Here is a 72,089-nt window from a genome sequence, read left to right as displayed (position 1 = left end):
TGGCCAAAGTAAAAACACAGAAAACAAGTTGTCTTTATTTTTAAGTTATCATGCCATGATTTTACCATTCCGGCCCGCCTGGGGGAAAATATTTTCCGAGCTATAATGAGTTTGACACCCCTGTATTAAATGTTTGAACATTCTGGTGTTATTTTGAGTGCAGTTTTCCTTTTAGGTGAAGATGCACATGCGGTCAAAATAAATCTGTGCATATACAGTTTATATAGAAAGATACTACAAACCCCGTTTCCATATGAGTTGGGAAATTGTGTTAGATGTAAATATAAACAGAATACAATGATTTGCAAATCATTTTCAACCCATATTCAGTTGAATATGCTACAAAGACAAGATATTTGATGTTCAAACTGATAAACTTTTTTTTTTTTTCTTCAAATAATTATTAACTTTGGAATTTGATGCCAGCGACACGTGACCAAGAAGTTGGGAAAGGTGGCAATAAATACTGATAAAGTTGAGAAATGCTCATCAAACACTTATTTGGAACATCCCACAGCTGTGCAGGCTAATTGGGAACAGGTGGGTGCCATGATTGGGTATAAAAACAGCTTCCCAAAAACTGCTCGGTCTTTCACGAGAAAGGATGGGGCGAGGTACACCCCTTTGTCCACAACTGCGTGAGCAAATAGTCAAACAGTTTAAGAACAACATTTCTCAAAGTGCAATTTCAAGAAATTTAGGGATTTCAACATCTACGGTCCATAATATCATCAAAAGGTTCAGAGAATCTGGAGAAATCACTCCACGTAAGCGGCATGAATTACCGTGACCTTCGATCCCTCAGATGGCACTGTATCAAAAACCGACATCAATCTCTAAAGGATATCACCACATGGGCTCAGGAACACTTCAGAAAACGACTGTCACTAAATACAGTTTGTCGCTACATCTGTAACTGCAAGTTAAAAGCTCTACTATGCAAAGCGAAAGCCATTTATCAACAACATCCAGAAACGCTGCCGGCTTCTCTGGGCCCGAGATCGTTTTAGATGGACTGATGCAAAGTGGAAAAGTGTTCTGTGGTCTTACGTGTTCACATTTTAAATTGTTTTTGGAAATATTTGAAATCGTGTCATCCGGACCAAAGGGGAAGCGAACCATCCAGACTGTTATCGACGCAAAGTTCAAAAGCCAGCATCTGTGATGGTATGGGGGTGGATTAATGCCCAAGGAAAGACTGAAGCTCTACATAAAATAACAATGGGAAATAATTCCACTCCCAAAGCTTCAACAATTAGTTTCCTCAGCTCCCAAACGTTTATTGAGTGTTGTTAAAAGAAAAGGTGATGTAACACAGTGGTGAACATGCCCTTTCCCAACTACTTTGGCACGTGTCGCAGCCATGAAATTCTAAGTTACTTATTATTTGCAAAAAAAAATCAAGTTTATGAGTTTGAACATCAAATATGTTGTCTTTGTAGTGCATTCAATTGATTATGGGTTGAAAAGGATTTGCAAATCATTGTATTCCGTTTATATTTACATCTAACACAAATTCCCAACTCATATGGAAAGTGGGTTTGTACTTTATATATGATTAATACAACATTTTTTGTCAATAATCACATGTTAAATTGTTAGTTTTGACAGCTCGTAATATGTTATATGTTTATGTTGAGATAGAATACCAGATGTATTAACAAACATGTTAAAACAATATGAGTTAAAATTCAAGATCCCTTATAAATTGTATAAAAATCAATTAGGCTCAAAAGTGTATATTGGAAATTGAACATTACTCACCTGATGAATTTGTCAAAAACAGCGGCGCTGTCCGGTGTCTCCCTCAGCACCACCGTGCCGTTAATGCGGTTGAGCAGCATCTCCTCGAACACGTCGCTCTGCATGGTGAGAACCAGGCTGTGGGCTTGGATCACCTTCACCTCGTCCGTGTTGATGGTGTGCACGCGCAGGGTGACGTCGCTGCCGTTGCCGGCGGCCAGCAGGCCTTCCATACGCTGCACCAAGCTCATGGAGTGGTTCAAAACAGTGGCGCCGACGTCCGCCGGAGCCTCCAGCTTCAGAGCAGCTTCAAGACAGGAAAGATAGACCCTCAGCAGGCATAAGACAATGATACGTTGATTATACATACAGTTTTGGTAGCCGTCTACAAGTTTCTGGTTGAATTTTTGACCACTCCTATTGACAAAATTGGGGCAGTTCAGCTAAACTCGTTGTTTTTCTGACATTGACTTGTTTATTCAGCATTGTCAATCAATCAATGTTTACTTATATAGCCCTAAATCACTAGTGTCTCAAAGGGCTGCACAAACCACTACGACATCCTCGGTAGGCCCACATAAGGGCAAGGAAAACTCACACCCAGTGGGACATCGGTGACAATAATGACCCAGTGGGACGTCGGTGACAATGATGACTATGAGAACCTTGGAGAGGAGGAAAGCAATGGATGTCGAGCGGGTCTAACATGATACTGTGAAAGTTCAATCCACAATGGATCCAACACAGTCGCGAGAGTCCAGTCCAAAGCGGATCCAACACAGCAGCGAGAGTCCCGTTCACAGCGGAGCCAGCAGGAAACCATCCCAAGCGGAGGCGGATCAGCAGCGCAGAGATGTCCCCAGCCGATACACAGGCAAGCAGTACATGGCCACCGGATCGGACCGGACCCCCTCCACAAGGGAGAGTGGGACATAGAAGAAAAAGAAAAGAAACGGCAGATCAACTGGCCTAAAAAGGGAGTCTATTTAAAGGCTAGAGTATACAAATGAGTTTTAAGGTGAGACTTAAATGCTTCTACTGTCCACACATTTAAGTCAGGATTTGTCATGAGGGCAGTTGCCCTGCTTTTTTTTCCTGCTCTTGTTAAAGTTAAAGGCCTACTGAAACCACTACTACCAACCACACAGTTTGATAGTTTATATATCAACAATGACATCTTAACATTGTAACTCATGCCAATACGGCCTGAAATTTTTAATTTCGCGCCGAAATATCCTGCTGAAACGTCTCGGTATGATGACGCATGCGCGTGACGTCACGGATTGTAGAGGACATTTGGTTCCAGCATCGTTTCCCAGCTATCAGCTCGTCTGTTTTCATAGCGAAATTCCACAGTATTCTGGACATCTTTGTTGCTGAATCTTTTGCAATTTGTTCAATGAACAATGGAGACATCAAAGAAGAAAGCTGTAGGTGGGAAGCGGTGTATTGCGGCCGGCTCTAGCAACACAAACACAGCCGGTGTTTCATTCTTTACATTCCCGAAAGATGACAGTCAAGCTTTACTATGGACCAGAGGTGTGTCAAGCGAACTTGGATTGGACCACACACACAAACTACAGTGTATTATGCAGCGATCATTTCGAAAGATCGTGTTTCGAAGATGGTCCCTTGCGAAGGGCAGAGATGGGGAACGCCACCACCTTGAGGTTGTACAGGTACGACCATATAATAAATGGGTTGTACTTGTATAGCGCTTTTCTACCTTCAAGGTACTCAAAGCGCTTTGACACTACTTCCACATTTACCCATTCACACACACATTCACACACTGATGGAGGGAGCTGCCATGCAAGGCGCCAACCAGCACCCATCAGGAGCAAGGGTGAAGTGTCTTGCTCAGGACACAACGGACGTGACGAGGTTGGTACTAGGTGGGAATTGAACCAGGGACGCTCGGGTTGCGCACGGCCACTCTCCCCCCTGCGCCACGCCGTCCCTGGTTCAATTCCCACCTAGTACCAACCTCGTCACGTCCGTTGTGTCCTGAGCAAGACACTTCACCCTTGCTCCTGATGGGTGCTGGTTGGCGCCTTGCATGGCAGCTCCCTCCATCAGTGTGTGAATGTGTGTGTGAATGGGTAAATGTGGAAGTAGTGTCAAAGCGCTTTGAGTACCTTGAAGGTAGAAAAGCGCTATACAAGTACAACCCATTTATTATATGGTCGTACCTGTACAACCTCAAGGTGGTGGCGTTGCCCATCTCTGCCCTTCGCAAGGGACCATCTTCGAAACACGATCTTTCGAATCTCACTAAAACACTAGTAACACAATAAGCATTTAAGGGATTTTCCAGCATTATCCTAGTAAATGTGTCTAATAACATCTGAATCGCTCCCGCTGCCCTCTAGTCTTTTTTTTTCTAGTCCTTCACTCTCACTTTCCTCATCCACGGATACATGGATGATACAGCAGAGGATTGGGAGAATGTCCTGTGGTCAGACAAAACCAAAATAGAACTTTTTGGTATAAACTCAACTTGTCGTGTTTGGAGGAAGAAGAATACTGAGTTGCATCCCAAGAACACCATACCTACTGTGAAGCATGGGGGTGGAAACATCATGCTTTGGGGCTGTTTTTCTGCTAAGGAGACAGGACGATTGAGCCGTGTTAAGGAAAGAATGAATGGGGCCATGTATCGTGAGATTTTGAGCCAAAACCTCCTTCCATCAGTGAGAGCTTTGAATGGTTGAACAAATACTTATTTTCCACCATAATCAACAAATAAATTCTCTAAAATTTCCTACAATGTGAATTCCTGGATTTTTTTTCACATTCTGTCACTCACAGTTGAAGTGTACCTATGATGAACATTACAGACCTCTGTCATCATTTTAAGTAGGAGAACTTGCACAATCGGTGGCTGACAAAATACTTTTTTGCCCCACTGTAGGATCTAGGAGGTGGATGAAAGAAGGAAGGATGTGGACTTATTTGGTTGGTGAAAAATCAATAAAAGTGGGATCTTCTTCAAGGGAAGCTTTTTCTTCCGACTCCTTAATGTATTGTTGGGTCGGCACAAAGCCAGCCAGCCAGCCGGCAAATGGCTGCACGCTGATGCGGGATGTGGGCATAGAATAGACAACATCCCATCATCCAGCCATGCGGTCTGCCCTGAGGGCTGGACATGAGCCACGGACAATACGAGGGGAAAGCTTCTCCGAAAAAAGCAGAATATTATTAAAAGTGATTTTGTTTTTAAGTTAAAGACCGAAAAAAAAAAAAAAAAAAGTGTCATCTTACCTCCTCCCACTGAGACAAAACTGCCCAAGAGGATCAAAGTGGTCAAACAGATCCCAAGAGGGAACTCCTGATCCTGGGGGTGCATCGTCATCATCATCTATTTTTTTTTTCAATCTTCTGGAAGTCTTCTCCGGAACCTTCCTTCCCGCAGCGGTGCTCGCCTGTGAGTGCCTCCGCGACTCCCCGTCCCGCACGCTTTATGTAGGACGCCGGCCTTTCCCCGCTTGCATCTTGCATCCCGGCCGACTCCATTGATTGGTGGAATCTGGCAGGGGCGTTGCCATAGCGACGGCTTTGATTTTGAAGTTCTGCCTTTTAGATTTCACATGGCATCGATCAGCGGGCTTTTTTTGTTTTAGCATCAAAGTGAGGCGCAGTCAACAATCGATATTTATCTCATAACGGCGCACGCAAACAAGGTGCATTTTCAAAAGGCCCCCGCGTGACATCCCAGCCGGCGCCGTGTCATTGGGGCTTTAATTACACTCAGACGAGCCGCCAAACACAATTAAGGTTTTCATTTGTGCAGCCGGCAGCAGTCAATCATCTTTCATAATCCATTTATAGAGCCTTTTTTTTTTTTTTTTTTAAAGCTGAGCCTAATTACTTTTCTCTGAGTATTGTTGACTGAACTAATGGAAGGATAATTTGATTTGTTGGAGGTCTGCTCATTTCAATGTACTCTGCTCATTGCCATCGCACACGTCAATCAAGATTGCTTCTCGTCACATGTTTGGTAATATTAAAAAAAAAAAAAAAAAAGGGCTGGTCATAATTTTACAATTAGACAGGGGTGGGCAATGTAGAGCAGGTGATGATTTGATCGGGCCTTCAAAGCAATTATATAAACAAATGGTAAGACTTTTAACTATTTAAAAACCTTTAAAGGGGAACTGCATTTTTTTGTGGGATTTGCCATTTGCATAAAATCGTTTTAGCTCTATTTATTCAATTTAAAAGCCTACTGAAACCCACTAGTACCGACCACGTCGTCTGACGGTTTATATATCAATGATGAAATATTAACATTGCAACACATGCCAATACGCCCGTCCAGAGGTGGGTAGTAACGCGCTACATTTACTCCGTTACATTTACTTGAGTAACTTTTGGGATAAATTGTACTTTTACGAGTAGTTTTTATGCAACATACTTTTACTTGAGTATATTTATAGAGAAGAAACGCTACTTTTACTCCGTTCCATTTATCTACAATCAGCTCGCTACTCGCTACTTTTTTTTATCGATCTATTAATGTTTGTTTTGGTTAATGACAGAGGTTCAAAGTAGAATCTACGCATGCCTGCGTTTCACCAATCACATGCAGTCACTGGTGACGTTGGACCAATCAAACAGAGCCAGGCGGTCACATGACCCGACTAAACAAGTTGAAAAACGTATTGGGGTGTTACCATTTAGTGGTCAATTGTACGGAATATGTACTGTACTGCGCAATCTAATAATAAAAGTTTCAATCAATCAATAAAAAGTGTAAAGGAAAAAAGGCACTTTTTATTTCAACCGTACTTCCCGTCAAAAGCCTAAAGACTGATCGCACAGTTCCTGTTTTCACAATAAAAGCGCCGCTCCATCGCGCCTGCGCTAACAAAATAAGAGTCTCCGAAAGCCAGAGCATACAAGCTAGATAACTACGGAGTTTGCCGCCAATGTATTTATTGTAAGGTGTATAAAAACGAATATGGAAGCTGGACAGATAAGATGCCAAAAACCAACGACTTTCATGTGGTATTAGACAGAAAAGAGGAACTTATTTCTCCTCCATTTGAAAACGTGGACATTTGAGTCCAATCAATGCAAGTCATCAGAATCAGGTAATACACCAATTTATATTCTTGTTTTCATGAAAGATAGGAATCTATAAGTTAAACATGGTTGTATATTCATTAAGCGAAAAAAAAGGTTTCCAAAAATATGCATTTTCTGCCATTTTTGGGTTTTGTGAGCACTCCTGACGAGGTTTTGAGACCTCTCCAACAACTATAGCACCAGTATTGTGCTGCTGAAGTGAGTCCGTTTTTTGGAATTTTTACGTAAGGCCCCCTCCTTAAGGCATTTTAGCAAATAAAAGTTTTCCAAAGATATGCATTTTCTGCCATTTTCGGGTTTTTTCGGCAATCCTGATGATATTTTGATACATTTCCTACAACTATAGCACCAATATTGTGTTCCTGAAGCAAGAACGTTTTTTGGAAATTTTGCGTAAGGCCCCCTTACGACATTTTAGCGAAAAAAAGATTTCCAAATATATGATTTTTCTGCCCATTTTGGGTTTTGTCGGAACTCCTGATGACGTTTTAAGACATATCCTGCTACTACAGCACCAGGACTGTGCTGCTGAAGCAAATCTGTTTTTTGGAATTTTTGCGTAAGGCACCCCCCCCCTTTAGACATTTTAGCGAAAAAAAGTTTTCCAAAAATATGCATTTTCTGCCATTTTCGGGTTTTGTCGGCACTCCTGATGAGGTTTTGAGACATCTCCAACAACTACAGCACCAGTATTGTGCTGCTGAAGCGAATCCGCTTTTTGGAATTTTTGCGTAAGGCCCCCCCCCTTAAGACATTTTAGCGAAAAAAAGTTTTCCAAAAATATGCATTTTCTGCCATTTTCGGGTTTTGTCGGCACTCCTGATGATATTTTGAGACATTTCCTACAACTATAGCACCAGTATTGTGCTGCTGAAGCGAGTCCGATTTTTGGAGTTTTTGCGTAAGGCCCCCCCCTTACGACATTTTAGTGAAAAAAAGTTTTCCAAAAACATGCATTTTCTGCCATTTTCAGGTTTTGTCAGCACTCCTGATAAGATTTTGAGACACTTCCTACAACTATAGCACCAGTAGATATATTTCCTAATGAGGTTTTGAGACATCAACAACTACAGCACCAGTATTGTGCTGCTGAAGCGAGTTCGTTTTTTGGAATTTTTGCGTAAGGCCCCCCTTAAGACATTTTAGCGAAAAAAGTTTTCCAAAAATATGCATTTTCTGCCATTTTCGGGTTTTGTGAGCACTCCTGATGAGGTTTTGAGACATCTCTAACAACTACAGCACCAGTATTGTGCTGATGAAGCGAGTCCGTTTTTTGGTATTTTTGCGTAAGGCCCCCCCTTACGACATTTTAGCGAAAAAAACGCTTTCCAAAAATACGCATTTTCTGCTATTTTGGGGTTTTGTGAGCACTCCTGATGAGTTTTTGAGACCTCTCCAACAACTATAGCACCAGTATTGTGCTGCTGAAGTGAGTCCGTTTTTTGGAATTTCTGCGTAAGGCTTATGACATTTTTGCAAATTTTTTTTCCCAAAGATATGCATTTTCTGCCATTTTCGGGTTTTGTCGGCAATCCTGATGATATTTTGATACATTTCCTACAACTATAGCACCAATATTGTGCTGCTGAAGCAAGGACGTTTTTTGGAAATTTTGCGTAAGGCCCCCCTTACGACATTTTAGCGAAAAAAAGATTTCCAAATATATGATTTTTCTGCCCATTTTGGGTTTTGTCGGGACTCCTGATGACGTTTTAAGACATCTCCTGCAACTACAGCACCAGGACTGTGCTGCTGAAGCAAATCTGTTTTTTTTAATTTTTTGAACTTGTTTAAGCGAAAAACAGTTTTTCTAAAAATATGCATTTTCTGCCATTTTCGTGTTTTGTCGGGACTCCTGGGGAAGTTTTGAGACATCTCCTGCAACTACAGCACCAGTATTTTGCTACTGAAGCAAATCTGTTTTTTTTTTATTTTTAAACTTTTTTTGTGCGAAAAAAACTTTAGCAAAAATCTGCATTTTCTGTCATTTTCGAGTTTTGTTGGGACTCCTGATGACATTTTGAGACATTTACTGCAACTAAAGCACCAGGACTGTGCTGCTTTAGCAAATCTGTTTTTTAAATTTTTTTAACTTTTTTTAGCAGAATTTCTTTTTTCTAAAAATATGCATTTTCTGTTATTTTCGGGTTTTGTCGCGAGTCCTGATGACGTTTTGAGACATTTACTGCAACTAAAGCACCAGAACTGTGCTGCTTTAGCAAATCTGTTTTTTAAATTTTTTTTAACTTTTTTTAGCAGAATTTCTTTTTTCTAAAAATATGCATTTTCTGTCATTTTCGGGTTTTGTCGCGAGTCCTGATGACGTTTTGAGACATCTCCTACAACTATAACACCAGTATCGTGCTGCTGAAGAAAATCTTTTTTTTTTTTTTTTTTTTTTTTTTTTTTTTTACATAAGGGTCCACCCTAACGACATTTAAGCGAAAAAAGTTTTCCCCCCCAAAAAAATTTATGCCATTTTCGGGTTTTCTTGGGACTCCTGATGACATTTTAAGGCATCTCCTACAACTATAGCACCAGTATTGTGCTGCTGAAGCAAATAATTTTTTTTTTTTTTTTTGAACTTTTTTTGGGAAAAAATGTTTTTCAAAAAATATGCATTTTCTGCCATTTTCGGGTTTTGGCAGGACTCCTGATGACGTTTTGAGACATCACCTGCAACCACAGCACCAGGACTGTGCTGCTGAAGCAAATATGTTTTTTTTTAATTATTGAACTTTTTTAGCGAAATTTTTTTTTTTTTTAAAAAAGCATTTTCTGCCATTTTCGGGTTTTGTCGGGACTCCTGATGACGTTTTGAGCAATCTCCTACAACTACACCAGGACTGTGCTGCTGAAGCAAATATGTTTTTTGGAATTTTTGAACTTTTTTTTTAGCAAAAACATGCATTTTCTGGCATTTTTGGGTTTTGGAAGGAGTTCTGATGACGTTTTGAGAAATCTCCTACAACTACAGCACCAGTATTGTGCTGCTGAAGCAAATACGTTTTTTGGAATTTTTGCATAAGGGTCCCCTTATGACATTTTATCGAAAAAAAGTTTTCCAAAAATATGATATTCCTGCCATTTTTGGGTTCTGTCGGGACTCCTGATGACGTTTTGGGACATATCCTGCAACCACAGCACCAGTTTTGTGCTGCTGAAGTAAATCTGTTTTTTTTTTATTTTTGCATAAGGGTGTTTGCTCCCTTATGACATTTTAGCAAAAAAAAGTTTTCCAAAAATATGATTTTTCTGATATTTTCGGGTTTTGTTGGGGCTCCTGGCGAGGTTTGAAGACATCTCCTAAAACAGCAGCACCAGAATTGTGCTGCTGAAGCAAGTCCTTTCTTTTGAATTTTTGTGTAACGGTCCCCCTTTAAGATATTTTAGCAAAAAAAAGATTTAAAAAAATAAGCATTTTCTGCTATTTTCAGGTTTTGTCAGGACTCCTAATGAGGTTTTGAGACATCTCCTACAACTACAGGACCAGTATTGTGCTGCTGAAGCAAATCCGTTTTGTTTAATTTTTGTGTAAGGGTACTTCCTTATGACATTTTAGCAAAATAAAGTTTTCCCCAAAAATGCATGTTCTGAAAATTTCGGGTTTTGTCGAGAGTTCTAAGGACGTTTCGAGACGTCTCCTACAATTACAGGACCAGTATTGTGCTGCTAAAGCAAGTCTGTTTTTTTAATTTGTTGTGTAAGGGTCCCCCCTTACGACATTTTGGCAAAAAAATGTTCCTAAAATATGCATTTTCTGACAATTTCGGGTTTTGTTGGGACTCCTGATGAGGTTTTGAGACATGTCCTTCAACTACAGGACCAATATTGTGATGCTGAAGCAAGTTCATCTTTAAAAAAATTTTTTTTAAGGGTCCCCCCTTACGACATTTTAGCGAAAAAAAGTTTTCCAAAAATATGCTTTTTCTGCCATTTTGGGGGATTTATCCGGACTCCTGATTAGGTTTCGAGACATCTTCTGCAACTAGTGGGCCAGTATATGGCTGCTAAAGCAAGTCTTTTATTTTTGTGTAAGGGTCCCCCCTTATGACATTTTAGTGAACATTTTTTCCCCAAAAATATGCATTTTCTGACATTTTCTGGTCTGGTTTTGTCGCGACTCCTGATGAGGTTTTGAGACATCTCCTTCAACTACAGAAACTGTGCTGTGCTGCTGAAGCAAGTCCGTTTTTTTGAAGATTTGTGTAAGGGTCCCCCCTTACGACATTTTAGCAAAAAAAAGTTTTCCAAAAATATGATTTTTCTGATATTTTCGGGTTTTGTTGGGACTCTTGACGAGGTTTGAAGACATCTCCTAAAACAGCAGCACCAGAATTGTGCTGCTGAAGCAAGTCCTTTCCTTTGAATTTTTGTGTAACGGTCCCCCTTTAAGACATTTTAGCAAAAAAAAGATTTATAAAAATAAGCATTTTCTGCTATTTTCAGGTTCTCCTAATGAGGTTTTGAGACATCTCCTACAACTACAGGACAAGTATTGTGCTACTGAAGCCAGTCAATTTTTTAAATTTTTGTGTAAAATGTCCCTTACGACATTTTAGCGAAAAATAGTTCTTAAAAAAGGATTATTTTTATGCCATTTTCGGATTTTGTTGGGACTCCTGATGACGTTTTGAGACATCTCCTACAACTACAACACCAGTATTGTGCTGCTGAAGCAAGTCCGTTTTTATTTTTTATTTTTGTACAAGGGCCTTGAGTCGTTAAGCAAAGCTGAAAATACCCTAAAATCAAACACCCTTGCATTTCTTTGTCTTCTTAGTTAGATTAGATCTGTTTACCACCCTGCCAGCATTGATTTGTCGGTTAGAGTGAGGTCAGTCAATATCAAGATGCCTGAAAAGACCTTCTCAAAAAGATTTGCTCAGTGCTCAAACACTGATAGAGTGGTAGTTCACAGACTGTAGACGGATGATAAAAACTGAAATCCTTTTTAAAGGTCTTCTGGTATGCAAAAAATGACTTCTTAATTACTGTCTCGCAGTGTTTGTCAACCACTGTGCGGCGGCACACTTGTGTGCCGTGAGATACAGTCTGGTGTTCCGTGGGAGATTATCTAACTTCATGTATTTGGGTTAAAAATATTTTTTGCAAACCAGTAATTATAGTCTGCAAATGATGTGTTCTTGTTAAGTGTCAGTGTTGTCTAGAGCTTGGCAGTGTAATACTCTTCAATATCAGTAGGTGGCAGCCGATAGCTAATTGCTTTGTAGATGTTGGAAACAGCGGGAGGCAGCGTGTAGGTAAAAAAAAGTGTCTAATGCTTAAACCAAAAATAAACAAAAGGTGAGTGCCCCTAAGAAAAGGCATTGAAGCTTAGGGAAGGCTGTGCAGAACGAAAATAAAACTGACCTGGCTACAAAATAAACAAGAACAGAATGCTGGACGACAGCAAAGACTTACTGTCGAGCAAAGACGGCGTCCACAAAGTACATCCGAACATGACATGACAATCAATAATGTCCCCACAAAGAAAAAGAAAAACCACCTAAATATTCTTGATTGCTAAAACAAGTATATCGCTCAAAGGTAGACATGAAACTCCTAGAGGAAAATACCAAAAAAAAAAGAGAAAAAGCCACCAAAATAGGAGTGTAAGACAAGAACTAAAATATTTCATACAGGAAAAGAGCAGAAAAGTCAAAATAAGTCCCGGCGTGATGTGACAGGTGGTGACAGTACACCAACTTTGAGACAAGAGCTATAGTGATGCATGCTTGGTTATGCTTTAAAGCAGGGGTCACCAACACGGTGCCCGCGGGCACCAGGTAGCCCGTAAGGACCATATGAGTCGCCCGCATGCCTGTTCTAAAAATAGCTCAAATAGCAGCACTTACCAGTGAGCTGCCTCTATTTTTTTATTTTCATTTATTTACTAGCAAGCTGGTCTCGCTTTGCTCGACATTTTTAATTCCAAGAGAGACAAAACTCAAAAAGAATTTGAAAATCCTAGAAAATATTTTAAAGACTTGGTCTTCACTTGTGTAAATAAATGCATTCATTTTTTTACTTTGCTTCTTATAACTTTCAGAAAGACAATTTTAGAGAAAAAATACAACCTTAAAAATGATTTTAGGATTTTTAAACACATATACTTTTTTACCTTTTAAACTCCTTTCTCTTCTTTCCTGACAATTTAAATCAATGTTAGCCGTATTTTTTTTTTTATTGTAAAGAATAATAAATACATTTAAATTTAATTCTTCATTTTAGCTTCTGTTTTTTCGACGAAGAATATTTGTGAAATATTTCTTCAAACTTATGATTAAAATTCCCAAAAAATATTCCGGCAAATCTAGAAAATCTGTAGAATCAAATTTAAATCTTATTTCAAAGTGGATTTTAACCTATTTAAAACATGTCATCAACATTCTAAAATAATCTTAATCAGGAGAAATCACTAATGATGTTCCATAAATTCTTTTTTTTTTTTTTTGTTTTTTTCAAAAAGATTCGAATTAGCTAGTTTTTCTCTTCATTTTTTTCGGTTGAATTTTGAATTTTAAAGAGTCGAAATTGAAGATAAACTATGTTTCAAAATTAAATTTTCATTTTTTTCGTGTTTTCTCCTCTTTTAAACCGTTCAATTAAGGGTTTTTTTCATCATTTATTCTCTACAAAAAAAACTTCCGTAAAAGGAAAAAAAATGTACGACGGAATGACAGACAGAAATACTCTTTTTTTTTTTATATATATATAGATTTATTTATTAAAGGTAAATTGAGCTAATTGGCTATTTCTGGCAATGTATTTAAGTGTGTATCAAACTGGTAGCCCTTTGCAATAATCAGTACCCAAGAAGTAGCTTTTGGTTTCAAAAAGGTTGGTGACCCCTGGTTTAAAGTCATATCCAACAATTGTGACAACAACTTTTTTTTTTTTTTTTTTATAAAAGGCTTCGCTAAATATCTTGAATGAAAGCATGGAGCTCTGCCAACTAGCCATCAGTCAGCAACATACAGTAGAAGCATTTAAGTCTCACCTTAAAACTCATTTGTATACTCTAGCCTTTAAATAGACTCCCTTTTTAGACCAGTTGATCTGCCGTTTCTTTTCTTTTTCTTCTATGTCCCACTCTCCCTTGTGGAGGGGGTCCGGTCCGATCCGGTGGCCATGTACTGCTCGCCTGTGTATCGGCTGGGGACATCTCTGCGCTGCTGATCCACCTCCGCTTGGGATGGTTTCCCGCTGGCTCCGCTGTGAACGGGACTCTCGCTGCTGTGTTGGATCCGCTTTGGACTGGACTCTCGCGACTGTGTTGGATCCATTATGGATTGAACTTTCACAGTATCATGTTAGACCCGCTCGACATCCATTGCTTTCCTCCTCTCCAAGGTTCTCATAGTCATTATTGTCACTGACGTCCCACTGGGTGTGAATTTTTTCTTGCCCTTATGTGGGCCTACCGAGGATGTCGTAGTGGTTTGTGCAGCCCTTTGAGACACTAGTGATTTAGGGCTATATAAGTAAACATTGATTGATTGATTGATATTTTTTTATTAATTTCATTTTTCTTCTTTGAATATGGCAGCTTAGCATGATGTTACTGTTAAATTGTGACCGTAACGCAATACACGTGCATCTATTACTAGCAGGTGCGTGCAGATATTTTGGGGGCCGGTAGCTCACGAAAGAAAAATAGACACTCTTCGCAAAATGGTTACATTAAATTATTTGTCATGATAAAAAGCAGGATGTTATCAACGTACATAGTAAATAAAACATACAAATTCAAAATGATCAAATAAAATGTATATTTATAAAAAACAAATGCGAACACAGTTTTTTTTTCTTTTTTCTGTGTTGAAACATAAGCGGCATCACTCTCGTTATCCTCCATGACAGTTTGGACTGAGGGTTAATATATGATTTTTGGTGGTATGTTCGTTTCCAGAGTTCTTATTTCTACAAACCCCAAAACCAGTGAAGTTGGGACATTGTTTAAATGGTAAATAAAAACAGAATACAATGATTTGCAAATCATTTTCAACCTATATTCAATTGAATAAACTGCAAAGACAAGATACTTAACGTCCGAACTGGAAAACGTTATTTTTTGCAAATATTAGCTCATTTGTCTGTCTATCTGTGTTGGCCCTGCGATGAGGTGGCGACTTGTCCAGGGTGTACCCTGCCTTCCGCCAGATTGTAGCTGAGATAGGCGCCAGCGCCCTCCGCGACCCCGAAAGGGAATAAGCGGTAGAAAATGGATGGATGGATGGAATGTGATGCCTGCAACATGTTTAAAAAAAGCGGGCACAAGTGGCAAAAAAGACTGAGAAAGTTGAGGAATGCTCATCAAACACTTATTTGGAACATCCCACAAGTGAACAGGCTCATTGGGATCAGGTGGGTGCCGTGATTGGGTATAAAAGCTGCTTCCATGAAATGCTTAGTCATTCACAAACAAATGCTTAGTCATTCACAAACAAGGATAGGGAGAGGTTTCACCACTTTGTGAACAAATGCGTGAGCAAATTGTCCAACAGTTTAAGAACAACATTTCTCAACGGACTATTGCAAGGAATTTTGGGATTTCACCATCCATGGTCTGTAATATCAAAAGGTTCAGAGAATCTGGCGAAATCCCTGCACGTAAGCAATGGTATTACAGACCTTCCGTTCCTCAGGCGGTACTGCATCAAAAAGCGACATCAGCGTGTAAAGGATATCACCACATGGGCTCAGGGACGCTTCAGAAAATCACTGTCAGTAACCACAGTTTGTCACTACATCTGTAGTGTGAAGTGAATTATATTTATATAGCGCTTTTCTCTAATGACTCAAAGCGCTTTACATAGTGACACCCAATATCTAAGTTACATTTAAACCAGTGTGGGTGGCACTTGGAGCACGTGGGTAAAGTGTCTTGCCCAAGGACACAACGGCAGTGACTAGGATGGCGGAAGCGGGAATTGAACCTGCAACCCTCAAATTGCTGGCACGGCCACTTTACCAACCGAGCTATACCGCCCTGTACTGTAAGTGCAAGTTAAAACTGTACCAAGCAAAGCAAAAGCCTTTTATCAACAACACCCAGAAACGCCGCCGGCTTCGCTGGGCCCGAGCTCATCTAAGATGGACTGATGCAAAGTGTAAAAGTGGTCTGACGAGTCCACATTTCAAATTGTTTTTGTAAACTGTGGACCTTGTGTCCTCAGGACGAAAGAGCAAAATGTACAAAGTTCAAAAGCCAGCATCTGTGATGGTATGGGGGTGTATTGGTACCCAAGGCATGGGTAACTTACACATGTGCGAAAGCACCATTAATGCTGAAAGGTACATACAGGTTTTGGAGCAACATATGTTGCCTTCCAGGCAACGTTATCATGGACGCCCCTGCTTATTTCAGCAAGACAATGACAAGCCGCGTGTTACAACAGCATGGCTTCATAGTAAAAGAGTGTGGGTACTAGACTGGCCTGCCCGTAGTCCAGACCTGTCTCCCATTGACAATGTGTGGCGCAATATGAAGCCTAAAATACCACAACGGAGACCCCGGACTGTAGAACAACTTAAGCTGTACATTAAGCAAGAATGGGAAATAATTCCACCTGAAAAGCTTCAAAAATTGGTCTCCTCAGTTCCCAAATGTTTACTGAGTGTTGTTCAAAAGAAAGGACATGTAACACAGTGGTAAAAATGCCCCTGTGCCAAATTTTTTTGCAATGTGTTACTGCCATTAAATTCTAAGTTAAAGATTGTTTTGCAAAAAAAACATTTCTACATTCAAACATTACATATCTTGTCTTTGCAGTCTATTCAATCAATCAATCAATCAATCAATCAATCAATCAATGTTTATTTATATAGCCCCAAATCACAAATGTCTCAAAGGACTGCACAAATCATTACGACTACAACATCCTCGGAAGAACCCACAAAAGGGCAAGGAAAACTCACACCCAGTGGGCAGGGATAATTCACATCCAGTGGAACGCCAGTGACAATGCTGACTATGAGAAACCTTGGAGAGGACCTCAGATGTGGGCAACCCCCCCCTCTAGGGGACCGAAAGCAATGGATGTCGAGCGGGTCTAACATGATACTGTGAAAGTTCAATCCATAGTGGCTCCAACACAGCCGCGAGAGTTCAGTTCAAGCGGATCCAAGACAGCAGCGAGAGTCCCGTCCACAGGAAACCATCTCAAGCGGAGGCGGATCAGCAGCGTAGAGATGTCCCCAACCGATACAGGCGAGCGGTCCATCCTGGGTCCCGACGAGCGGTCCATCCTGGGTCTCGACTCTGGACAGCCAGTACTTCATCCATGGTCATCGGACCGGACCCCCTCCACAAAGGAGGGGGGGGACATAGGAGAAAGAAAAGAAGCGGCAGATCAACTGGTCTAAAAAGGAGGTCTATTTAAAGGCTAGAGTATACAGATGAGTTTTAAGGTGAGACTTAAATGCTTCTATTCAATTGAATATAAGTTGAAAAGGATTTGCCAATCATTGTATTCTGTTTTTATTTACCAATTACACAACGGGCCAACTTCACTGCTTTTGGGTTTTGTACTTCCATTATGCTATTGTAAGACCTCGAGATAAAAAAGTATAACATGTGACCAGAAGGCAAAGAAATTGAATATCTGTCAGTGGCCAAGAAAAGATGTCTCTGCTTTTAACATGCAAAGTGTCAGGAGCAAGACCAACAAACAATCACGCGAAAGCATGGCAAAGAATTTCCAGAAAGGAAACTTAATTGCTTTTACTATGTAAAAGTAAAAGGTACAGTCAGTAAAAAAAAAAAATCTATCATTGTCCATCATCCACATGACCTCTCGTCTAGACCATTACTCCAATCAAATGCAAATGTGGAATTTCCCCCCCCCCCCCACTCCCCTCAACCCCCAATGTGCACGTCCAGCAGGGGACAATGACAATGAGCAACATCGTTTTAGATGGAAGTGGGTTATGGTGAAGCCCCCTCAGGGTATTTCGGTTGAATGGGGCTGCGGTAAAAATGTAGGAGTGAGACCCCAACAAGGACCACTGCTATGAATAACTTGACAAGTTCTCAGAAGAAAAGCTGAGGTAGCCCTAATGAGGCCACTGGACTAATATGTGTGGAAATAGACATATACTTTAAATGGGGCCATCTTTGTATGCTCTATCATCTCAGGGAGAGAACACCAATCGCGTAAATATTTATATAAATATGACGGCGTGGAAGTGGAGGGGAAAGTGCGAGATGTGTGAGGTGAGGATGGGAAGGTAGATCGACCGGTATCGATACAGCGGATCAACACAGCGTCCGCATTACTGAAGACGCCGCACCAATCCGCCTCACTCGTGAACAAGACTCCGAGGTACTTAAACTCCTCCACTTGGGGCATGGTCTCCTCCCCAACCCGGAGATGGCACTCCACCCTTTTCCTGAGATTTAGACCATATTGCATTAAAAACTGGATTTTGACCCACTTCTATGGTGGAAGAACAATGAACCCATATATCCTCTTACTGCCAAGTGAGCCAGCCACTACCTCACCATACCTAAAGTGAAGTGAATTATATTTATATAGCGCTTTTCTCTAGGGACTCAAAGCGCTTTACATAGTGAAACCCAATATCTAAGTTACATTTAACATTTAAATCAGAGTGGGTGGCACTGGGAACATGTGGGTCAAGTGTCTTGCCCAAGGAGACAACGGCAGTGACTAGGATGGCAAAAGCGGGGTTTGAACCTGCAACATCAATCGCGTAAATATTTATATAAATATGACGGCGTGGAAGTGGAGGGGAAAGTGCGAGATGTGTGAGGTGAGGATGGGAACATAGATCGACCGGTAAATTGAGAGGTTGCCTTTCGGCTCAGCTCCTCCTTCACAACAACAGATCGATACAGAGTCCGCATTACTGAAGACGCTGCACCGATCCACCTGTCGATCTCACAATCCACTCTTCCCTCAGTCGTGAACAAGACTCCGAGGTACTTAAACTCCTCCACTTGGGGCAGGCACTCCACCCTTTTCCTGAGATTTAGACCATATTGCATTAAAAACTGGATTTTGACCCACTTCTATGGTGGAAGAACAATGAGCCCATATATCCTCTTACTGCCAAGTGAGCCAGGCACTACCTCGCCATACCAGAAGTGAAGTGAATTATATTTATATAGCGCTTTTCTCTAGGGACTCAAAGCGCTTTACATAGTGAAACCCAATATCTAAGTTACATTTAACATTTAAATCAGTGTGGGTGGCACTGGGAACATGTGGGTCAAGTGTCTTGCCCAAGGAGACAACGGCAGTGACTAGGATGGCAAAAGCGGGGTTTGAACCTGCAACATCAATCGCGTAAATATTTATATAAATATGACGGCGTGGAAGTGGAGGGGAAAGTGCGAGATGTGTGAGGTGAGGATGGGAACGTAGATCGACCGGTAAATTGAGAGCTTGCCTATCGGCTCAGCTCCTTCTTCACCACAACAGATCGATACAGAGTCCGCATTACTGAAGACGCTGCACCGATCCACCTGTCGATCTTACAATCCACTCTTCCCTCACTCGTGAACAAGACTCCGAGGTATTTAAACTCCTCCACTTGGGGCAGGCACTCCACCCTTTTCCTGAGATTTAGACTATATTGCATTAAAAACTGGATTTTGACCCACTTCTATGGTGGAAGAACAATGAGCCTATATATCCTCTTACTGCCACGTGAGCCAGGCACTACCTCGCCATACCTGAAGTGAAGTGATTTATATTTATATAGCGCTTTTCTCTAGGGACTCAAAGCGCTTTACATAGTGAAACCCAATATCTAAGTTACATTTAATATTTAAATCAGTGTGGGTGGCACTGGGAACATGTGGGTCAAGTGTCTTGCCCAAGGAGACAACGGCAGTGACTAGGATGGGAGAAGCGGGGTTTAAACTTGCAACCCTCAAGTTGCTGGCACGGCTGCTCTACCAACCGAACTATACCGCCCCTACCAACCGAGCTTTACCTGCTACCTCCGTGCCCAGCGAAAGGGTATTTTCCACAGCTGGAGACATTGTAACTGCAAGCAGGTCTGCTGCTATTTCTGCAGATAATGTGGATAAACTTACTTAAATCATTACCTCTCAAAATACCATCATTTATGTCATCACATGACCATTGCTGGAGGAATACTATACAGGAACACATTTATACCCTACTGAGCATTGACGCACATCAACACTGTACAAAACGGGTTACGTTCTAGTGCATTTAAAAATCAATTAACCTGCATCAGCGACTAAAACATATCTTATGGCGTACTGTCAAGATTTAAATTGCGAAAAAACATATTACATGTGAAAAAATTAAATATTTGAACTCACAATGAGACGCTATTCGACGCTGTCCCACTTATCGTCGGCTTATTTGAGTGGAAATGGTGGGCATTTTCCCATTTCATCGCCAGAACAGCTGAGTTAGCTTCCGGGGTTGGCCGACATCATCTCACAAGATGTAGTTTCTCTTTAAATATCCTTCTTGAAAATATATATCTGCCACCTAATCAGCGTTTTGTTCTCCTTCTCTGCTATCAAGGAGGACTATGGACTTTGAGACTGTGGATTTGGAACTGTTCGGGATGGGGATGTGGACTGGGAGCCCTTGGTGCTGCTTTGGCAGTGGTCTTCCTGATCAACTCTGACTTTAGTCTTCTATCTGGCTACGGCGCAACACTTCGTGCTGAATTGAAACTTGTAAATGGATACTCAAGTGAGTATCCAATCACAGTCTCGTGAACATCAGGCTACCTAGATAGGCTACTGTCAACAACTTCTGATCTGATTGGCTATCGCAACTGTCTATCAACTGTATGTGTTCTCAAATTCATCCGCTAACAGTCCGCTGAGTATCCAATCACAGGACACGTAAATGTCACGTTCAACAAAATCAGAGTGGGTGGCACTGGGAACATGGCATAGCTCGGTTGGTAGAGTGGTTGGTAGAGTGGCCGTGCCAGCAACTTGAGAGTTGCAGGTTCGATTCCCGCTTGTGCCATCCTAGTTACTGCCGTTGTGTCCTTGGGCAAGACACTTTACCCACCTGCTCCCAGTGCCACCCACACTGGTTTAAATGTAACTTAGATATTGGGTGTCACTATGTAAAGCGCTTTGAGTCACTTGAGAAAAGCGCTATATAAATATATAATTCATAATTCACAACAACTCCTGATCTGATTGGCTATCGCAATTGTCTATCAACTGTATGTGTCCGTTCACTTACAGTGCACGGACGCCCGCATTGTTGATTCTGAAGGCCTCGGGCAGATTTGGTACAGCATGGCAACATAAGCTGGCTGAATTCTGATTGGATACAAACTCTAACCTAAAAACAACAGCACTGGAAGGAGCATAATATGACATGAAGAGAATATGAATACTTTTAGATATTTAGGGAAAGAACATTAACAAAAATAATTGTATTGTTAAGTATGATCATGAATTCTGGTAATGTTAGGCCCAGATTTTGATGCCACCGCCCTGACCGTGATATAGTACATGGAATACTAAGCAGAAGTCCCTAAGGCCTCGCTGGCTTACTTATTTGCGTTTTTGCAAAAAAGAAGTGACTGGAAAAAAAAAAAGGTTAGCACAAGACACATGAACACCTATGTGAATAAGAATAGTATGTCCTTCAAAAAGGTCACATTGTTGTCTCCCCGGTGATAGGCCCCCATTAAGAATCTGATAACAGCACCGCTGTGCAAAAAAAAAAAAAAAAAAAAAAGGGGGGGGCGGTGGCGTGATTTGACAACGACTGGATTTGTCAAACCCCTCGGGACAAGATCCATTGAGGGATCGATGCACCACAAGAGGCGCCATAACGCAGTATAAACACGACTTTTAGTGCAGGCTCTTTGCCAGCTCGCAAAAGTGTCCTGAATGACCTTAATCCAGCATTTAGCCCGAGGGGGTGAAAATACTGGGGGATGCGCCACCCCAACTAGGACAGTAAATATGCACACGCACACACACACACACACACACACACACACACACACACACACACACACACACACACACACACACACACACACGCATTTTGATAGAAACACATTGTATGTGTATTGGGAAAGCATCAAGTGTTAATGCATGCTTTTTTTTTTTGCACAAGATGTAATACAAACAATTCATAACAATAATTGGACTTTGTTATATATTGTATATATTATATAGAAATCTAATATAATATCATATATCAGTATATATTATATTCCGCATATATAATATATAAATATTACATATATGTTAGATTGCTACTACTGTACATTTTTTGTCTACTTTATACTTGCATTATCCTTTCCTTCCTTACCCTTTCCATGTAACTGAGCTATTGTATGGAACAATTTCCTCTATGGATCAATAAAGTTTGTCTAAGTCTAAATATATAATATATTGACATGGAAGAAAAAAATCAATCAATCAATCAATGTTTACTTATATAGCCCTAATTCACTAGTGTCTCAAAGGGCTGCACAAACCACTACGACATCCTCGGTAGGCCCACATAAGGGCAAGGAAAACTCACACCCAGTGGGACATCGGTGACAATAATGACCCAGTGGGACGTCGGTGACAATGATGACTATGAGAACCTTAGAGAGGAGGAAAGCAATGGATGTCGAGCGGGTCTAACATGATACTGTGAAAGTTCAATCCACAATGGATCCAACACAGTCGCGAGAGTCCAGTCCAAAGAGGATCCAACACACAGCAGCGAGAGTCCCGTTCACAGCGGAGCCAGCAGGAAACCATCCCAAGCGGAGGCGGACCAGCAGCGCAGAGATGTCCCCAGCCGATACACAGGCGAGCAGTACATGGCCACCGGATCGGACCGGACCCCCTCCACAAGGGAGAGTGGGACATAGAAGAAAAAGAAAAGAAACGGCAGATCAACTGGTCTAAAAAGGGAGTCTATTTAAAGGCTAGACTATACAAATGAGTTTTAAGGTGAGACTTAAATGCTTCTACTGAGGTGGCATCTCGAACTGTTACCGGGAGGGCATTCCAGAGTACTGGAGCCCGAACGGAAAACGCTCTATAGCCCGCAGACTTTTTTTGGGCTTTGGGAATCACTAATAAGCCGGAGTCCTTTGAACGCAGATTTCTTGCCGGGACATATGGTACAATACAATCGGCAAGATAGGATGGAGCTAGACCGTGTAGTATTTTATACGTAAGTAGTAAAACCTTAAAGTCACATCTTAAGTGCACAGGAAGCCAGTGCAGGTGAGCCAGTACAGGCGTAATGTGATCAAACTTTCTTGTTCTTGTCAAAAGTCTAGCAGCCGCATTTTGTACCAACTGTAATCTTTTAATGCTAGACATGGGGAGACCCGAAAATAATACGTTACAGTAGTCGAGGCGAGACGTAACAAACGCATGGATAATGATCTCAGCGTCTTTAGTGGACAGAATGGAGCGAATTTTAGCGATATTACGGAGATGAAAGAAGGCCGTTTTAGTAACGCTTTTAATGTGTGCCTCAAAGGAGAGAGTTGGGTCGAAGATAATACCCAGATTCTTTACCGTGTCACCTTGTATAATTGTTTGGTTGTCAAATGTTAGAGTTGTATTATTACATAGAGTTCGGTGTCTAGCAGGACCGATAATCAGCATTTCCGTTTTTTTGGCGTTGAGCTGCAAAAAGTTAGCGGACATCCATTGTTTAATTTCATTAAGATGTATAATAACAAAGATGTATATATTTATATATATTAGGGGTGTAACGGTACACAAAAATTTCGGTTCGGTACGTACCTCGGTTTAGAGGTCACGGTTTGGTTCATTTTCAGTACAGTAAGAAAACAACAAAATATACATCTTTTGGTTATTTATTTACCAAATTTGTTAACAATGGGTTTATCCTTTTAACATTGGGAACACTATAATAATTCTGCCCACGTTAATCCACATGAAACTGCCTCAAATTGTTGCTCAGATTAAATAAAATGACTAAACTTTTCTTCTACATTAAAAAAAGTGCAACATTAAACAGTTTCAAGTCAACTCATCATGCTTAATTTATTACAGCATTTGGGAAGCCTGTAGTTGATTTTTATTATGTAAATGTTATATTTTTTATCAACGTGTGATAGCGGGGACCCTGCCATTCAAAGCTTTTCTGTGCATAAAACAAACACACACACACACACACACCGCAAAATGAGCTACTGTTACGCTAAATGCTAATTAGCCTTCACCTCAAGCGAGCTGAGCTGCAGTTTAAGTTTCTAGAAGGTCTATAGGCTGATAGTGATGTTAGTAGTAATTGACTGGGGGGTGTTTATTATCATTTGGGGAAGGTATGCTGCCTTATGCTCACCTGCTAAATACCTATCTGGTCGACGCTGAAGCATTTACGACGTGCGCTCTGAATACGCACTGCTGATTGGCTGTTATTGCTCTGAATACGCAATGCTGATTGGCTGTTACCGCTATATATGTAACCAATCAGATGGTTGTGTGGGTGGGACAATGCTGGGTGCTGAGACAGGGAGAAGAAGCAAAGCAGCTTGTTAAGACTTTTGCTTAGAAACTTGTTCGGTACACCTTCGTACCAAACCGATGCCTCCGTACCGAAACAGTTCAATACAAATACACGTACCGTTACACCCCTAATATATATACCGGTATGTATGTATGTATGTATGTATGTATATATATATATATATATATATATATATATATATGTATATACATATATATATATATACACACAATACATATGTATGTATATATATATATATATATATATATATATATATATATATATATATATATATATATATATATATACAGTATATACACACACACACATATATATATTATATATATACAAATATATATATATATTTACACACGCACACACACATATATATATATATCTATATATATATATGTACAGTATATACAAACCCCGTTTCCATATGAGTTGGGAAATTGTGTTAGATGTAAATATAAACGGAATACACTGATTTGCAAATCCTTTTCAATTCATATTCAATTGAATGCACTACAAAGACAAACTATTTGATGTTCAAACTCATGAACTTTATTTTTTTGGCAAATAATAATTAACTTAGAATTTCATGGCTACATCACGTGCCGAAGTAGTTGGGAAAGGGCATGTTCACCACCGTGTTACATCCCCTTTTCTTTTAACAACACTCAATAAACGTTTGGGAACTGAAGAAACTAATTGTTGAAGCTTTGAAAGTGGAATTATTTCCTATTCTTGTTTTATGTAGAGCTTCAGTCGTTCAATAGTCCGGGGTCTCCGCTGTCGTATTTTACGCTTCATAATGGGCCACACATTTTCGATTGGAGACAGGTCTGGACTGCAGGTGGGCCAGGAAAGTACCCGCACTCTTTTTTTTTACGAAGCTACGTTGTTGTAACACGTGCTGAATGTGGCTTGGCATTGTCTTGCTGAAATAAGCAGGGGCGTCCATGAAAAAGACGGTGCTTGGATGGCAGCATATGTTGTTCTAAAACCTGTATGTAACTTTCAGCATTAATGGGGCCTTCACAGATGTGTAAGTTACCCATGCCTTGAGCACTAATGCACCCCCATACCATCACAGATGCTGGCTTTTGAACTTTGCGTCGGAAACAGTCTGGATGGTTCGCTTCCCCTTTGGTCCGGATGACACGATGTTGAATATTTCCAAAAACAATTTGAAATGTGGACTCGTCAGACCACTGAACACTTTTCCACTTTGCATCAGTCCATCTTAGATGATCTCGGGCCCAAAGAAGCCGGCGGCGTTTCTGGATGTTGTTGATAAATGGCTTTCGCTTTGCATAGTACACATTTAGCGACAAACTGTATTTAGTGAAAGTGGTGTTCTCAAGTTTTCCTGAGCCCATGTGGTGATATCTTTTAGAGATTGATGTCGGTTTTTGACACAGTGCCATCTGAGGGATCGAAGGTCACGGTCATTCAATGTTGGTTTCCGGCCATGCCGCTTACGTGGAGTGATTTCTCCAGATTTTCTGAACCTTTTGATGATATTATGGACCGTTGATGTTGAAAACCCCTAAATTTCTTGCAATTGCACTTTGAGAAATGTTGTTCTCAAACTTTTTGAGTATTTGCTCACGCAGTTGTGGACAAAGGGGTGTACCTCGCCCCATCCTTTCTTGTGAAAGACTGAGCATTTTTTGAGAAGCTCTTTTTATACCCAATCATGGCACCCACCTGTCCCCAATTAGCCTGCACACCTGTGTGATGTTCTAAATAAGTGTTTGATGAGCATTCCTCAACTTTATCAGTATATATTGCCACCTGTCACAACTTCTTTGTCATGTGTTACTGGCAGCAAATTCTAAAGTTAATGATTATTTGCGAAAGAAATCAGTTTGAACATCAAATATGTTGTCTTTGTAGCATATTCAACTAAATATGGGTTGAAAATTATTTGCAAATCATTGTATTCCGTTTATATTTACATCTAACACAATTTCCCAACTCATATGGAAACGGGGTTTGTACACACACACGCACACACACACACACACACACACACACATATATATATATATATACACACATATATACACACACATATATATATATATATATATATATATATATATATATATATATATATATATATATATATATATATATATATATATATATAATATAAATCATAGGATTGTTCCATCTAGTTCTAAAATGTAATTAAAACACACAAATATAAAAATGTTATATATTTATTTTCTTTGGTTGAAACTGAATTAATTGATTAAGACAACAAAAAATATATTATATTGTGTTGCTATAACATTTTATCATCATCAGAACCTGAGATCCATAACATCAGTCATCAGTTTTCCTTTTCATAAAGATCCCGTCTTCAAATATGGATTGTATTTGTTTGTATGCAATAATGCATGTTGTTGTTTTTTCCTGTGCATCACTTCGGAAAAAGTGCTATAAATGTTACTTACTTACGTAAAGACATTTTAGAACATGTTTCAGTGTTATTGGATGTACAAATATTTAAATATATATATATATATATATATATATATATATATATATATAGTAAATGGCCTTCAACAGATCAAAAATACACTATTTATTTAGTTGTATAATTGTGTTTGCATGCATTTGGCCACTAGGTGGCACTCTCAATTAAGTGTACATGCTGAACAGCTTTTTAGTGTATCAATAATGGATATTTACAACAATATTTAACCTACAGAGTTGTTTTGACTAATTACTTCCTGTTGTATTCCAAAACCAAATGGTTAGATCACTCTGATTGGATCATATTGTCGATAGTTGGTTATTCAGCCATAGCTTTAATTAAATGTAAATAATTTAATTTAATTAAAACAAATATATGCATGGTTTACATTTTGAAGAAAATACAGTATTTAATGATGTTATCCACTACTCACAAGTGATTGAGTCATTAACCTGATGGACATCATGCAATCTAAAGAGGTCTCATCACAAGAAGTGATCTCATCAGGCTAATAATGAAAGGACATTAATCAGCATTAGTCTGCATGACAACAGTATGTTCTGACCCAATTGGAGGGGTCCGACTCATCTGGAAACAAACCACTCCAGAGGCAGAGAGTGGCCTCTTTGTTTGGAGCTAAAGTGCCGGCTGGAACAAATAAGTAGGCTGACTCCTAATCTTGCAGAATATGCAAATCTGCAGCCACACAGGAGAGGTTAGATGCTAACAAGAGGGTGGTAGTGTTGGTGCCGGGAGGTTCATTTGGATGTCTCCAGCTGACGGAGCATGACCTGACTGGGGACGAATATAGAGGACATAATGGGGGACGGAGTGGGTGGATTGGTGCATGACTCCACCGGGAGAACACAGTCAGTGAGCAGGAAACTGGTCGGAGAATCTGTCTGAGCAGCCTGTGACTTACAATAATAATAATAATAACCAAATATTTGGGCCAAAAGGTCTCCTTTGTTCACCTGTTGGACCTGCGACAGGTAGGATGCCATAATGTTGTTTTATTGCTATGCTTGGGAGATACATTCAATAAAATAAGATATAAGATATTCTGGACGATCTCATGTTATATTAATAAAGATTTAGAAATAATGTATTCCCCTTATACTTACACTATATTGTTGTGTAAAAAGATACTAAGTCTAGGTCTGAATTGAATGAAACCATCCTTATACTGTACATTATATATAACCCAAACTGTGACTCGAGTTCCAACTCAGTCCATTTTAAAGGTAAAAGTCATAATTTTGATCGTCTATAAAGACATACTGCATACATGAATATGTACATTATGTATCCATGTTAAGCCAATGCATAATATATTTTTGTAGGTTTTGGTCCCTATGAAGAACTAAGTTTGTAAATTGGGTTTTTGGCTTTGACCACTCAGTTAAGTCATTACCTTGTTTCCACAATATCTTTATTAAAAGTGGCAAAAAAACCTTAGTTGTATCGATCATATACTGTGTATTTGTCAGCATTACTCCTGCACTTATTTATACAATGTATTATTCAAGGCCGAAGGAAATGAGATTTTCTTATTTAAACGGGGATAGCAGCTATGTGTCATACTTGATCATTTCGCGATATTGCCATATTTTTGCTGAAAGGATTTAGTAGAGAACATCGATGATAAAGTTTGCAACTTTTGGTCGCTAATGAAAAAGCCTTGCCTTTACCGGAAGTAGCAGACGATGTGCGCGTGACGTCACGGGTTGTGGAGCTTCTCACATCTGAACATTGTTTTCAATCATAGCCAGCAGTAGCTAGAGCTATTCGGACCGAGAAAACGACAATTTCCCCATTTATTTGAGCGAGGATGAAAGATTTGTGGATGAGGACGTTTAGCGTGAAGTACTAGAAAAAGAAAAAAGAAAAGGCGACAGCTCGAGGCGGCGTTTCAGATGTAATTAGACACATTTACTAGGATAATTCTGGAAGATCCCTAATCTGCTTGATTTTTTAATAGTGTTTTAGTGAGATTGTAAAGTCATACCGGAAAGTCGGATGGCTGCGGTGAACGCCAGTGTCTCTCAGAAAAGCCGAGGAGCCAAGATCACAGCTGCCTTTTTCAAAGTTTATTTATATAGCCCCAAATCACAAATGTCTCAAAGGACTGCACAAATCATTACGATTACAACATCCTCGGAAGAACCCACAAAAGGGCAAGGAAAACTCACACCCAATGGGCAGAGAGAATTCACATCCAGTGGGACGCCAGTGACAATGCTGACTATGAGAAACCTTGGAGAGGACCTCAGATGTGGGCAACCCCCCCTCTCTAGGGGACCGAAAGCAATGGATGTCGAGCGGGTCTAACATGATACTGTGAAAGTTCAATCCATAGTGGCTCCAACACAGCCGCGAGAGTTAAGTTCAAGCGGATCCAAGACAGCAGCGAGAGTCCCGTCCACAGGAAACCATCTCAAGCGGATCAGCAGCGTAGAGATGTCCCCAACCGATACAGGCGAGCGGTCCATCCTGGGTCCCGACGAGCGGTCCATCCTGGGTCTCGACTCTGGACAGCCAGTACTTCATCCATGGTCATCGGACCGGACCCCCTCCACAAGGGAGGGGGGGACATAGGAGAAAGAAAAGAAGCGGCAGATCAACTGGTCTAAAAAGGAGGTCTATTTAAAGGCTAGAGTATACAGATGAGTTTTAAGGTGAGACTTAAATGCTTCTACTGAGGTAGCATCTCGAACTGTTACCGGGAGGGCATTCCAGAGTACTGGAGCCCGAACGGAAAACGCTCTATAGCCCGCAGACTTTTTTTGGGCTCTAGGAATCACTAATAAGCCGGAGTCTTTTGAATGCAGATTTCTTGCCGGGACATATGGTACAATACAATCGGCAAGATAGGATGGAGCTAGACCGTGTAGTATTTTATACGTAAGTAGTAAAACCTTAAAGTCACATCTTAAGTGCACAGGAAGCCAGCTGCAGGATGAGGTCCCATAATCCACCGAAGTCTCCGGTAAGAGCCGACTTTATATTACAATTTTCCCATCCAAAAACTTGCTGGTTGACCGCTCTGTGTTAAAGCTTCACAACAAACAAAGAAACACCGTCTGTGTTTCGGTTGCTAAAGACAGCTGCAATCCACCGCTTTCCACCAACAGCATTTTCTTTATAGTCTCCATTATTAATTGAAACAAATTGCAAAAGATTCAGCAACACAGATGTCCAAATTACTGTGTAATTATGCGATGAAAAGAGACTACTTTTAGCCGTGTGTGGTGCTGGGCTAATATGTCCGCTACAACCCGAGACGTCACGCGCACACGTCATCATACTCGACGTTTTCAACAGACATTCCGCGGGAAATTTAAAATTGTAATTTAGCAAACTAAATCGGCCGCATTGGCATGTGTTACAATGTTAATATTTCATCATTGATATATAAACTATCAGACTGCGTGGGCGGTAGTAGTGGGTTTCAGTAGGCCTTTAAATATAGGTGTTTTTTGATCATATAAAAAACCAGTGAAGTTGGCACATTGTGTAAACCGTAAATAAAAACAGAATACAATGATTTGCAAAACCTTTTCAACCAATATTCAATTAAATACACTGCAAAGACAAGATATATGGAAAAGGGGTAGGATTAAATAAGCTTTGCTTCTTCCTACTCCTTTTCGGACATGATGTATTGTGTATTGCGAAATGATGAATTTAACTGATGTATAATGTTGTATGAATGTCATGTTCGAAATAAACTAAGAAAAGAAAGAAAAGAATGTTCAAACAGAGAAACATATATTTTTTTGCAAATAATCATTAACTTAGAATTTAATTGCATTGCAAAAAAGTTGACACAGGGGCATTTTTACCACTGTGTTACATGGCCTTTCCTTTTAACAACACTCAGTAAACATTTGGGAACTGAGGAAAACAATTTTTGAAGGTTTTCATGTGAAATTATTTCCCATTCTTGCTTGATGTACAGCTTAAGTTGTTCAACAGTCCGGGGTCTCCGTTGTGGTGTTTTAGGCTTCATAATGCGCCACAAATTTTCAATGGGAGACAGGTCTGGACTACAGGGAGGCCAGGCTAGTAGCCACACTCTTTTACTATGAAGCCACGCTGTTGTAACACGTGGCTTGGCATTGTCTTGCTGAAATAAGCAGGGGCGTCCATGATAACGTTGTTTGGATGGCAATATATGTTGCTCCAACATCTGTATGTACCTTTCAGTATTAATGGTGCTATCGCGCCAAATTTCTTCCCCCCTACAAAAACCTTTCCCCCCCCATTTACTTCCGGGGTCATGTTTCCTTTTACGTCACACTTCGTCGCTGGAAGGATACTTCGCTGCTGGAATCGATTAACACGATAAAACAATTCTCTATTCCTTCTCATTTCCAAATATTGTTCTTTGTAGTTTTTTTTACTTAAGGATATAACTATTTTCATTGTTAAAACGTATTCATATTTTGTTTTGTGTTTTACCTCTCATAGCTTGCAAGCTAGCTAGATACTTTGGTTGTAGCTACCGCACAAATATTTTTACCAATTGACTAATAGATTTGTGGACTGGATTGTGTTAGCTTATCAATAAGCTAATCAAGAGTACATTTTCAGAAGGATTTTATTGTCCAAATCTCCTGAAAATGGTGGTGTCACTGAATGACACTCAGTGAATCGTGTTTGCTGACAATATCAACCTAAAACCCATCCGTCTGAAAGAAAAATTAACCCTGAAGTAGTGTTGACCCGTGGAAAACGAATCAAAAATCATTTACTTCTCCGTCCTGTACGGTAGTCAAATGTGCAATGAGTATTTGTTCACATATGCATTCCCAAAGTAACACAATTTATGGGAAACATGAGTGCTGACGTAAAAACAACGAATCAATCAATCAATCAATGTTTATTTATATAGCCCCAAATCACAAATGTCTCAAAGGACTGCACAAATCATTACGACTACAACATCCTCGGAAGAACCCACAAAAGGGCAAGGAAAACTCACACCCAGTGGGCAGGGAGAATTCACATCCAGTGGGACGCCAGTGACAATGCTGACTATGAGAAACCTTGGAGAGGACCTCAGATGTGGGCAACCCCCCCCCCCCCTCTAGGGGACCGAAAGCAATGGATGTCGAGCGGGTCTAACATGATACTGTGAAAGTTCAATCCATAGTGGCTCCAACACAGCCGCGAGAGTTCAGTTCAAGCGGATCCAAGACAGCAGCGAGAGTCCCGTCCACAGGAAACCATCTCAAGCGGATCAGCAGCGTAGAGATGTCCCCAACCGATACAGGCGAGCGGTCCATCCTGGGTCCCGACGAGCGGTCCATCCTGGGTCTCGACACTGGACAGCCAGTACTTCATCCATGGTCATCGGACCGGACCCCCTCCACAAGGGAGGGGGGGACATAGGAGAAAGAAAAGAAGCGGCAGATCAACTGGTCTAAAAGGAGGTCTATTTAAAGGCTAGAGTATACAGATGAGTTTTAAGGTGAGACTTAAATGCTTCTACTGAGGTAGCATCTCGAACTGTTACCGGGAGGGCATTCCAGAGTACTGGAGCCCGAACGGAAAACGCTCTATAGCCCGCAGACTTTTTTTGGGCTCTAGGAATCACTAATAAGCCGGAGTCTTTTGAACGCAGATTTCTTGCCGGGACATATGGTACAATACAATCGGCAAGATAGGCTGGAGCTAGACCGTGTAGTATTTTATACGTAAGTAGTAAAACCTTAAAGTCACATATTAAGTGCACAGGAAGCCAGTGCAGGTGAGCCAGTACAGGTGCAATATGATCAAACTTTCTTGTTCTTGAATGAAACTAAAAAAATGTAAGTTCACATAAATGTCATTTTAATTTAGTTCACTTACACAGAGAACAAAAAAAAAAATTGAATAGCACCGTTATTCATTTCCGCATATGTCCACGAGTCAAATGTGCATTCAGTCAGGAATATCCTCAAGTTAATTTGTCCGATTAATACAGACGTTTTTTTAACGCCATATTATAAAAATATAACGCTATATAATAAAAATATAACGCTATATAATAAAAATATAATGCTATATTATAAAAATACAGACGTTTTGTTAACGCTATATTATAAAAAATGACATAGGCAACACTAAATTGGCCCTAGTGTGTGAATGTGAGTGTGAATGTTGTCTGTCTATCTGTGTTGGCCCTGCGATGAGGTGGCGACTTGTCCAGGGTGTACCCTGCCTTCCGCCCGATTGTAGCTGAGATAGGCGCCAGCGCCCCCCGCCACCCCGAAAGAGAATAAGCGGTAGAAAGAGGATGGATGGATAAAAAAATACAATTTACAAACACAAGCTATGGGATGACGTAAGAGGAAACGTCACCCCGGAAGTAAATGGGGGAGGAAATTTGGCGTGACAGCGCCTTCACAGATGTGTAATTAGCCATGCCTTGGTTTCGTTAAAAAAAAATAGTGCGGGTACTTTCCTGGCCCGCATGCAGTCCAGACCTGTCTCCCATCGAAAATGTGTGGCGCATTATGAACCGTAAAACACGACAGCGGAGACACCGGACTGTTGAATGACTGATCATCTACATAAAACAAGAATGGGAAAGAATTCCACTTTCAAAGCTTCAACAATTAGTTTCCTCAGTTCCCAAACGTTTATTGAGTGTTGTTAAAAGAAATGGTGATGTAACACAGTTGTGAACATGCCCTTTCCCAACTACTTTGGCACGTGTTGCAGCCATGAAATTCTAATTATTATTTGCAAAAAAAAAAAAAAAGGTTTATGAGTTTGAACTTCAAATATCTTGTCTTTGTAGTGCATTCAACGGGTTGAAAAGCATTTGCAAATCATTGTCTTCCGTTTGTATATTTACATCTAACATAATTTCCCAACTCATATGGAAACGGGGTTTGTAATTTGCGTATTTGGCTTTGACCACTCAGGTACGTCATTATCTTATTTCCCCAATATCTTTATTAAAAGTGGCAAAAAAACGTAGTTTTAATCGATCATATACTGTGTATTTGTCAGCATTACTCCTGTACCTATTTATACAATGCATTATTCAATATACTGTAGGTGTTTTTGATGATATATCTTGTGGTTCTAAACACTGCAAAATGCTTTATTTATTCTCTTTTTACTGAATAATCTACAACAGGGGTGCCCATTACGTCGATCGCGAGCTACCAGTCGACCGCGGGGGGTGTGTCAGTCGATCTCCAGCCAGGCTTTTAAAAAAAATAGACCTAAAAATTAGTGATCATCAATCTTCACCAAGACGTCACTTAAATGACATTCACGGTACCGGAGGGTCTTGTGAGATGACGCTGGCTGCTGCAAGATCATTATTATGAAAATATGACCGAGAGGAAGGCGAGAAACACTTTTTATTTCAACAGACTCTCGCGCCGTACCTTCCGTCAAAACTCTAAAGGCCGACTGCACATTTCCTATCTTCACAATAAAAGCCCTGCTTCATGCTGCCTGCGCTAACTAAATACAGAGTCTCGGAAAACTGGCGTGCACAAGCGATCCCTCAGAAAGCTGGCGTGCACATCACTTGTGCACGCCAGCTTTCCGAGACTCTTATTTTGTTAGCGCAGGCAGCATGAAGCAGGGCTTTTATTGTGAAGATAGGAAATGTGCAGTCGGCCTTTAGAGTTTTGACGGAAGGGACGGCGCGAAAGTCTGTTGAAATAAAAAGTGTTTCTCTCCTTCCTCTCTGTCATTTTTTCATAATAATGAACTGGCAGCAGCCAGCGTCATCTCACAAGACCCTCGGGTGCCGTGAATGTCAATCAAGCAAGCTACGGAATTTGCCGCCAATGTTTTTCTTGTAAAGTGTATGGAAGCTGGATGAATTAGATGCCAAAAACCAACCACTTTCATGTGGTATTGTACAGAAAGGACAACTTTTTTTCTCCTCCATTTGAAAATGTGGGCGTTATCATCATTACTGTCTGATTCCAATCAATGCAAGTCATCAGAATCGGGTAATACACCAACTTATATTCTTGTCTTTGTGAAAGAAAGACATCTATATGTGTTACACATGCTTGTATTATCATTAAACACATTTAACTTGTTTACAAAAATGTCTCTTTCATAAATAAATAAATATATATGATATATATAAATTAGGTAGATCCCCTCGAGTTGGTCAATTGAAAAGTAGCTCGCCTGCAGAAAAAGTGTGGGCACCCCTGATCTACAAACTCTAAATTGGGGTGGCATAGCTCGGTTGGTAGAGTGGCCGTGCCAGCAATTTGAGGGTTGCAGGTTCGATTCCCGCTTCCGTCCTCCTAGTCACTGCCGTTATATCCTTGGGCAAGGCACTTTACCCACCTGCACCCAGTGCCACCCACACTGGTTTGAATGTAACTTAGATATTGGGTTTCACTATGTAAAGCGCTTTGAGTCACTAGAGAAAAGCGCTATATAAATATAATTCACTTCACAAATGTAAACGGGATGGACTTCAATGTAACTTTGTTGAGCATTTATTCAAAATACACGAACCTAGGCCAGATCACCTTTGTAGGGTGAGAGTTAACGACCAACAGCTGCTTTAGTCTAATCATTACATTCTTTAAAAGTATTTTGAGCCAAGCTCAAGGAGGCGCCCTGCGTACACCTTAACTAGTAAATGTAGTTAAGCTCAGCGTGCTCTATAAAAAAAAGCCTTTGCACTCCAAGAAGAGACAAAAACATCCAAAAAGTAACAGTTCGAGATGCTACCTCAGTAGAGGCATTTAAGTCTCACCTTAAAACTCATTTGTATACTCTAGCCTTTAAATAGACTCCCTTTGTAGACCAGTTGATCTGCCGTTTCTTTTCTTTTTCTTCTATGTCCCACTCTCCTTTGTGGAGGGGGTTCGGTCCGATCCGGTGGCCATGTACTGCTTGCCTGTGTATCGGCTGGGGACATCTCTGCGCTGCTGATCCGCCTCCGCTTGGGATGGTTTCCTGCTGGCTCCGCTGTGAACGGGACTCTCGCTGCTGTGTTGGATCCTCTTTGGACTGGACTCTCGCGACTGTGTTGGATCCATTATGGATCGAACTTTCACAGTATTATGTTAGACCCACTCGACATCCATTGCTTTCCTCCTCTCCAAGGTTCTCATAGTCATTATTGTCACCGACGTCCCACTGGGTGTGAGTTTTCCTTGCCCTTATGTGGGCCTACCGAAGATGTCGTAGTGGTTTGTGCAGCCCTTTGAGACACTAGTGATTTAGGGCTATATAAGTAAACATTGATTGATTGATTGATTGATTAGTTATGGCCCGGGTCAGCAACTCGTGGCTCTCGAGTGGCTCCCTGGAGCATTTTTAAAAAAATGTATTGAATCTGGGGACGAGGTGGCACAGTTGGTAGAGTGGCCGTGCAGGCAACCAGAGGATTCTACCACCCTACTCACATCCGTTGTGTTCTTGAGCAAGACACTTCACCCTTGCTCCTGATGGGTCGTGGTTAGGGCCTTGCATGGCAGCTCCCGCCATCAGTGTGTGATTGTGGGAAATAGTGTCAAAGCGCTTTGAGTACCTTGAAGGTAGAAAAGAGCTATACAAGTATAATCCACTTACCATTGAAAATTGAAAAAGATGGGGGAAAAAATGTTTTTTTGTTTGTGGACAAACATGACACAAACCTTCCCAATTCTTAGAAAGCCCACTGTTTAATATGTTTGTGTGTATGCTTCACTGATGAGACTATTTGGTGAACATCGTTTTGTCCTACTAATTTCGGTGGTTCTTGAACTCACCATAGTGTGGACTGTGACGCAACAGTTTGTTTACATGTAAAATCTTCCCCTCCTTTGCCTCATTTTGTCCACCAAATGTTTCATGCTGTGCGTGAATGCATGAAGGTGCGCTTTGTTGATGTTATTGACTTGTTGGAGTCCCAATCAGGAATATTTGGTCAGTGCATGACTGCAAGCTAATCAATGCTAACATGTTATTTAGGCCAGCTGTATGTACATATTGCATCATTATGCCTAATTTGATATCCTTTACTTTTATCCTCGTTGTATATAATTTATATTTGCATGTCTCATGACACATTATCTATATGTAATATTGGCTGCATTTAAGATAGTTGCACGCCATGTCGTTCCAGACCACAGCAAACATTACCTTGCTTGCCAAAAATTGCAATAAATCTATTAAAAGAAGACAGCCTGCCATTTCCTTTATCTTGGACACACACGTCTATACCGTTGGTCTTAAAAAAATTGTCCTTTCCAGGAGTTGTCTCACCTTCTGAGTAGCCTCTAATTTACGAATGGTTACTAATGTTGTAAAAATGCGTAGAATAAATATAAAATTTCAACATTTCTGTCAATGAAGATTTGCGACACAGTCATTTTGATAGTTAAGTTAAAGTCACACACACACAGTAGGTGTGGTGAAATTTGTCCTCTGCATTTTACCCATCCCCCCGATCTACCCCTGGGAAGTGCTGTGCCGAGCCTGGGAATCATTTTTGGTGATTTAACCCCCAATTCCAACCCTTGATGCTGAGTGCCAAGTAGGGAAGCAATGGGTCCCATTTTTTTTATAGTCTTTGGTATGATTTGGCCGGGGTTTGAACTCCCAACCTACCGATCTCAGGGCGGACACTCTAACCCAGGCGTCACCAACGCGGCACCAGGTAGCCCGTAAGGACAGATGAGTCGCCCGCTGGCCTGTTCTACCAAGAATTGATTAACGTGGACCCCGACTTAAACAAGTTGAAAAACTTATTCGGGTGTTACCATTTAGTGGTCAATTGTACGGAATATGTACTGAACTGTGCAATATACTAATAAAAGTATCAATCAATCAATCAATCAATCAATCAATCAATCTAAAAATAGCTCAAATAGCAGCACTTACCAGTGAGCTGCCTCTATTTTTTTTTATTTTATTTATTTACTAGCACGCTGGTCTCGCTTTGCTCGACATTTTAAATTCTAAGAGAGACAAAACTCAAATAGAATTTGAAAATCCAAGAAAATATTTTGAAGACTCGGTCTTCACTTGTTTAAATAAATTCATTTTTTTTTTTTTACTTTGCTTCTTATTACTTTCAGAAAGACAATTTTAGAGAAAAAATACAACCTTAAAAATGATTTTAGGATTTTTAAACACATATATCTTTTAATCCTTTTAAATTCCTTCCTCTTCTTTCCTGACAATTTAAATCAGTGTTCAAGTATTATTATTTTTTTATTGTAAATAATAAATACATTTTAATTCTTCATTTTAGCTTCTGTTTTTTGACAAAGAATATTTGTGAAATATTTCTTAAAACTTATGATTAAAATTCAAAATACATTATTCTGGCAAATCTACAAAATCTTTACAATCAAATTTAAATCTTATTTCAAAATCTTTTGAATTGCTTTTAAAAATGTTGTTCTGGAAAATCTAGAAGAAATAATGATTTGTCTTTGTTAGAAATATAGCTTGGTCCAATTTGTTATATATTCTAACAAATGCAGATTGGATTTCAACCTATTTAAAACATGTTATAAAAAATTCTAAAATTTATCTTGATCTGGAAAAATTACTACTGATGTCCCATAAATTATTTTTTGTATTTTTTCAAAAAGATTCGAATTAGCTAGTTTTTCTTTTCTTTTTTTCGATTGAATTTTGAATTTGAAAGAGTCGAAATTGAAGATCTTTCAAAATGTAATTTTCATTTTTTTCCTGTTTTCTCCTCTTTTAAACCTTTCAATTAAGGTTTTTTTTTTATCATTCTCTACAAAAAAACCTTCCGTAAAAGGAAAAAAAATGTACGACGGAATGACAGACAGAAATACACATTTTTTATATATAGATATATATATATATAGATTTATTTATTAAAGGTAAATTGAGCAAATTGGGTATTTCTGGCAATTTCTTTAAGTGTGTATCAAACTGGTAGCCCTTCACATTAATCAGTACCCAAGAAGTAGCTCTTGGTTTCAAAAAGGTTGGCGACCCCTGCTCTAACCACTAGGCCACTGAGTAGGTTAGTTAGTTAAGTAGTAGGCTATTATAGCTAATATTGACACTTATGTCATGTGTTGCCTTCATTACTACACATATATACGGCTTTTCATTTTTCGCGGCTCCGGACAAATTAGTTTTATGTATTTTTGGTCCAATATGGCTCTTTCTACGTTTTGGGTTGCCGACCCCTGAGTTTTGGCAATTGTACACAAGTAGCACACATTAAATATCTATTCTGTTTGTGTTTGCAGCATATTGGAACGTACCTGAAAGGAAGCCATGGCTCGAACAAGTCCGCCCAAAGGATGCGGTTCCGGCATTGGTTCTATTTATTACAACCTGTGTGACCTGACCGTGGTGTGGGGGGTGGTGGTGGAGGCCCTCGCCGCCACCGGTGTGATGACCTCCTTTGTTCTCTTCGTCGTCCTCATGGCCTACCTGCCTTTTGTGACAGATAAGAAAAGGAAAGGTATGGTGGCCTTGCAGGCAGGCGTTCTGGTCTTCACACTAGGACTCTTCGGTCTTACCTTTGCCTTTGTCGTGGGCCGCTACTCCGCCAGCTGTGCCGCACGCAGGTTCCTTTTCGGCGTTTTGTTCTCGGGATGCCTGGCCTGCCTGGTGATGCACGGGTTGTGGGTCGCCCTGCTGGAGCGCCGGGGACGGGGGCCCAGGAGTTGGATGATCTGCCTGGGAGCACTGAGCCTCTGGCTGGTGGAGGTCATCATCAACACAGAGTGGCTCCTCATCACTGTGTTGCGGAATCCACCGGGCGGTGATGCGGACGTCTCCGAGCCGTCTTGCAGCTTCGCCAACCAGGACTTTGTCATGGCGCTGATCTACGTGATGGTCCTGCTGGTCGCCACCGCGCTGATGGCCGTGCCCTCGTTGACGCACAAGCACAAGCAGTGGCGCCAGGACGCAGCTTTCCTCCTGGCGTCAAGCCTCGTCACCGTCGCCATTTGGGTAGCTTGGATCGTCATGTACGTCCACGCGAACAAAGTGCTGGGGGACGCCAGCTGGGATGATCCCACACTGGCTGTGGCTGTGGTGTCCAATGCCTGGGTGTTCTTGCTCTTGTACGCCATCCCGGAAATCTGCTTACTGACCCAGGGGGACCTGGACCAGGAGCCCCCACTCGACGAAGACCACAGCTTCCCGGTCAGAAGCTTAGTGTACGACATTCACAAGGAGCCAGAGCCGCCACACCAGACTGTGTACATGGAGAATAAAGCCTTCACTATGGAGGAGCCGCCATCAGGTAGGATGACAAACAGTATCTCAAAATATAAAACCAATGAAGTTGGCACGGTGTGTAATTTGGAAATAAAAACAGAATACAATGATTTGCAAATCCTTTTCAACTTATATTCAATTGAATAGACTGCAAAGAAAAGATAATTCATGTTCCAACTGAGAATCTTATTTTTTTTTGGCAAATAATTTGTTGGCCCTGGGGCATTTTTACCACTGTGTTACATGGCCTTTCCTTTTAACTACACTCAGTAAACGTTTGGGAACTGAGGAGGCACATTTTTGAAGGTTTTCAGGTGGAATTCTTTCCCATTCTTGCTTGATGTACAGCTTAAGTTGTTCAACAGTCCGGGGTTTCCGTTGTGGTATTTCAGGCTTCATATGGGAGACAGGTCTGGACTACCAGCAGGCAAGTCTAGTACCTGCACTCTTTTACCGCAAAGCCACGCTGTTGTAACACGTGCAGGATGCCGCTCTGCGTTGTCTTGCTGAAATAAGCAGGGGCGTCCATGACAATGTTGCTTGGATGGCAACTTATGTTCCTCCAAAACCTGTATGTACCTTTCAGCATCAATGGTGCCTTCACAGATGTGTAAGTTACCCATGCCTTGGACACTAATACACCACCATACATCACAGATGCTGGCTTTTGAACACTGCGCCTATAACAATCCAGGTGGTTATTTTCCTCTCTGGTTCGGAGGACACAATGGCCACAGTTTCCAAAAACAATTTGAAATGTGGACTCGTCAGACCACAGCACACTTTTACACTTTGCATCAGTCCATCTTAGATAAGCTCGGGCCAAGCGAAGTTTCTGGGTGTTGTTGATAAATGGCTTTCGGTTTGCATAGTACAGTTTTAACTTGCACTTACAGATGTAGAAACAAACTACAGTTACTGACAGTGGTTTTCTGAAATGTTCCGAACCCCATGTGGTTTGATTGATTGATTGAAACTTGTATTAGTAAATTGCACAGTTCAGTACATATTCCATACAATTGACCACTAAATGGTAACACCAGAATACGTTTTTCAACTTGTTTAAGTCGGGGTCCATGTTAATCAATTCATGGTGATATCCTTTACACACTGATGTCGGTTTCTGATGCAGTACCGCCTGAGGGATCGAAGGTCAAAACTTAACCGCTTAAGTGCAGTGATTTCTCCAAATTTTCTGAACCTTTTGATTATATTACAGACCTTAAATCAGGGGTAGGGAACCTATGGCTCTAAAGCCAGATGTGGCTCTTTTGATGACTGCATCTGGCTCTCAGATAAATCTGACCTGACATTGCTTAACACGATAAGTCATGAATAATTCCGCTGGTAATTACAGTGTTAAAAATAACCTTCCATTTTCTGTCGCACCTGTTCAAGATGTGGCATTAATGGTAAGAAGTAGTATATCTATTGTTAACTTTAGAATAACATTGTTATTAAAAAGAAGAAGAGACTTATTATACTCTAAAAATGTTGCTCTTACTTAAAAATGCACACATTTAGTTGTATTCAGTGTTATACACTTTGAAATATCTGGCTTCCGTGGCTCTCTCAGCCAAAAAGGTTCCCGACCCCTGCCTTAGATGGTGAAATCTATAAATTCCTTGCAATAGCTCATTGAGAAATGTTCTTAAACAATTTGCTCACGCATTTCTTGACAAAGTGGTGACATTCGCCCCATCCTTGTTTGTGAATGACTGAGCATTTCATGGAAGCTGATTTTACACCCAATCATGGCACCCACCTGTTCCCAATTAGCCTGTTCACCTGTGGGATATTCCAAATAAGTGTTTGATGAGCATTCTTAAACTTTCTCAGTCTTTTTTGCCACTTGTGCCAGCTTTTTTTAAAACATGTTGCAGGTAATACATTACAAATCAGCTAGTATTTGCAAAAAATAACGTTTTCCAGTTGGAACGTTAAGCATCTTGTCTTTGCAGTCCATTCAATTGAACAAATGTTTAAAAAGGATTTGCTAATCATTGCATTCTGTTTTTATTTACGATTTACACAACGTGACAACTTCACTGGTTATGGGGTTTATTCTACAGAAGAACAACCAGAAATAACTTTAGAGTAGGGAGTGTGCAGTTGGCATAAGCGTACAATTGTACTGTTGACTGAAAATCAGTCAATACACAGTCATTACAGTATAAATAGGCGGCAACGCACTCGAGTACAGCTCACAGTATTACGCAACAATTACCAAATTGTCAACATTTAGTGTGAGCGCCACTGTCCTAATGGTCACATATGGTGACACCTTTACATTTCATGAAACACATTACAATTACAGAGAACAAATTAACAAACGACACAACCATTTAAGGTCTGTGGACCTTACGGTTTGTCCATTTCTAATTCTTAAATGCAAATCAAAAAAACACATTCCGGGTCCATTTTTTCGATTTTCATTCCTAAAACAAATGTTGGACAACTATTTATTGACCCTTTTTTAAAAGGACAATATGACTCCTGCTAAACAAATATGTTACCGTTATGCTAAAATCATGCTAAACGCAAAAGGAAAAGCTAAACTAGTGCTTCCGGTTGGTCCGTGAACATTCCGTTCATTCTTTTTCCAATTCTGAAACGTGGATCAAAAAACAAAGTTAGGGACCGTTTTTCGATTTCTTTTTAAATTATATATGGCAGATTGGAAAAGAAACAAAAAAGGACTAATTTTCATTAAAATATTGCCTAAAAAATTTATTTTGTGCCGTTTTCCTTCTATGGATTTTTATTTTTCCAGGTAAACACAGAAATCCAATTAATCCAAAATTCCTATTTATTTGTGTGATGACAAATTGAACCGGAAGAAGTATTTTAGTCTGTGTACCTTCCGTCCATTCTATATCCAACTCTGAAATGCAAATCAAAAAACAAATTTCCGGGCCATTTTTTCTATTTTAATTTCTGAAACAAAATTCGGACAACTAGTCTATCTGTGTTGGCCCTGCGATGAGGTGGCGACTTGTCCAGGGTGTACCCCGCCTTCCGCCCGATTGTAGCTGAGATAGGCACCAGCGCCCCCCGCGACCCCGAAAGGGAATAAGCGGTAGAAAATGGATGGATGGATGGATATTTTATGAAATAAGGCTTCTGGCTCAATTTGTCATGACACAGATAACCACACATTTTTGCATTCTGGATAAACATAAATTGGATTTTTGTGTTTATCTGGAAAAAATTAATAGTGACGTTTTAAAAAAAGTGTACTTAAGTAGTTAAAAAAAATAGTATTTTGATTTGCATTGTAGAATTCGAAATCGAATAAATGTACACGGCTCAATTTGTCATCAAACAGATTTTTGTTTTTAATTGAACAATGTACATACAAGAACTTTACACTACTTTATATTAAAAATTGTAACAGCGGAGGATGAATGTCCCATGACAAGAAAATAGAGGAAAAAGAAGAAGCTTAACGACTCGCACAATTTTTCAGGACTTATTCAGACCCCAAATACAGATCAGCAGGTACCAGAAGGTAAGAAAAGTTTCTTTTGCATAATATTGCGAAACAAAACAGCAGGTAATATGCCTTACCTAATACACACACCGTAATATTACTCGTATGTTTAATGCGCAAACAGTCCTTCCATCGGTGAAGCTTCATAGCTTACCAAAGTCGTAATAAAACATTTTAATAGATTTTTGAGCGCCGTGTGTAATGTTCTATATTTTCAATGAAACATTGAAAATGTTGGTGTTTACTTGAGACATATTGCCATCCCGGTGGTACAGGGGTTAGTGCATGTTCCTTACAATACAAAGGTCCTGAGTAGTCGTGAATTCAATCCCGGGCTCGGTATCTTTCTGTGTAGAGTTTGCATGTTCTCCCCGTGACTGCGTGGGTTTCCCCCGGGTACTCCGGCTTCCTCCCACCTCCAAAGACATGCACCTGGGGATTGGCCCGATTGTAGCTGAGATAGGCGCCAGCGCCCCCCGCGACCCCAAAAGGGAATAAGCGGTAGCAAATAGATGGATGGATGGATGGCAACACTAAATGGGGCGGTTTAGCTCGGTTGGTAGAGCGGCCGTGCCAGCAACTTGAGGGTTGCAGGTTCGATTCCCGCTTCCGCCATCCTAGTCACTGCCGTTGTGTCCTTGGGCAAGACACTTTACCCACCTGCTCCCAGTGTCACCCACACTGGTTTGAATGTAACTTAGATATTGGGTTTCACTATGTAAAGCGCTTTGAGTCACTAGAGAAAAAGCGCTATATAAATATAATTCACTTCACTTCACTAAATTGGCCCTAGTGTGTGAATGTGAGTGTGAATGTTGTCTGTCTATCTGTGTTGGCCCTGTGACGAGGTGGCGACTTGTCCAGGGTGTACCCCGCCTTCCGCTCGAATGCAGCTGAGACAGGCTCCAGCACACCGCGACCCCAAAAGTGAAAAGCGGTAGAAAAATGGATGGATGGATATTGCCATCATAGCGCAGTCTACACTTATCTCTTATGTTTGACTGCCATCTACTGGTCACACTTATCATTACACAATGTACTAAATAAAATACTGTAGCTTCGAGGTGAGTAAGCTCAACCTAAACTTATTCCTTACATTAGGCGCACCGGGTTATAAGGCGCACTGTCGACATTTTGAGGAAAACAAATGATTTTAAGTCTGCCTTATAGTCCGGAAAATACGGTACACAATTTGATTACAACCCACAATGTGTCTGGCAAAAAATGATGACAATCGGCTGTATGACAAACATGAAGAGACCCTATTTCCAAGTGTCTACTGTCCTCCTTAGTGCCCACAAAGCCAGTGTCTCCATACGGCGCTTACAACGGACAGCTGCGAAGCTGCGTCTACCAGCCCACTGAAATCGCCCTGATTGCCAAGGGTCTGACCAAGGTGGGTGTTTTATTCCTAAAACAATCCAGCCTTCATTCTTTATTCAAATCAAACACCGTGTTCTCAAACAGATGGACCAGGACACGATGATGCGCCGTGCCTCTGCCGCCTCTCTGAACCCGTGCAGTGCAAGCAACAGCTCACTGCATCTCTCAGTGGGCTCCTAGCAACCATATCGCACGCAGACACGGTCAAAAGCACATTGTTGGTTTTCACTGGCTTATGTTCTGTCTTTGATGGATCACTCCACTTTGGTTCTATGTGGCTTTTTTTTGTGTGTGGGACGTTTGTTGTTGTTGCTGTGACGGACACACTGTATTTGAGCTATTATTCACACACAAGTTTGAATGGCAGTAAAGGCGGTAATAAATTTGGAGGAACTGGCCTTTTTTTGTTTGAATTATGTTGGTAATCTGATTCAAATAGGAAGCTGTGACAGGCACTAGAAAAGGACTGGGAAATTATTTTTGACTGGGGGGCTAAATTTAGAGAAAGAAATGCGTCTGAGGGCCGGTATATCTGATTTTAGGAACACTAATACAAAACCTCACAATAATGTCTGATTGAATGCTGAAAACATGAAAGACCGCCTTAAAAAAAATGAATGGCATTTTGTTTTTTTTACTGAATGAGACACCCAGAATAAACATGAAAATAACAATATTAACTATGAACGATAAAACACTTAATATTGACAACAATTTAGAAGGAGGTTCCGCTACCCTCCGTAGCAGAACCTCCAGGTTCGGGAACATTTTCTTCCCTCAGGCCATAAGATTCTTGAACATATTATAATAATCCCCTCAAAAAAGCCTTAACTCGCTGGAATACAAAGACAATATAACCTACATCCATAAACGTGGATGCATATGCAAAAGTGCAATGTATTTATCTGTACAATAATCTATTTATTTATATCTGCACCTTATTGACTACTGTAACGTATTATTTTCGGGTCTCCCCATGTCTAGCATTAAAAGATTACAGTTGGTACAAAATGCGGCTGCTAGACTTTTGACAAGAACAAGAAAGTTTGATCACATTACGCCTGTACTGGCTCACCTGCACTGGCTTCCTGTGCACTTAAGATGTGACTTTAAGGTTTTACTACTTACGTATAAAATACTACACGGTCTAGCTCCAGCCTATCTTGCTGATTGTATTGTACCATATGTCCCGGCAAGAAATCTGCGTTCAAAGGACTCCGGCTTATTAGTGATTCCCAAAGCCAAAAAAAAGTCTGCAGGCTATAGAGCGTTTTCCGTCTCTGCGCTGCTGATCCGCCTCCGCTTGGGATGGTTTCCTGCTGGCTCCGCTGTGAACGGGACTCTCGCTGCTGTGTTGGATCCGCTTTGGACTGGACTCTCACGACTGTGTTGGATCCATTATGGATTGAACTTTCACAGTATCATGTTGGACCCGCTCGACATCCATTAATTTCCTCCTCTCCAAGGTTCTCATAGTCATCATTGTCACCGACGTCCCACTGGGTGTGAGTTTTCCTTGCCCTTATGTGGGCCTACCGAGGATGTCGTAGTGGTTTGTGCAGCTCTTTGAAACACTAGTGATTTAGGGCTATATAACATTGATTGATTGATTGATTGATATTGCTCTTTTATTCGGCACTACCACGAGCTAATGCAAGACAATGTTCTTATCTGTAATGTAAAGTTCAAATTTAAATGACAATAAAAGGAAATCTAAAATAAGTCTAAAAAAAACATGAACGTCACACCCCCATATTTTACAATCAGGCGAAACGCAACAAACAGCGAAATATGAACGCGAAGGGTACAACAAAAACCACCAACAATCTGATATATCACTGAAATTTAGAACTTTGTTGTAAAAATCTCCTTCCGCGTCTGGTCCTGACACCCGCATTTCAGGCTGGAAACACTCCGTGGAAATGCTCTCCACCCACACTGCTTGGTGCCTCGTCTGAGCTGCTCTGACTTAGATCACCGTAGTAACTAGTACATCATACAAAAAGCGCAGATTCCAACCATTAAAATACTTTGTATAGTTCAAGACTTGTGGTAATTTGCAAACATTACTGCACATCATAATGGCAGCTACAGTTCCCATCTTAAAGATCTTTAAAAAATTATTTGGGAATGTCCGACGGGCCAGATTGAAAAGTTCAACCAGCCGCGTAATAATAATAATAATACATTTTACTTATAAGGCACCTTTCTGGGCACTCAAGGACACCGTACAAAATTAAAACAACAAAATCAAATTGGATAAAAACGACAACAACAACAAAGATAGATAAGATGATGGCTTCCTGTGCACTTAAGATGTGACTTTAAGGTTTTACTACTTACGTATAAAATACTACACGGTCTAGCTCCAGCCTATCTTGCCGATTGTATTGTACCGTATGTCCCGGCAAGAAATCTGCGTTCAAAAGACTCCGGCTTATTAGTGATTCCTAGAGCCCAAAAAAAGTCTGCGGGCTATAGAGCGTTTTCCGTTCGGGCTCCAGTACTCTGGAATGCCCTCCCGGTAACAGTTCGAGATGCTACCTCAGTAGAAGCATTTAAGTCTCACCTTAAAACTCATCTGTATACTCTAGCCTTTAAATAGACCTCCTTTTTAGACCAGTTGATCTGCCGCTTCTTTGCTTTCTCCTATGTCCCCCCCTCCCTTGTGGAGGGGGTCCGGTCCGATGACCATGGATGAAGTACTGGCTGTCCAGAGTCGAGACCCAGGATGGACCGCTCGTCGGGACCCAGGATGGACCGCTCGCCATGTCGGTTGGGGACATCTCTACGCTGCTGATCCGCCTCCGCTTGAGATGGTTTCCTGTGGACGGGACTCTCGCTGCTGTCTTGGATCCGCTTGAACTGAACTATCGCGGCTGTGTTGGAGCCACTATGGATTGAACTTTCACAGTATCATGTTAGACCCGCTCGACATCCATTGCTTTCGGTCCCCTAGAGGGGGGGGTTGCCCACATCCACATCCTCTCCAAGGTTTCTCATAGTCAGCATTGTCACTGGCGTCCCACTGGATGTGAATTCTCCCTGCCCACTGGGTGGGAGTTTTCCTTGCCCTTTTGTGGGTTCTTCCGAGGATGCTGTAGTCGTAATGATTTGTGCAGTCCTTTGAGACATTTGTGATTTGGGGCTATATAAATAAACATTGATTGATTGATTGATGATTACAGTGAATAAGCAGTCAGGACTAGGTGTGTTTTGAGTCTTGATTTGAAGAGGGATATTGAGTCTAAGATATGAAGGTCTGGTGGTAAACAGTTCCAAAGATGTGGGGCAGAGCAGCTGAAAGCTCGGGCGCCCATGGCGACAATTAAATAAGGGGACAGTGAGATGGATGGATGAAGAAGATCTTAGGGAATGTGAGGGCGTGGCGATATGGAGCAGGTCAGAGAGATATGACGGACAGGTTATGGATGGCTTTGAAAGTGAGATTTACTTTAAAGTGGATACGATGTTTGATGGATAGCCAGTGGAGTTGCTGCAGAACAGGGGTGATGTGCTGGATTGAAGGGGTTCTGGTGATTATCAATCAATCAATCAATCAATCAATCAATGTTTACTTATATAGCCCTAAACCACTAGTGTCTCAAAGGGCTGCACACACCACAACACAAAGCACTACGACATCCTCGGTAGGCCCACATAAGGGCAAGGAAAACTCACACCCAGTGGGACGTCGGTGACAATGATGACTATGACAACCTTGGAGAGGACGAAAGAAATGGATGTCGAGCGGGTCTAACATGATACTGTGAAAGTTCAATCCATAGTGGATCCAGCACAGCCGCGAGAGTCCAGTCCAAAGCGGATCCAACACAGCAGCGAGAGTCCCGTCCACAGCGGAGCCAGCAAGAAACCATCCCAAGCGGAGGCGGATCAGCAGCGCAGGGATGTCCCAAGCGGAGGCGGATCAGCAACGCAGGGAAGTCCCAAGCCGATACACAGGCAAGCGGTCCATCCTGGGTCCCGACTCTGGACGAGCGGTCCATCCTGGGTCCCGACTCTGGACAGCCAGTACATCATCCATGGCCATCGGACCGGACCCCCTCCACAAGGGAGAGTGGGACATAGGAGAAAAAGAAAAGAAACGGCAGTTCAACTGGTAAAATAATCAATTATCTGAAGTTTGCGAAGAGACTTGTGAGGGGGACCAAACAGGAGAGAGTTGCAGTAGTCCAGGCGAGAGGTGACCAGGCTATGGAATAGTATGGCAGCAGTGTGTGGGGTAAGGGATGGGCGAAGTAGATTAATGTTTGGTAGATGAAAGTAAGCAGACCGGGTAATGTTGTTTATGTGGGCTTGAAAGGAGAGTGTGCTGTCGAAGATGACACCCAGACTCTTGACTTGGGAGAAGGGTGAGACAGAGAAATTGCCGAGAGTAACGGACAAGCTGTTGGTTTTGGCAAGAATGTTTTTCGTACCGACAAATAAGATTTCGGTTTTATTACTATTGAGTTGAAGGAAATTGGATGAGAACCATTCCTTGAGTTCACTGAGGCATCTGTAAGTGAGGAAGGAGGAAGAGAAGCAGTTGGTTTGGTTGAAATGTAGAGCTGGGTGTCATCTGCATAACAGTAAAAATGTATTTTAAATTTAAGGAAAATATTGTCAAGGGGAAGAATGTAAATGATAAAAAGCAGGGGACCAAGAACAGAGCCCTGGGGGACACCAGAGGAAACGGGAGACGGAGGAGATTTGAATGAACGGAGTTGAACAAACTGAGTGCGGTCGGAGAGATATGATCTGAACCAGTGAAGGGGTGTGCTAGTGATGCCATCTGGCCTCACTTAGCCAAGGTCTGCACTAGGACCATGCTCACACCGCATCACATTAAGGTCACCTATGTGGCAAATGCAAAAAAACACACTGCTGCTGTTTCTTTTTCAGGTCTTCATCCTAATACTGTCAACATGGGTTGATTGGCAACACTAAATTGGCCCCAATGTGTGAATGTGAGTGTGAATGTTGTCTGTGTTGGCCCTGTGATAAGATGGCGACTTGTCCAGGGTATAATCCGCCTTGCGCTTCGAATGCAGCAGGGATAGGCTCCAGCACCCTCGCGACCCCGAGAGGGACAAGCGGTAGAAAAACGTATGGATGGCTGAATAAGAATGATGAAATCATAACATTGCGCTCTAATAGTGTGCCCAAGAATACATAGAAAACCACGCCCTTCCCGGCCTATGCCACAAAGCCATGTTATTTGTAGTGCCTTCAAATATTAACATATGTAGTACGGCTAGAAAAACAATAATCAGTTTTTTCCTTCACAATACTGTAAGGTAATTAATAATATTTTGTCATGTACGCTGTAAAATAAATTCCAGGATTTCACGATATTTAACAGTATTTTTCACAGTAAAATGCTCTATTCAAAATGTACAATAACATTACAAAAAATGACTGTAAAACGATCAATATTCCTATATTTCACATGTAATATCACAACAAATAATTGTAAATTCCAACTGATTTGTCTCTTAGGGGGTTCCGTAGACCACGTTGCACACTCTTGTACTGGAGTTGGCACCAAATATAATAAAATTATAATTGTGAAATTACCTTTATTGTAATTAACTGTGAAATCCCAGCTCTGCAGTTTACAGTGAATTACTGGAAATATTACTGCGAAAGTAATGCATTAAAGTAATGAACTCAAATCCACCTCACGGTGACACATCATGAGTGGGTCTCATTTGGGGCGTTGAGGGGATCCGGTTGGGTGGCTGCAGGATTAGGTCTCTGCTTTTTGCAGATGATGTGGTCCTGATGGCTTCATCTGGCTAGGATCTTCAGCTCTCGCTGGATCAGTTAGCAGCAGAGTGTGAAGCGACTGGGAAGAAACTTAGCACCTCCAAGTCCGAGTCCACGGTTCTTGCCCGGAAAAGGGTGGCGTACCATCTACGGGTTGGGGAGGAGACCATGTGGAAGAGTTCAAGTACCTCAGAGTCTTGTTCACGAGTGATCGTGAGCTTGACTGGCGGATCGGTGCGGCGTCTTCAGTATGGCGGACGCTATATCGATCCTTTGTGGTGAAGAAGGAGCTGAGCCGGAAGGCAAAGCTCTCGATTAGGGTCGATCTACGTTCCCATCCTTACCTATGGTCATGAGCTTTGGGTTATGACAGAAAGGACAAGATCACGCATACAAGCGGTCGAAAATAGTTTCCTCCGCCGGGTGGAAGGGCTCTCTCCCTTAGAGATAGGGGGAGAAGCTCAAAGTAAAGCCGCTGCACCTTCCTCCACATCGAGAGAGCCAAATGAGCCATTTCCAACCAGTAAAAGGCCACAGGGAAGATCCAGGAGATGTTGGGTGTTATGTCTCCCGGCTAGCCTGGGAACACCTCGGGATCCCCCGAGAGGAGCGAGACGAAATGGCTGGGGAGAGGGAAGTCTGAGCTTCACTGCTTAGGCTGCTGCCCCCGCAACCCGACCTTGGATAAGCGCACGAAGATGGATGGATGAGTAGGTGTTTCGGGTCTTTAATCATCACACCCTCACCTGGGCGACCCAGCAGGGGGTGATCAGACCCCTGCTTGTGTCCAAATCGTGCACCACAGATCCCTCGCTATGGATTTGCAGCCGCCAGGGGGATTTTTCTGCGACCTCGAGGATGTTTTTGGGGGATTTTTTTGACTGCAGTCCTCTGATACCAAGGAGTTTAACACTCACTGAAGCGGGTGCCCTGCAAAACCTCTGCAACCAATTTTGTTTAGTTCACAGCTGGATTTCATGCCACTGCTTCGGCACTCTCGGGGAGCTCGGAGTATTTGGTCGTTTTGCGCTCATTGACTTGGTCAGTCCGGGCCTCTCAGGGGACAGTCAACTTTAACAGCACCACTTACTTGCATTGACGCCAATGTTAACACCATGTCTGGGCGGACTGAAGGGGTAGCGATGTTGGCCAGGAACCCGGTCAACTTGGAGCTGACAGTCATGGGTGGTGGAGAGGAGCCACCCTGATGAGTTGGGCTGGTGGCTTGCCTTCTGCCCTTCTCTGATAAGGGTACTGGACTGCTTTGGAGCGATCTGGGACTTGCTGTTGTGTATCCCTGTGCAGATGGAACGCGTCAAGGTTTGAAAAATTCTGTCGTGGTGCTAGCGATACAGCCTCTGCCCTAAAGTCTTTGGGTAACAGCTCAGGATTTGCGCCAAGGCTCACCTCTTCTGGCACAGGTTGCATTCCGGAGCATCGGCTGGGACCCAGGTATGCAGGTCGGCCGGGTTTGGAAGAACATTAAACACAGATTGTAAGAGGTACTTTGTGTGCAGGTGTTCAGCTCTACCCAGGTGAGTTTGCAAGGTTTCCATGTTCTCACTTTGACCATCTTGCTTCGACGTTCTTCGTCTACCTCTGCACGGATCTTATCTTGGACCAGTTGGCGATTCTCATTCTCCAGATTCAGAAAATCTAGAAAAATTACTGGACGTAACGATATTACAGACCTTCGATCCCTCAGGCAGTACTGCATCAAAACGCGACATCAGTGTGTAAATGATATCACCACATAGCCTCAGGAACACTTCAGAAAACCACTGGCCTGCCTGTAGTGCAGACCTGTCAGAATTCCACCTGAAAAGCTTCAAATATTGGTCTCCTCAGTTCCCAAACATCTACTGAGTGTTGTTCAAAGGAAAGGCCATGTAACACAGTGGTAAAAATGCCCCTTTGCCAACTTTTTTGCAATGTGTTGCTGCCATAAATTCTAAGTTAATGATTATTTACAAAAAAAAAAATAGTTTGTCAGAACATTAAATATCTTGTCTTTGCAGTCTATTCAAATGATTATAAGTTGAAAAAGATTTTGGGTTTTGTATTTACAAATGTCCGCTTTAATAAGCCTCGCCTCACCTGACTTCGGGTTGACGCTGCGATGTAAAAAACACATTTAAACAACACAGTCCACTATGGAACCTATAATGAAATAGGTGGGAGCAACAAAGGCTACTATACGTTTGCTTTGTCTGACCTTATGGCAGCATGAGAAACTATGTGGGTTGCAAACACCACACACATAAATGAACAAACATGTAGTATTCTATTTTTAGGTGATATGAAAGAGCCATCAAAGGAGCACACTGCACTAATTTATGTATTCCACACAGAGGTACAATTATAGTCATCACACGCTTGCACACAGTGCTGCTTAGTGCATAGCAGCAGGCCGATCCCCCTCCAACAACCACACGGCTAAGTACTAGCAGCCTCTGAACCTCACTGACAAGGACATCTTTGTGCACAAACTGGAAGTACATTATTAGGACACGTGGTTGGAAAAGGATAAATTAGGGATGGGTATAATGATTGATTGTTCTGTCGAATGGGCACTCGTGATTCAATCAGAACTAGTTTCAGAATCAGAACCAGAATCAGAAATACTTTAATGATATTAATTTGCTGTCTAAAGAAGAAAGATGTGACTATGTAATCCATTTGGGGTCTTCAAAGTGGCCTAGTCTCCTTTTTAGTGAACATAATACAACTGGAAAAAAACGGATTTCCTGGAGCCTTTTATGTGGTATTATCTGATATTAAACAATGTTAGTTTCTCAGGATTGAAATGTTCTTGTGTTGGGAGTCATTGGTCTGGACCCCAGGATCCAGAGCAAGGAAGGTGTTGTGCAGGTAAAAGCCCCTTTTCTGAGGGAAAAAACAAGGGAAGGCTTAAGAAATCTGGTGCAGTATGGAAGTGCACAGAGAACAAACGTTTGTCAAGGTACTGAAGTGCATTAAATAACTCATATGTTTTACGTATGGTGAATGTACATGTTCATCTTGGAGAAAGCAAACCACTAAGTTTAAGTAAATTGTGGTATTACATTTATAGCACATAAGATAAGGCCCCTTAGTTTGACTTTCGCTGGTGGATTGGATCACTTCTCGTAGGAAAGAGGCCCTAATTGGGACTTCGGAATGCAAAAGTGATAGCCCTATTCTTGGGAAAAGACTAACTGTCTAGTTCGATGCCAACATTTAAGTAATGACTTAAAGCAGTTGATTTCCAGACAGTTACACATGAACATTTCCTTTTATGGTTAGGATGTGCTCACCTGACGCCGCACACACACAAAGACAGGAAGGAGGAATATAAAACTGATGGTTTGGTTTCTCCAAGTTTGGAGTGCCTCATTTCTTTGACTTGGCCTCCTCCAGGTACTGCAGTCCTGTATAATGACACTCGCTTGTAACAAAGCAACTTTTTGTTCAACAAATCGACATCTCTTTTGATCCAGCCGCACTGCCGTGTTGCTTTTCTGCCCGGGAGGGCGTGACAAGACCAGAAATACACATCAGTACAAAGCAAAATGAGGGGAAACTGGTGAAACGAAATAAGCTGCATTAAGTAAAAGAAAACCAGTTTGTTTGCAGGAAACCAAACAGAAAGTGAAGGTGCAGCAAAACAAGGAATCCAACAGGAGGTAGGACCAAAATAGGTGCACCAGGACCGGAAAAGATACAAAATCCAGAAACTTGAGAGTTCTTGGACCAATTCCAGCATCCACCTGCTCCCAGTGCCACCCACTCTGGTTTAAATGTAAAAATTAGATATTGGGTTTCACTATGTAAAGTGCTTTGAGTCACTAGAGAAAAAGCGCTATATAAATATAATTCCCTTCACTTCATCTGCCATCCAAGTCGCTGTCATTGTGTCCTTAGGCAAGACACTTCAATCACCTTGCTCCCAGTGCCCACTACCTTTGTATAATAATGTAAACAAGAGTTAAGAACATTTCAGTTTCCAATCCGATTCAAAATACTACTCTTTCTAAATGTATCCACACTATGCTATGCAAAGAGGATGGAGATAAGCATGGTTTAAATGTAAAAATTAGATATTGGGTTTCACTATGTAAAGTGCTTTGAGTCACTAGAGAAAAAGCGCTATATAAATATAATTCCCTTCACTTCATCTGCCATCCAAGTCGCTGTCATTGTGTCCTTAGGCAAGACACTTCAATCACCTTGCTCCCAGTGCCCACTACCTTTGTATAATAACGTAAACAAGAGTTAAGAACATTTCAGTTTCCAATCCGATTCAAAATACTACTCTTTCTAAATGTATCCACACTATGCTATGCAAAGAGGATGGAGATAAGCATGTATTCTTAGGGAAATTAATCCAAATTGTTTGCAAATTTAAGCCTTCGGATGCAAGTTGGGTGTCTTAAGTTTGTCGTCACTGACTTGTTACTTCACGAGACGGACATATGTTAGTATTTCAGTAAGCGACTCCATGCAACCCAAATTCTCCTGACAGCAAAACCACCATGAAGCCAAGAGCCGTCATGCAGCACATGCATTGGACACATGTGAAGCATGACCTCAGCACTCACTACTCGCCTTCAAAAACAGCTGCCTACTCTTGTTGCCGTGGCGACCTTTAAGCTGACAAACACAGGCAGAGACTTAAGCAAGGATTTGCTGGCCAAAGCTAATCAAACAAACATGCTCAAACACAAACAACGCTACTTCTTCTTATATTGAGTATACAAGCAGCACCAACAAAATATTTGTTATTTTAAATTTGTCGCCAGAGGTCAATCATTACAACAAAGACTTTGTTCATGGCCGGATTGAGTGTAAACCTTTAAAGGATTACTTGCGCAAATATCAAGGGGCCACATGCTAATAAGAGCTCTAGGTTTGCACACACCAGACGAAAATCACGTCTGGCAACAGGCTCACACAAAAGGGCATATGAATCATATGAATTAGGTTTTTTTTCACTTAAAATTAACCCTCCATTTATCCATCCTTTTTCTACCGCTTGTCCCTCTCCGGTTATTTGCAATAGTTTTACCATTTAATACAATTTTTAATATTATTAACATAAGACAACGCCATTTCAACACATTAAGTCGATTTCAGTCGATTGGATGTAAAGCGTGTGTAAATATTTCTGAGGGCGGGGGTCCATAGGTTAAATTACATTCCTAAAAGGGTTCATGAATCAAAAAAGCAGTGATCAAAATTATCTCAGCAAGTGTTTGTCTTTGGCCTATATGTTATGCAATCATAAAAAAAGGTATCAGTGATGTCAAAGAAGAAATATAGAACCACACTTACCTCAGAAACAGGAAAGGGTCTGGCTGCTCAGTATATTTGCAATAAAGTGCTCGTATTTAAATAACATATTGCAACCACTAAGTATGGATGTTTTACAAAGAGATTTTTTGCAAACAAACAGCTTCAAAAGGTGGGTAGTTTCACTTTATTTTGTATACTATACAGTTCATAAAGTTTATGGTGGCAGCAGTTTCAGGCTGGACCAAATACATTTAACGTGAATGAGGAAAATGTGTTATAAATGAGAAAATGGAGGTTCTGTACAGGATAGTAAATGTGTATTTTTCTCACAATCTGGTAATATTTGTCGGTCAACTAAAATTTAGTAAAAATAACTCAGACAAAATGTACTTACATTTTTTAAATTTAATGAAAATCCTGTAAAAGTATTTTACTGAAAGAACATGAGTTCTGAAACACTGCCACCTAGTGCATCTCAGAGGTACTGTATACACATTAGGCAACCCTGTATGTTTTATCCTGTAAAAAATGAATGGACATGATCCAAGGGGAGAACACATGTAAAGATGCTTGTGAGCATATTGTACATCATGATATGTATTTGTCTTTTCAAGACAACATTATTTGAATATGTGCTCAGATGCAAATGTCTGCTTCCTCCTGACTTTCACCCACTTCCCAGTCACTAATGCACTTACAAAAACATGAATGATGACACTGATTTCAATCACTGGAGAGCCTTAAATTTTAAAGTCCTCGCCTGTTCCTGTCGCTGCAGTTTCTGTTTCTTTAGGAGGCGGTAGGCCTGCACTGCCCGCTCCCTCTCCTCCTCCATGATCCTCTGCCTGGCCATGGAGGGACTGGCGGTGGACGTCATTGTGTAGCCGAGCAGCGAGTTGAGAAGCAGGTCTTTAGTGCCCTTCTGGTGGTTGGAAGGTTAAGAGGAGAGAAATGTTAAGACTGAACATGTAATGCCTGTTAAACTGTCATTCACAGTTTGTTTTACCTGAGGTTTGATGGATGCTTTCCTGGGTTTGCTGGTCAGAGAAGGTGGTTCCATGGAAACCTCTCCAAAGGGAATATCATCTGCAGACATAAGTGTAATAAATAGGGATGTCAAACAATTAAAATATTTAATTGTGATTAATCGCACTTTGTCCATAGTTAACTCAAAATGAATCGCTATATCGCAGAAAGATATAATTTTTCGCCATTAATAAGTGTACTCTAGACAGATCAGATCATTTTTAAAGTTTTTAATAATATGACTGGACAATTAATTTGCTTTAATTACATTTTTTTTTAAACAATATGCTTTTTGAAACAGATCAACATGAAAAGGATATCAACACATTTGTAAAGAGAATAAATAAATACTTGCAGAAAGTCTGTGTCTTGCCAGATTTTCTATTTTTTAGGAATACAGAATTTGTATTCTTACTTTACAGTAGGAGCACTTGCATTTAGAGGAAAGGAGCTACATTCCCATGTTTAGATAGCAGTCTCAAACATTAATAACAACACGTGGATTGTTACAATCGTGCTTTTATTGTCAAAGATGTTAAGTGATATTATTTTCTGCATGACTAAATGTTTCTGATATTCTGTACTTTACATGTTGTACAAGTTAGTAGTAGTAGTTTATTTTGGACATATTAAAATCAAAAGACAAAAACTATGGAAAAAAGGAAATAATCCCGATAACATTACAGTAAGGTACATAAAAGAAACAAATATTTCACAATGAAAACACATACAAAATGAAAACAATACATAATGGTTAGGTTTTTTTTTCCATATCCAAAAAGAAGTGGAAAGAATTGAAACATATTTACTCCCATCCCTTAATTATGAATAAAAAAAATAGCTTTCGTATCATCATCATTATTATTGTATACAATGATACATTGACCGGTCTTAATAAATGATATCATCAACCATCTTTTACCCACTATACACTTTATTTTGCTTTATATGTAATTTGTACTGTTTGTAGTTCCACAAAATAATTACATTTCAACAGTTTTGAATGTAAGAAAAATGTATTTGTGTGAACCCTATATCCTGCCTTATGAATGAACCGTATTGCTTTCTTCTGCAGGGTGATGAGTGGATATAGTGTGCTTATGGAATTATTGCCCCACACTTCTGCACAGTAATGCAAGTCAATGGCATTCAATTCATAGCTATCAGAACAGGTTATAAAAGAACATTCCATAGCGATGGAATTATTGTGTAGTCAACTGTAATAACCCAATGTGGGCTGCAGAGGGCAGTGGTAGGCATGCCTTCAGTATTAAACCTTGTCTCAGTGGTAGCAAAGACAAAGACAAGTTTGTTCAAGAGGCTTCCTTCTTCATTATCATCGCTGCTATTTCAATAAACTTAATTTCCATCTGCCAAAAAACATGTAGTTAGGTAGAAATATCACAGAATAACACGGATTTGCCTGATTGTACTGTAAGACGATTTTTCATTGTTTTGTAGATTAAAAAGGATGTGAAGCATAGCACCATCACTGAGAAGCCACCAACAGAACGTGCGTGATTGATATGAGAAAAGACTTGACAAGTGTTGATGAAAATCTCAGATAAAAGTGACTTCATATTTACTCTATAGCATCTTTGTTTCTGCTGAGCTTGTATTCCATCTTACTAAAGCAGTTCTAATAACAATTTACATTCGGTCCATCCATTTTCTACCGCTTGTCCCTTTCGAGGTCGTTAGGGGTGCTGGAGCCTATCTCAGTATTTTATGTTAGAAATGCACTTAACTGTAAACCAAACATGGACAAGAAGCTTCTCTTCAGTCCAAGCAGCAATGCACGCTCAGCGTTTGCTCTAAAGTTTTTGTCTCACAGCAATTGAAGGTAAAATTGTCTTGTCCGGAGAACGACTTGCCATGGCCTTGGATCTGAGATTTCTATAAGGTACCCCTTTTTTTTGTGCAGTTCTGCTAGCTATTTTCGAGCCTGTGGCTCAACAGTAACTAGACGCCATTACACATGTGACGAAATGTGTTAAAGGGGAACATTATCACAATTTCAAAAGGGTTAAAAACAATAAAAATTAGTTCCCAGTGGCTTGTTGTATTTTTCGAAATTTTTTTCAAAATTTTACCGGTCTCCGAATATCCCTATAAAAAGCTTTAGTGCTTGATTTTCGCTATTTGCGATGCGACTATCCATTTCCCTGTGACGTCATACAGTGCTGCCAATGTAAACAAACAATTGTGAATACCACAGCAAGATATAGCGACATTAGCTCGGATTCAGACTCGGATTTCAGCGGCTTAAGCGATTCAAAAGATTATGCATGTATTGAAACGGATGGTTGGAGTATGAAAGTATTGAAGAAGAAACTGAAGATATTGAGCGAATAGCTATTGACGCTATTCATAGCCATAGCATGGCCGAATAGCTGCGTTAGCATCGCCGATAAAATGTGCGGACCAAACGATCAGGACGATATACCAAGTTTCCCATGTCTTTGTATATTTTCTTACCTCGCACAGGAAACAGTTATTGGCATCTAGCCTTCCCGGCGAACCTTTACCGACCATATTTTTCTCTTTTCTGGGATGCTGTTGAACACATGCAATAGTTTCCCGCATTTTTTGAGAGTGACGCATTCACCATGCAGCACAACTTGGGATGTCACGGTATAAACATTTCTTACCACGGTTATTGTAAACAAAATTATCACAGTTATTATTATTGCACTAATTTTAAATGTGCTCCAAATTTTCAAAAACTACATATATTGAAATATTTTAACAAAGTTTTATTTAAAAAAAAACAACAAAAAAAACACCACATTCAAAACGTGAAAAAAAAATCACCCACAAAAGGGCACATCCTGAAGAAACCGTCAGAAAGCGGCTTGAAGATGGTCTGTAAAACATAATCTAGACAACATTTTGCCCAAAGAACCACCATTACATGTATTGTAGACCACAATGAAGTGTTTTCATTGTAGAATAATAACATGACCCCTTTAAAGTGCCTTACAATCTGATGCACCTTTTGTATGACAATAGACCTTAATAGACCCGCTCGTTGGCAGTGCGCCTTATAAAATCCGGTGCGCCGTATTGTCCGGAAAATATGGTACTTTATTTATGTAAATGTTATACTGCTTTTAGGGACTTTTTTATCCTGTATTGACTGACGAGTTCCTACCTTTGAACCTCTCTTTTTCCACCTCGGCCTCTTGTTGGTCCAACTTCTTCTGCTTTCGTTTTTGTAATCTTAATTTGTCATACCTGTGGTACAAAAGAAGAAACAGATGAGACATTATATACCTGAGAAGATCATCATATTGCTTCAAAACCCTACTTTAATGGTTATTCAAACTTCCTATAAGCAAGTTGAAGTGTTTCTGCCTGTTTGTTTTATTTAAATTTTCATATTTAAGGACTTAAAGGGGTCATATAATGATTGTTTTCCATATTTAAAACACTTCATTGTGGGTCTACATAACATGTTATGATGGTTCTTTACAAAATTTCATGCAATAATTATATTTTATAGCACGTTTTCAAGCAGCTTTTTGCCTGTCCCCGTTTAGACTGGACACTGAATATGATTTATTTTCGCACAAAGTGACACAGACCTAAACGCTCCAAAAGGCTTCAAATCTGATCTTTTCACATCAGAAGGTATTCCAAATCTGACTGGAATCTGATCTTTTAAAATGTGACGGCAGTCTAAATGGACATGCGACCTAATTGTGACTTTTACGTCATCTTTCGTGTGTCATTTTTTTGCAATCGCCCTCTTCCTCCTCCTGCAGGTATTTTCCATCAGCTGCCTACTTCCTTTACACAACAGCCACGTCACAAACCCACTAAAACGCTGACCTGAGGATGCATATGCATGTACGAGCCAGTCTGCCCCACAACAAGAGAGGGGGGAAAAAAGAAGCTTATTGGCTATAGCAGTGGTTCTCAAATGGGGGTACGTGTACCCCTGGGCGTACTTGAAGGTATGCCACGGGGTACTTGAGATTTTTTTTTAAATATTCTAAAAACAACAATTCAAAAATCCTTTATAAATATATTTATTGAATAATACTTTGACAAAATATGAATGTAAGTTCATAAACTGTGAAAAGAAATGCAACAATGCAATATTCAGTGTTGACAGCTAGATTTTTTTTGTGGACATGTTCCATAAATATTGATGTTAAAGATTTTTTTTTTTGTGAAGAAATGTTTGAAATTAAGTTCATGAATCCAGATGGATCTTTATTACAATCCCCAAAGAGGTCCCTTTAAGTTGATGATTACTTCTATGTGTAGACATTTTTATTTATAATTGAATCACTTGTTTATTTTTCAACAAAATTTTAGTTATTTTTATATCTTTTTTTCCAAATAGTTCAAGAAAAGACCACTACAAATGAGCAGTATGTTGCATGGTTATACAATTTCATCAATCAGAAACTGATGACATAGTGCTGTATTTTACTTCTTTACCTCTTTTTTCCAACCAAAAATGCTTTGTTCTGATTAGGGGGTACTTGAATTAAAAAAATGTTCAGAGGGGGTACATCGCTGAAAAAAAGTTGAGAACCACTGGGCTATAACGCCAGACGATGGCTCTTGGTATTACATCATATATGGGGATATATCTGCTGACATCACATGGGCCAACACATCATAAAAGTATGAAGGAAGGCAAAATTGTTTTAATAAATATGTCCTTAATGCCTTCAAGGTTTGATTTCAAATGTTTGGGACTTATGCAGATCCCAAATACACAACAGCAGGTTACATATGTAAGAAAAGTTGGCTTTGCATAGCTTAGAATTAGAGATGTCCGATAATATCGGACTGCCGATATCATGCCTTTGCGTGCCGGCCCAATCACATAATATCAATCAATCAATGTTTATTTATATAGCCCCAAATCACAAATGTCTCAAAGGACTGCACAAATCATTACGACTACAACATCCTCGGAAGAACCCACAAAAGGGCAAGGAAAACTCACACCCAGTGGGCAGGGAGAATTCACATCCAGTGGGACGCCAGTGACAATGCTGACTATGAGAAACCTTGGAGAGGACCTCAGATGTGGGCAACCCCCCCCCCTCTAGGGGACCGAAAGCAATGGATGTCGAGCGGGTCTAACATGATACTGTGAAAGTTCAATCCATAGTGGCTCCAAGACAGCAGCGAGAGTCCCGTCCACAGGAAACCATCTCAAGCGGATCAGCAGGGTAGAGATGTCCCCAACCGATACGGCTTTTCACACACACAAGTGAATGCAATTCATACTTGGTCAATAGCCATAGATGTCACACTGAAGGTGGCCGTATAAGCAACTTTAACACTGTTACAAATATGCGCCACACTATGAACCCACACCAAAAAAGAATGACAAACACATTTCGGGGTATCCTCCACACCGTAACACAACATAAACACAACAGAACAAATATCCAGAACCCCATGCAGCACCAACTCTTCCGGGATGCTACAATATACACCCCCAACTACTACCTACAACCCCATCTCAACCCCGCCCACCTCAACCTCCTCATGCTCTTCCTGTGAGAGCATGTCCCAAATTCCAAGGGTCTGTTTTGAGGCATGTTAAAAAAAAATAACGCACTCTGTGACTCCAATAATAAATATGGCAGTGCCATGTAGGCATTTTTTTCCATAAATTGAGTTGATTTATTTTGGAAAACCTTGTTACATTGTTTAATGCATCCAGCAGGGCATCACAACAAAATTAGGCACAATAATGTGTTAATTCCACGACGGTATATATCGGTAGATATCGGAATCGGTAATTAAGAGTTGGACAATATCGGCAAAAAAGCCATTATCGGACATCTCTACTTAGGGTCAATATAGCTGCTGGTAGGAGTAGTTAACTAATTTGGTTACATGGTTAAAATGTGATTTTAGAAGTGAATTGTTTGTGCGGCCCAGCTTTACCCCAATACGCAAGTTGAGTTTGGGACTCCTTGTTTAAGACAAAGTATACTTACTCTTTTTTTTTTTTACACTTGCCATGGTCGACGGGCTTCTCTTGTGTCTCTTCATCCAGTTCAGGTTTCCGTTCCACTTGGTTGTTGGTGAGGAATAACACATGCTCGGACTCCATCTGCACGCGACTCAAGTACTTATGTACACTTTCGTCCGCTCTTTTCTTGAAATGTGGGACGGGTATGTCTTCGATCTCGGACGGCTCTGGCTTTCTTTTAGGAAATGCGCCTGAAAACAAGAAAAAAAAAAAATCTGAAAATGTACTAACACAATGGTGTATGTTCGTGTAAGTATGTTCTTTACTTACCAAAGTTAGCTTTTCTAGCACCAGTTTTCATTCTCTCCTTGCTCTTCATGATCTCCCGCAGCCTGAAAGGAATGTGTTCGAGATGGTCTTCTTGATTATCTTTTAGGGGGCGAGCATCTTGTTTCTGCTTCTTGGCACTGACATGTAAAAGAAGAATACATTTAAAAATATGAAGGGGCCTAGGGTCAGAACAATCCATGGGATGGTTGATTAAATTATAAAGTTATCGCCATCTGAAACACGGCTGACCATCATTGGGATGTTTTAAATCACAACAACGCCAATTGCTCTGATGTTGACACAAACCTAAAACACTGCTGGCATAACATCTCAGGGCATTCAATTGATCGCAACTGGACTGTTTGGTTTATCTTAGAAGACGTTTTCCCTCTCATCCGTGTTGGCTTCATCAGATAGTACAAATATTAGGGGTTTTGGCACCAGCCGCTAGACTAGATCTGACCAATCTACAGTTGTGGTCAAAAGCGTACATACACTTGTAAAGAACATGTCATGGCCGTTTTGAGTTTCCAATAACTTCTACAACTCTTATTTTCTTGTGATAGAGTGATTGCAGCACATGTTGGTCACAAAAAAACATTCATGAAGTTTGGTTCTTTTATGAATTAATTATGGGTCTACTGAAAATGTGACCAAATCTGATGGGTCAAAAGTATACATACAGCAATGTTAATATTTAGTTACATGTCCCTTGGCAAGTTTCACTGCAATAAGGCACTTTTGGTAGCCAACCACAAGCTTTTGGTTGAATTTTTGACCATTCCTCTTGACAAAATCGGTGCAGTTCAGCGAAATTTGTTGGTTTTCTGACATGGACTTGTTTCTTCAGCATTGTCCAGGACTTTGGGAAGGCCATTCTAAAACCTTCAGTCTAGCCTGATTTAGGCGTTCTTTTACCACTCTTGACATGTGTTTGGGGTCATTGTCCTGTTGGAACACCAAACTGTGCCTAAGACTGATGATTTTCAATCAATCAATGTATATTTATATAGCCCTAAATCACAAATGTCTCAAAGGGTTGCACAAGCCACAACTACATCCGCGGTTCAGCGCCCACATAAGGGCGCTGAAGAGCCTTTAAGTTTCAGCTTTGCAACCATACTCCCCCCGGAACCCAAAGACTTTGGTTACCCGGACGCTTGATTGATTTATTGACAAACGAAATAATAGTCAATAATAATAATAATAATAATAATAACAATAATGATAATGTCCAGGGTGTACGCCGCCTTCCGCCCGGATGCAGCTCAGATAGGCTCCAGTGACCCACCCCCGCGACCCAAACAGGACAAGCAGTAGAAAATGGATGGATGATAATAACAATAATAATAATGATAACACAGACAAAGTGCAGACTAGATAAAAACCAGTCCATCCATTTTTAATCGCTTATTCCCTTCAGGTTCGCGGGGGGCGCTGGTGCCTATCTCAGCTACAATCGGGCGGAAGGCAGCCTACACCCTGGACAAGTCGCCACCTCATCGCAGGGCCAACATACATAGACAGACAACATTCACACTCATTTTCACACACTAGGGCCAATTTAGTGTTGCCAATCAACCTATCCCCAGGTGCATGTCTTTGGAAGTGGGAGGAAACAGGAGTACCCGGAGGGAACCCATTCAGTCACGGGGAGAACATGCAAACTCCACACAGAAAGATCCCGAAGCCGGGATTAAACTCACGACTTCTCAGGACCTTCGTATTGTGAGGCAGACGCACTAACCCTTCTTCCACTGTTCTGCCTGGATAAAAAAACAATTAGTATAAATGTGAAAAAACTAAACATGGGAACACGATTGTTGCTCAACTAGCCACATTTTGGTTTGTTTTTTGAAAATGGTTTGATAACAACAGACTATCTTTAAATCTCAGTAAAACTAAAATAATGATATTGGGTAACAGTAGAAAAGAGCATCAGACACGAATACAAATAGACGGAGTAGATATTGAAAGGGTAAAAGTAATAGATGATAAAATGAACTGGAAATCTCATATACAAAACATACAACATAAGGTGGCAAAAAACATTTCACTAATGAAGAAAGCAAAATACGTCCTGGGCCAAAAATCACTTAATATTCTCTACTGCTCGCTAGTGTTACCATATCTGAGTTATTGTGCAGAAATATGGTGAAATAACTACAAATGTGCGCTACATTCGTTAACTGTGTTACAAAAAAGATCAATTAGAATAATACATAATGTTGGATGTAGAGAACATACAAACCCTTTATTTATTGAGTCAAAAATATTAAAGCTCGATGATTTGGTAAAATTGAAAACAGCTAAAATGATGCACAAAGCAAATTATAACCTGCTACCAAATTATGTACAACAATTCTTCTAAACTAAAGAAGATAAATATAACCTTAGAGGAATACCTAAATTAAAACATTTGTATGCACGTACAATACTTAAAACCTTTAGCATATCATTATGTGGATTTAAATCATGGAATGGATTAAGTAAAGAAGTTAAACATTGTACTGATATGACCCAGTTTAAGAGGCTGTTCAAATTGATAGTGCCTACAAAGTACAAAGAAGAAGAATTATGAGAAACACTTTCAACCCTATTGAAAATAAGATATTCTTTATCTCAGTTTGTTAATAATGACTGAATTAATTAATTACTTGTTACAAAACTGTTGTATTACTCATTCACGGATGTCATTTTATTTTAAAGGAGGTCAGTGGATGAATGTATATAATTGTAGACGCTCTGACGTGGGAAAGGGGTAGGATTAAATAAGCTTTGCTTCTTTCTACTCCTTTTCGGGCATGATGTGATGTGAAATGATGTGGGATATTTTGATGTATTATGTTGTAAGTGTGTTCATGTTCATGTTTGAAATAAACTAAGAAAGAAAGAAAGGGGCAGGTATACTTTTCAAAGTGTCACGTAGAGAGTTCCATAGTTGTGGTCCTTTTATTGAAAAGGCAGTCCGGGCAAAAAAAATATGTTCTACAGAATGGAGCGCAACAGTTGCCTTTTGATATAATACTACCACCATGCTTGACGGTAGACGTGGTGTTCCTGGGATTAAAGGCCTCACCTTTTCTCCTCCAAACATATTGCTGGGTATTGTGGCCAAACAGCGCAATTTTTTGTTTCATCTCACCACAGAACTTTCCTCCAGAAGGTCTTATCTTTGTCCATGTGATGTCAGACGAAAGATTAAAACAAAACAAACAAACAGTCCAGTTGCGATGGATTGACTGCCCTGAGATGACAACGACTTGGATGAATGAGAACATTAAGACATGCAAGCATAACATTAGCCACTAAAAGGCAAAGTGAGTAGGATAACTTATTAGAACTGTTTTACAAATTATTTCATACTTTAAACCGCAGAGAAGTCCGAGTAAACAGCATTTACTCCTTCGGTTTACATTAAATCTATCGAGACTTATTTTAGTAAATAGCGGGGCTAGCGAATAGCATGCTAGTGGCTAATGCTATCAGAGTTGCATTTGGCCAAATTTAGCGCCTTTAAGTTACCTTGCTCTCTCTCCGGCATTGTTACCCGCTTTCTCCGATTTCTTATTACGGTTCTTATTCTTCCCCATGGTGATACACGACGTTAATTTGTGGCATTAAAGTCAACATGTATATCACGTGTACTCCGTGGCTTTTAACCCTTGAACTGTCTACTTCTTCTTCTTCTTCTTCTTTTATTTTTATGGCAGTTGGCAAGCAACCTTCTGGTGTAAATTACCGCCACCTACTGTAATGGAGTGTGGACCGAGGTGGATCCCCACTCTATATTCTTTTATTTAACCCAGTGTTTTTTAAATATGTGTATATTGCTTTATATCCTATGTTTTCTGAATGCAGTCCTAATATACTTCCCACTTCTAAACTAATATTTTCTTTTGCTAACTTATTTTCCAGTATTTCTCTTTCTCTATTGTATTTCCTACATTGTATTAAAAACATGGTCAACATTCTCTATTTGATGGCAAAAATCACACAGTATGTTTTCCTATCAATTTTAGTAAGGACTCCGGCTTATTAGTGATTCCCAAAGCCCAAAAAAGGTCTGCGGGCTATAGAGCGTTTTCCGTTCGGGCTCCAGTACTCTGGAATGCCCTCCCGGTAACAGTTCGAGATGCCACCTCAGTAGAAGCATTTGAGTCTCACCTTAAAACTCATTTGTATACTCTAGCCTTTAAATAGACTCCCTTTTTAGACCAGTTGATCTGCCGTTTCTTTTCTTTTTCTTCTATGTCCCACTCTCCCTTGTGGAGGGGGTCCGGTCCGATCCGGTGGCCATGTACTGCTTGCCTGTGTATCGGCTGGGGACATCTGTGCGCTGCTGATCCGCCTCCGCTTGGGATGGTTTCCTGCTGGCTCCGCTGTGAACGGGACTCTGACTGCTGTGTTGGATCCGCTTTGGACTGGACTCTCGCGACTGTGTTGGATCCATTATGGATTGAACTTTCACAGTATCATGTTAGACCCGCTCGACATCCATTGCTTTCCTCCTCTCCAAGGTTCTCATAGTCATCATTGTCACCGACGTCCCACTGGGTGTGGGTTTTCCTTGCCCTTATGTGGGCCTACCGAGGATGTCGTAGTGGTTTGTGCAGCCCTTTGAGACACTAGTGATTTAGGGCTATATAAGTAAACATTGATTGATTGATTGAATAACAGATCGAATTAAAGTGATATTTATTGTTTTCAATGTCAACCTATCAGCCCCCCAATCTTTACCCCTCAAAGCCCTTTTTACTTTTCTCCACTATTTTGCTGATGTGGGTTGACCAGTTAATATTTTTATCAAACCATATTCCTAAATATTTAAATACTTGTACCTCTTCTATGTTTTCTCCATAGAGTTTTATTTGGAGCTTATTTTGTACTTTCCTCTTCGTAAAAATGTATGACTTTTGTCTTTCCAAAAGAGAATCTTAAACCCCAAGCCGTCCCCCAGTCTTGAACATTATTTACCGCTTTTTGAATCTTCTTTTCTATATGATTTGTATTTGTACCTCTCTTCCACATCACTCCATCATCAACAAACAATGCCACCTCCACTAACCCTCCCACTTCACTAAAAACTTCATTTATCATGATGGAAAATAGTACTGGACTTATTATACTCCCTTGTGGGGTCCCATTTTCCACTTTGTATTCTCTGCTATATTCATTCTCTATTTTTACTAATAATGTTCTACTTGTTAAAAAGTCTTTTATCCATCTGTACATTCTTCCTCTAATTCCAATCTTATTTAGATTTATCAGCAACCCCTGTTTCCACAACATATCATACGCTTTCTCTATGTCAAAAAATACCGCAATTATACTTTCTTTATTTATTTGTCCCTTTCTAATTTCCTCTTCCAGCTGCACTGCTGGGTCATTTGTGCTTCTTGCTTTGCAAAAACCACTTTGGTAGTTTTTTATAATTTCTTTTGACTCTAAATAATATATTAATCTTTCATTAATCATTTTTTCCATTACTTTGCCCAAATTTGAGGTCAATGCTATCGGCCTATAATTTCCTGCCTCTTCCGGATCTTTCCCTGGCTTGCATATTGGAATTATTACAGCTGTTTTCCACTCATCCGGTAATTTTCCTTCTTCATATATCCTATTATATCATTTCAAGACCACTTTTTTGCCAATGCTACCTAAATTTTTGATCATTTGATAACTCACCAGGTCTTTCCCTGGCGTCGTATTTTTTACTTTTTTTAAAATTCGAACCATTTCATCCAAAGAAAATGTCATATCCATAGTGTTGGTAAAACTATTATCGTTGTCTTCCTTCATTTCCTCAATATTTAAACTAATTGTTTCTTCTCTCTTTTGTTTTTCTACATTTCTCAAATTATCATTACTGTGCACTTTAACAAAGGTTTTTGCTAAAAGTTCTGCTTTTTCTTTATTTCCTCCCACACTCCGCATTCCATCTTTCATCACATGATTTTTATGTTCTTTTCTGACCCCTGACATTCACTTGATCATTCCCCACACTTGGCTTAAAGGAGTAGTTCTATTTAGTGTTTCACAAAAAGTTCTCCAATGGTGTTTTCTTGTTTTTTTAATAACATACCTTACTCTAGCTTGATGCCTTTTATATTGGATCATGTCTTGGAAATTATGTGTTCTTCTCAATATTCTAAACCAGGGGTGCCCATTACGTCGATCGCGAGCTACCAGTCGACCGCGGGGGGTGTGTCAGTCGATCTCCAGCCAGGCTTTTAAAAAAAATAGACCTAAAAATGAGTGATCATCAATCTTCACCAAGACGTCACTTAAATGACATTCACGGTACCGGAGGGTCTTGTGAGATGACGCTGGCTGCTGCAAGATCATTATTATGAAAATATGACCGAGAGGAAGGCGAGAAACACTTTTTATTTCAACAGACTCTCGCGCCGTACCTTCCGTCAAAACTCTAAAGGCCGACTGCACATTTCCTATCTTCACAATAAAAGCCCTGCTTCATGCTGCCTGCGCTAACTAAATACAGAGTCTCGGAAAACTGGCGTGCACAAGCGATCCCTCAGAAAGCTGGCGTGCACATCACTTGTGCACGCCAGCTTTCCGAGACTCTTATTTTGTTAGCGCAGGCAGCATGAAGCAGGGCTTTTATTGTGAAGATAGGAAATGTGCAGTCGGCCTTTAGAGTTTTGACGGAAGGGACGGCGCGAAAGTCTGTTGAAATAAAAAGTGTTTCTCGCCTTCCTCTCTGTCATTTTTTCATAATAATGAACTGGCAGCAGCCAGCGTCATCTCACAAGACCCTCGGGTGCCGTGAATGTCAATCAAGCAAGCTACGGAATTTGCCGCCAATGTTTTTCTTGTAAAGTGTATGGAAGCTGGATGAATTAGATGCCAAAAACCAACCACTTTCATGTGGTATTGTACAGAAAGGACAACTTTTTTTCTCCTCCATTTGAAAATGTGGGCGTTATCATCATTACTGTCTGATTCCAATCAATGCAAGTCATCAGAATCAGGTAATACACCAACTTACATTCTTGTCTTTGTGAAAGAAAGACATCTATATGTGTTACACATGCTTGTATTATCATTAAACACATTTAACTTGTTTACAAAAATGTCTCTTTCATAAATAAATAAATATAAATGATATGTATAAATGAGGTAGATCCCCTCGAGTTGGTCAATTGAAAAGTAGCTCGCCTGCAGAAAAAGTGTGGGCACCCCTGTTCTAAATGCTCTATTCCGTTCTTGTATTGCATCTGTGCACTCTTGTGTCCACCACGGCACTATCTTCCTTCTTCTCCCTATACTATTCCTTGGTATGCTCTGTTCGGCTGCTTCTATTATGCACTTTGTAATATCTGTATTTAGTTGTTCAATATCTTGATTTATATCTACTTCCTTTAAAGTTATGTCGGTAATTTCCCTAAATTTCTCCCAGTCACCATGATTATACTTCCATCTTCCTTCTATCCTAGTGCTTTCTGTCCTATGATTTATGTTTATGTGAATGAAGATTGGATAGTGATCACTTCCCATCGTGCTGTATTTATTTACTTCCCACTCCACCTTTCCTGCTAACCCTTGTGACACTAGTGTTAAATCTATTGCTGTTTCTTTACCCGTGACGACATCTAACCTTGTTCCCGACCCATCATTCACACACACCAGTTCTTTTTCCTCCAAAAGTGCTTCCAATGTATCCCCATTCCAGTCATCCCTTTCACCCCACATTGTGCTATGTGCATTAAAGTCACCACACCAAATAATATTGCCACTCCAGTGCTCGATTATTGTTTCTAGTTGGTGAATTTCTAATTTCTTGCATGGATTATAGAAGTTTAGTACTTTGTATCTTTCTTTATTATTCCATACTTCTACTCCTACTATCTCTAGTTCTTGTTTTACTTTTAATATTGAATAATGCATATCTTCCTTAATAAATACGGCACATCCTCCTCCTTGCCCATCATTCCTATCTTTACGTATCGTGATATATCCTTTTATTATAAAGTTTAATTTTGGCTTCAGCCATGTTTCTTGAATACATATTATATGTGGTTTATTTTTCATATTATTAATATATCCCTTTAATTCCTGTCCGTTTGCTATCAAACTTCTGGCATTCCACTGAACAATTAACATGGCGTTGGATTGTGGTCACATGACTCGGTCTCGTCTACTCTCTGTAGCTCACCTTGCACCTGTTCCCAGGATAGTTCTTTTAAATTTAAAAACTTTGCTGCTGCTTTGACAATTATTTTGATTTTCTCAGTCGTGTTTCTAGCCTGTTCTGTACAATTTATTACGTAAGCCAGGAATACAACTAGTTTGTCCATGGAAATTCCTGTATTTGCTGCTTTTTGTTTTTTATTTCTTGAACTATTTTCACTTCTGTCCTGTTCTGCACTTTCTTGATTTCTTATTTTAACTGCCTCTGCGTATGTAATATTTCTTTCAACTCTGATTTGCTGCACTTCTGTTGCCTGTTTCCTTCTGATGCAGCCCCCATATGCTGCTGTGTGATTCCCGCCACAATTACAACACTTGACCTGTTCATTTTCTCCACATTGTCCATATTCATGCTCTCCTCCACACCTTCCACATCTCATCTTAGCATGACAAACACTAGCTATGTGCCCATAGCATTGGCACTTGAAACAACATACTGGGGGTGGCACGTAAGCTCTAACATATAAGCTTAAATACCCAATCATGATTCTCTCTGGTAGGACCTTCTCTGAAAAAATTGCACTCGCACGGATTAGCTCTCAGTCTTTTCACCATTCCTAAATGCCATCATTCTTTTCATCATAGTGACAGTTCCTCCTTTTATTTCTTTTTTCAGATCATCTAAATTTTCTCCTC

The 72,089-nt window shown here is 40.5% G+C and overlaps 3 protein-coding genes across 4 annotated transcripts in view; 1 reads left to right on the top strand and 2 right to left on the bottom strand.

Moving 5' to 3' along the window:
• btbd17b (BTB (POZ) domain containing 17b) overlaps positions 1-5,258 on the bottom strand; it is a 19,575-nt gene extending 14,317 nt beyond the window's left edge. The window contains exons 1-2 of the mRNA XM_061884955.1: positions 5,008-5,258; positions 1,765-2,050 (exon numbers count right to left, since the gene is read on the bottom strand). Of these exons, the coding sequence (XP_061740939.1) occupies positions 1,765-2,050; positions 5,008-5,104 (383 nt within the window). The 5' untranslated portion in view covers positions 5,105-5,258. The remainder of the gene's footprint in view (positions 1-1,764; positions 2,051-5,007) is intronic.
• A 22,168-nt stretch (positions 5,259-27,426) lies between these two features.
• Positions 27,427-45,300, top strand: LOC133541228 (G-protein coupled receptor family C group 5 member C-like). The gene is made up of 4 exons (XM_061884457.1): positions 27,427-27,806; positions 39,027-40,033; positions 44,794-44,897; positions 44,969-45,300. Exons 2-4 carry the CDS (start codon positions 39,055-39,057, stop codon positions 45,062-45,064), a joined length of 1,179 nt encoding a protein of 392 aa, XP_061740441.1. The 5' UTR covers positions 27,427-27,806; positions 39,027-39,054; the 3' UTR covers positions 45,065-45,300.
• Positions 45,301-56,095: 10,795 nt separating this feature from the next.
• On the bottom strand, positions 56,096-66,943 carry ccdc137 (coiled-coil domain containing 137). Of its 2 annotated transcripts, XM_061884953.1 has the most exons (7): positions 66,765-66,943; positions 64,946-65,005; positions 63,240-63,376; positions 62,935-63,160; positions 60,111-60,193; positions 56,937-57,016; positions 56,096-56,852 (listed from the first exon to the last, which is right to left on the bottom strand). In XM_061884953.1, the coding sequence occupies exons 1-7, from the start codon at positions 66,830-66,832 to the stop codon at positions 56,658-56,660; spliced, it is 849 nt and encodes a 282-aa protein (XP_061740937.1). In that variant the 5' UTR covers positions 66,833-66,943; the 3' UTR covers positions 56,096-56,657. The 2 variants fall into 2 exon arrangements, with proteins under 2 accessions (XP_061740937.1, XP_061740938.1); XM_061884954.1 differs by lacking the exon at positions 64,946-65,005 and having other exon boundaries at positions 66,765-66,942.
• Between the last annotated feature and the right edge of the window lie 5,146 nt (positions 66,944-72,089).

This window comes from Nerophis ophidion, linkage group LG23 (genome assembly GCF_033978795.1).
Source record: "Nerophis ophidion isolate RoL-2023_Sa linkage group LG23, RoL_Noph_v1.0, whole genome shotgun sequence".
NCBI classification, from domain to species: Eukaryota; Metazoa; Chordata; class Actinopteri; order Syngnathiformes; family Syngnathidae; genus Nerophis; species Nerophis ophidion.
This window is presented reverse-complemented; position numbering and strand designations above follow the sequence as displayed.

What these genes read in the sequence shown, in the direction of transcription:
- LOC133541228 (XM_061884457.1), top strand. Translation starts at nt 39,055, where the DNA reads ATGGCTCGAACAAGTCCGCCCAAAGGATGCGGTTCCGGCATTGGTTCT. An exon ending in TATGGAGGAGCCGCCATCAG is followed by an intron (nt 40,034 to 44,793) that starts GTAGGATGACAA and finishes TGTCCTCCTTAG; the next exon opens with TGCCCACAAAGCCAGTGTCT. An exon ending in TTGCCAAGGGTCTGACCAAG is followed by an intron (nt 44,898 to 44,968) that starts GTGGGTGTTTTA and finishes GTTCTCAAACAG; the next exon opens with ATGGACCAGGACACGATGAT.
- ccdc137 (XM_061884953.1), bottom strand. Translation starts at nt 66,832, where the DNA reads ATGGGGAAGAATAAGAACCGTAATAAGAAATCGGAGAAAGCGGGTAAC. An exon ending in TGCTAGAAAAGCTAACTTTG is followed by an intron (nt 63,161 to 63,239) that starts GTAAGTAAAGAA and finishes TCTTGTTTTCAG; the next exon opens with GCGCATTTCCTAAAAGAAAG. An exon ending in AAGTGTAAAAAAAAAAAAGA is followed by an intron (nt 60,194 to 62,934) that starts GTAAGTATACTT and finishes TTTGTACCACAG; the next exon opens with GTATGACAAATTAAGATTAC.